General features: G+C 33.2%; 4 protein-coding genes across 4 annotated transcripts in view; 1 reads left to right on the top strand and 3 right to left on the bottom strand.

The window, feature by feature from the left end:
- Nucleotides 1-1,810: 1,810 nt before the first annotated feature.
- Nucleotides 1,811-5,923, top strand: LOC21403042 (photosynthetic NDH subunit of lumenal location 4, chloroplastic). Its single transcript, XM_010101644.2, has 5 exons — nucleotides 1,811-2,260; nucleotides 3,702-3,794; nucleotides 4,539-4,599; nucleotides 5,327-5,395; nucleotides 5,804-5,923. Exons 1-5 carry the CDS (start codon nucleotides 1,898-1,900, stop codon nucleotides 5,881-5,883), a joined length of 666 nt encoding a protein of 221 aa, XP_010099946.1. The 5' UTR covers nucleotides 1,811-1,897; the 3' UTR covers nucleotides 5,884-5,923.
- A 14,522-nt stretch (nucleotides 5,924-20,445) lies between these two features.
- LOC21403041 (aspartic proteinase-like protein 1) lies at nucleotides 20,446-26,270 on the bottom strand. The gene is made up of 10 exons (XM_010101643.2): nucleotides 25,602-26,270; nucleotides 25,067-25,205; nucleotides 23,589-23,830; nucleotides 23,203-23,436; nucleotides 22,949-23,087; nucleotides 22,776-22,846; nucleotides 22,582-22,681; nucleotides 22,336-22,396; nucleotides 22,114-22,185; nucleotides 20,446-20,937 (listed from the first exon to the last, which is right to left on the bottom strand). The coding sequence occupies exons 1-10, from the start codon at nucleotides 25,955-25,957 to the stop codon at nucleotides 20,675-20,677; spliced, it is 1,677 nt and encodes a 558-aa protein (XP_010099945.1). The 5' UTR covers nucleotides 25,958-26,270; the 3' UTR covers nucleotides 20,446-20,674.
- A 2,680-nt stretch (nucleotides 26,271-28,950) lies between these two features.
- LOC21403040 (protein CELLULOSE SYNTHASE INTERACTIVE 1) lies at nucleotides 28,951-41,040 on the bottom strand. Its single transcript, XM_010101642.2, has 8 exons — nucleotides 40,925-41,040; nucleotides 40,176-40,344; nucleotides 39,045-39,118; nucleotides 35,177-38,219; nucleotides 31,337-33,881; nucleotides 30,375-30,829; nucleotides 29,466-29,582; nucleotides 28,951-29,328 (listed from the first exon to the last, which is right to left on the bottom strand). Exons 3-8 carry the CDS (start codon nucleotides 39,101-39,103, stop codon nucleotides 29,188-29,190), a joined length of 6,360 nt encoding a protein of 2,119 aa, XP_010099944.2. The 5' UTR covers nucleotides 39,104-39,118; nucleotides 40,176-40,344; nucleotides 40,925-41,040; the 3' UTR covers nucleotides 28,951-29,187.
- A 16,508-nt stretch (nucleotides 41,041-57,548) lies between these two features.
- The window catches only part of LOC21403038 (DNA ligase 1), a 6,259-nt gene continuing 2,019 nt past the window's right edge, over nucleotides 57,549-61,788 (bottom strand). Inside the window, exons 4-12 of the mRNA XM_024167869.1 lie at nucleotides 61,186-61,320; nucleotides 60,932-61,084; nucleotides 60,744-60,821; nucleotides 60,127-60,219; nucleotides 59,899-60,018; nucleotides 59,421-59,498; nucleotides 59,114-59,293; nucleotides 58,269-58,370; nucleotides 57,549-58,180 (exon numbers count right to left, since the gene is read on the bottom strand). Coding sequence (XP_024023637.1) covers nucleotides 57,947-58,180; nucleotides 58,269-58,370; nucleotides 59,114-59,293; nucleotides 59,421-59,498; nucleotides 59,899-60,018; nucleotides 60,127-60,219; nucleotides 60,744-60,821; nucleotides 60,932-61,084; nucleotides 61,186-61,320 — 1,173 coding nt within the window. The 3' untranslated portion in view covers nucleotides 57,549-57,946. The remainder of the gene's footprint in view (nucleotides 58,181-58,268; nucleotides 58,371-59,113; nucleotides 59,294-59,420; nucleotides 59,499-59,898; nucleotides 60,019-60,126; nucleotides 60,220-60,743; nucleotides 60,822-60,931; nucleotides 61,085-61,185; nucleotides 61,321-61,788) is intronic.

Raw genomic sequence — 61,788 nt, 5'->3', positions numbered from 1 at the left:
ATAAATATATGTATATATATAGATATATATGTATTCTAAGAAGAAATATTCAAAATCTAGGAATCTAGGAAACGAGGAAAAGACAAGGAAATGAGAGGGTCCGAGGGAAAAGGTGATATATATATATATATTGGTGATTAATGCACGAGGAAATTAAGAATTTGATCACAACGGAACAATAGGAAATGAATTGATTTTGGTTTTTAATTTTTTTTTCTTTCAAAACAAATTCTAATCGCTGGAAAGGAATGAGTGGTTGGTGCATGCAGAAAGTAAATCGGATGAATATTGTCACCTTGAAGAGTGGAAGAGTTCGTTTTGGAAAATAGTGAACAGCCGAAATTTACTCCCTCTTTTTTCACCCTTAATAAAAATGAGGATAATAATGGCAGTGTTTGGAATTGTTCTAATTTTTATTTTTCATATTTTTCGAGAAAGAAAAATAAAAATATTTTCAAAACGGCGTTTGGCGTAATAAAAAAAAATGAAAGTGATTTTTTGGTTTAGTGTAAAATGAGAGAAAAATATTTCATTTTTTGTTTTCGTTTTCTCCTCTCTCAAGCAGAGAGAGAAAAAAAAGACATTAATGAGTTTTTTTTATACTGAAAACAATCTCTTAATAAAACTATCAAAACGCATTTTTAAAAATGATTTCTGTCTGAGATTGAAAACGTTTTCATTTTCATTTTCATACAAAAAATAAAATCATTTTAGAACGAGTTCTAAACGCCTCCAATAATTTACTCTTCGATTTTATTAGGTTGACTTTTGACCTCTACTTGCTTATCTGTATCTCGAAAGAGAAAATAATAACAGAAAAGATGAGAAATTATATATGTGTATATATATGTAAATGAATAATGGACCAACAGCAAATCAATATTTGGAATAGGAAGACCTATATTAAAGGCTTTTTGTTCCTTTGTTTTTGTTATTTTTAATTTCTTATAAAAAATATAATCTACTAGAGCTTTTATTTATTTATTTTTTTGCTCTGAATTTAGAGATTTTATTTAAAAGAGCATAATGAATATTTTAAGCACGAAAAAGGATACCGATTATTGTGAGAATAATTTTTCCCTTATGGTTTTCATTCGTTCATTCACTATTATTATTGCTATTATTATTATTTTGAACATAGGGTGTTTTAAATTCTATACTTTAACAAGAAATTATGAGTGAAAGACTACCTACAACCATGAAGTTTTATTTAGTTAATACTATTGTTTTTAAACCTACCATAAACACTCTTAATAATACACCATTCCTTTTCCATGTTCTATTTAAGGTTTCATTTTCTACAAAATTGCTATGTAAGAAGGAAGTGATTCATTATAGAGTAAGAACAAAAGCTCCAATCATAAAAGAATAAGAACAAGAATGGGAGTATATTTAGTTCGTAGATTTAAACAAACAAATTTAAACAGAAATTTAATTCGAATCTATAAAATAAACGCGTGATAAATTTAGGATCCGTTTAGTTCGTTGATTCGAGTTTTTAATTCAAATTGAAATGTGATTTTATGTGAGAACTTTTTATTGTAACAAAAAATTTAGATGTGACTATTTTTGAAAACTTTTTACTGTAACAGAAAATTTAAATGTGACTGTTTCTGAAAATTGTTTACTATAATAAAACTTAAATTTTAAACTCGTATCAGTGAAATGAACGGGTCTTATTCTCTACTCGTTCACAGCGGAACCTATCCACCCGCTGCCCTGTTACCTGCTAGAGGTTTTGCAAAGCATGATGAGGCCCTTATCCAAATTGAAAGACCAAAATCTTTCTCCCAAGTGTGGGACCCTTTTTCACTCTTGTTTGCCACTTTTGAACTAGAGCCAGAGTGAACAAAAACATCCCAAAAGCTCCAAATCAGATAAGCACATAAACAAAACCATGGCAATCTCTACTCTAACAGCCTCAACAGCAAATATAACCAGCACCCACCAGAGCTTTCAACCCAAACCCACCTCCAAAAACTTGGGTTTCTCCAAGGCCGAAAGCAACAATGGCAGAGCAAAGCTTTCTTGGGCCTCAAACTTCAGGACAAAGAAGTGGGTTTTGGACGTGGGAATTGGGCTTTTAGCAGCGGCTTCGGTTGTGGCGGTTTCGCCTTTGGAAGCTGAGGCCACCAGAATTGAGTACTACGCCACTGTGGCAGAGCCTCCTTGTGACCTCAACTTTGCTCGTTCTGGCCTCGGTTATTGTGATGTTCAACCGGGGTCCGGTCAGGAAGCTCCTTATGGTGAGCTCATCAATGTGAGTCCTTTTCAACTTTAAGATGAGATTTTTGTTGGTTCTGATATTGGGTTGTTCTTCTTTTAGTTTAGTTTGCTTCCCATTGTGCTTAATTAATAGGTGTATAACTGGGAATTTTTTGTACACCTTTATTAAGTGTAGCTTGGAAATTACACAGTTGTGAATGCAGTTATCCTAGTTTTGATATTGAGTTTTTTCTTTTCGTTTGGTTTGCTTCCTATTGTGCTTTATAATAGCTTAAATACAGCTCGAGTCAATGTATAACTGGAAATTTTTTTGTAATGTTTTTTTTGTTGCTGTTTGGGAGCTTTCTGAAAACCGAGTGTTAAGTTGTGGAGCTTAATCATTGCCATAATGATTATTGCCTTATGTAGGGGTATTTGTGGAAATTTCATTAAGGGTGGAATTCAAACTTGTAAATTTGGTTGTCTTAATTTTGAATTTGGTTGTTCTTCTTTTAGTTTTGTTTGTTCTTCTTTGTGCTTGATAGCTTGAATTTTGAGCCCAATTAATGCAGTTTGAGTGTTCTGAATAACTGGGAATTTTTTGTAACGTTTTTTGTTGCTCTTTCGGAGTTTGTGAGAACTTTGTCTGTGTGATGTGAAATCTCAATTTATGCACAAAGGGCTTTTAGCTTTAGATGACTGCTTTTGGTATGACTGACTGGCCAAAGTTTGGAGGTTCTTCAATTCAAATTAGTAAGATGCCAATTGTTAGACACTGCGTGTTTGATTTGTAGGTTCGTACCATGCAATCCAATTTTAATCAGGTCCACCATCCAAACCTGATTTTGGAACAAAAAATTCGGACTGCATTCAGAATTTTGGATAGAAAAATACAGTTTAAACCCCAAATCTGGGATTTGGCCTCCCCTCAATTTGACGATTTGAACCACCTCGCTACAGTTTAAACCAAAAACAACACATGACAGGGAACTAGAGACGCGAAGGTAACTATAAAGATGAAAAGAAATCGTTTCAGGGAAGATGTGAACATGAATATAAACCAATTGAGTAAATGTTGTAGGACATGCTTACAGAGATTTTTTTTTTTTTGGTTCTCTTTCTTCTCTTGCCAACCAGTTGAAGTTTTTGAGGTTCTCTCTCTCTTTTGTGTGTGTGTTCCGTTCTTGCACAAGAAATATGTTGTTTTGAGATCAATATCCTCAATCCTATATGGCTGCTCCGTAAAATCTTGTTAACAACAAAAAAGCCTTCAGTTGCAGCGTGAAGATGTTATTGCTCTCCTTGTACTAAATGGAACTTTATCCTCGCAATGCAGAACCTGTATGATGCATTTGGCAGATTTGAGATTCCCCACATTTCTAAGCTCTGGAATAAATCTTCCTTTAGGATATTAATCTGAATGCATATCAAAGTAGGGATTTCATTAGGTTGTGCAACTGCAGTTTCATAAACATGTTCTGTTTTTCTCACTGCAGGTTCACTACACTGCTAGATTTGCTGATGGGAGAGTCTTTGACAGCAGCTATAAGCGTGGTAGACCTCTCACAATGCGTATCGGTGTTGGCAAGGTATTGAATTATTCTTTGTTATGTTATTGTTATTCCAGTTAATCAATTATCTTAATTTCGGTTCTCTCATTGGCGATGTTATTCTCTTTACTTCCCAATATTCATTAACCATAGCCCATGACTGGTGCTATTATCAACGTTTTCTCATATTTTTGGCGAGCTTAGTAAATTTGATAATATAATCACTGATGATCTTATTTTAGACTGTTTTGTGCAACCTTAGTCTGTTATAGAAATCTGAAGCATGTTCCCTTTTGAAAATATTCACACTTCTTTAAGACTTGCCGATGAAAAAGCTCCACTTTGCCTGAAAAAAAAAAAAAAAAAGGTTTGTTCAATTCGGATGATCATAAAACGATTGCCTATCTTACTTGTTACCTTTATAATAGTCATGATGTAAAGAGACAAACTTATATCTAAAGCAGTTCACCTTGTGCTTCTTGCGATCATCATGTTTTAACGCAAAACCTTGTGAAGGATATATCACTAAATTTGTTGTGCATTTTTTAGTGGTTGTTCCACATGGAGGTATCCTTGAAGTAGTATTAACTATAAAACAAGAGCATAGTATGCTCAAACACCATCGTTTATTTAATGAAACCAGCAGTACTATGAAACCAACCGTAGCAATGAAGAATAAAGAAAAAACTCTTGTCAAATAACTACTGCTCAGTTTGCATTTAACAGGGCAGTTGTGCTAATGTTTTCTTTGGTCATGCTTATATCCATTTTCTTGATCTGCAGATCCTTAGAGGGCTGGATCAGGGGATTTTAGGGGGTGACGGAGTACCCCCAATGCTTGTAGGTATGACTTTTGATATAATGCAACTTTTCTTTCGTTGTAGTTGTCAAAAGCTGGCTTGTTCATTTGTATTTTTTGAGTTAGGGTGACTTGAGTTCAAATCTTGATTTGAGTTAAAGGTATATTTGAGTTGGAACTCTAATTTGGGTTTGTGTTTGGATGTGCACATTTTGAGTTATGGTTTGAATTGAGAATCTATTTGAGTTTGCATTTGGGTGGGTCAAAACTTGAATTTATATTTTAATAGTATTTTAATGAAAACTCAATGGTGATGGAAAATTTTAATAGGGTATATGGGTGGGGTTTTATTCGTCTCTTCGTTGTGAACCCATAGAAAAAAAATCATCTCAATCGGAATTAAAACAAAAAAGTTATGGCGTTTTTAAGAATAGAAAAAATATTGTTTATTAACTTGAGTTTGAGTTTAGGAACTTGAGTTGAAGGGGGAACTTGAACTCAGATTTTACAAACTCAAATTTTACAAAAGAACATGAACTTAAATAAAGTTGTAACTTGAGTTTAAACTTTTTTTGAGTTTTGGTGCAAATGAACAAGGTCAGAAGAACTGGTCCTATAAATAAAATGTAAAATTAAAGGGTATAACGTGACATTTATTCTATGTAATAATGACTGTATAAAGGCATAACAACAAGGACGAAGACAAACCCTATAGTTTATATGTTGCATCTCATTTGCCTAGAAAGTTCATCACCCTGCCAATGTTACACAGGAGGAAAAAGAAAGCTTCAGATTCCACCACAGTTAGCGTATGGACCAGAACCTGCAGGCTGCTTTTCAGGTGAGGTCCAATAACATTCTTTATTTCACATTCCATATTCCTTATTTATATTGATTCATGAGTGAGTAAATCCTTACTCTCAACAAAGTTTATAAATTGAATACGATTACAGAATATTGTAAAGGCCAGAAAAAAAACCATTACCAAAAGGGTTTTTTTGCGCCATTGGTCCCCCCCAACTTTTAACCTGTGCTGCACATTGGTCCCCGACCTTTTCTTTCTTGGCATTTCAATCCCCACCTTGTAAAAATATTACATATGCTAGTCACTGTGGCATTTCTGTTAGTTATTTTCCGTTAAGCGGTCACTTGCTTAGCACATGAACACCTTACTGGGAAAAACGAGCATGTACGTTCAATTTTTATGAATATATTCAGACAATAACATCTATGCTATTTGTTAATGTAGGTGACTGCAATATACCTGGCAATGCCACTCTTGTCTATGACATTAATTTTATTGGTATCTACTCCGGAAATAGAAAGTGAAGAGGTTGAATAACAAGTATATGAGAAACCTTACAGATGATAGAACTGGTTCCCTGTGAGAATAGTCTTGCCATGTTGATAGAAGTTGATAATGGGAATCTTGATATTATAGGCACCCTGTCTTTTTTGTATACTTAGCTTGCTTCTAAAAGAAAATCCAAATACTGCAGTGAATTTTTCTTGCCTTCAAAACTTTGTGAAAATGTTGGCAATGGCCAATGGGATCCTAGTTCCTATCTAAACTAGGGTATGAGTAAAACACATACCACGCATCAATGAGCACCCCTATGTATCCCGATGCATGGGGCCCACCTCTTTGTGTCTAATGGAGATAAATCCTCATTGGGACACAGGGTTTTCCGCGTAAGTCTACCCGTACATAAAGCTTGAGGTTTGTGGAACTTTTCCATTCTTCTAAATGACTTTTTTTTCTTTTTAATGGGTAAGCTAAACAGTTCTTTAAAATGGTTGACTCCTGATTCGAGTACTAACAAAACTGAAGTTTGTCCATCATATATCGACTCTTTAATGGGAGTTGGTGTATGGTGTCAAATTCTTTTTCTTTACCAAGTTTAGTTTTGTTTCCGTATTTATTTATGAGGGATTGGAATTGTTTTGAATTTATATACTTCATATACAGACAAAAGTCTCCAATCCTGCATGCATTGGTAACATTTTTTCATTCCATATGGTAATATCATGGTACATTTATGTAACACTGGTCTCGTTCACTTCGCAGATTCGAGTTTTTAATTCGAGCTGAGATGTGACATTTTGTGAGAACTTTTTACTGTAGCAGAAAAAGTTAAAAGTAAATTGAGTGCCATACGAATGTAGTAATGATGTTACCTTGTCAAACGAAAAATGTTACAGGTACTGGACAGGAAACATTTTCATAATAGGCTATGTATTGACTAATATTGACTCTTTAATATATGCGTATGTATAAAATAACATTGGTATTGATTTTTGAATGTGAGTTTCTCTAATATCGACCTTTCTCTTTTACACTTCCCATGGATCCGAGAAAAAGAAGAAAAAAGGAAAAGGTTAAAATTGAAAAAAGGTGAAATAGAAGAAAAAGCTGATTCTCTCCTCAAGTTTGGTTGGGTCTGGGGACAAAAAGAAGATTGCGCTTTTGTTTAGCATTCTGAATTTCTAGCCTCAGCTCCTTCTCGGAACCACCATGAGTTTTTGAATAAAAGCGCCAATACATTTTCAAACCCAAGGAAAAGCCCTGTCTGTGAGAGTTCACCCAAGAAATATAATGCATGCCCCTTTTAATGAGCTTTATGGAATATCTCAATAAGAAAGCTATTTTTATTTTGAGTTCAATGATTTGCCCGTTAGTATAGTGTTTAACGTGTAGTCGCAGACTAAGAGTGTGCTTGGTTGGTGAGAAAGACGGAGAAAGAGAGGGGCGAAACTTCCTCTTGATCCACTAAATTGAATCCTTCCACTGATAAAAAGATTTAAGATATCCATCACATTCAAATTTATAAAAGACTACAAACCATTCAAAAAATTACCAACAAAAAGTAAATGAATAATAATAATTTGACAAATAACTGTTATTTATCTTTTCAACTCTTCTTCTTTTACTAAATAACATAAATGATTAATCTGAGGTGTGTTTGTGAGAGCTACTTAAAAATTATTTTTGGTTTTCTAGGTCTAAAAACTGCTTGATGTGTTTGGATGATCTATTAGAAATGGTTTGCATTTTTAGAAGAACTTCCTATCAAAGCCACAAGAAGAGGCTTATAAAAAAAATTTCTTAATAGACTTTGAAACTTGTATTAAAATTTCAATGAGGTATTATAAACTTAATTTCAATACTTTTATTACTTATTAGTTATTAGAAACTTAAAAATTGTTTTGACCCAAAAAGCTATTTTAAAAATGTGGTTCCAAATACTCAGTAAAAAACCACATCTTTTACTTTTTTTTATTCTACTGACAAAAAAAAAAAAAAAAAAAGAGTGCCAAATATGCTCATAATTCTCTTCAATCTTGATATTCCTCTTTTCTCCACCTCTGTTCATCCTTCCTACTTTACATTCCCCTAACCAAAAGGTCTTAATTATGTCATGTTATGTAATTAGTGCAATTGTGCAAACTCATTTGTAGTCCATGAATTATAGCCAAATCATGTTGGTTTTTAACTTTAAAACGTGTTAGAACTCTACTAAATTGACACAAATTTGTCCTTTCGCAAATTGACTGTTAAAATCTCAACGAGAGAAGGCACGGCTCCCTTAATAGTCGCGGTTAAACATTAGAATTATAAAATTAACTCATACTAAGTCGTACATGATCCGTGTCTTTTTTCGTTAAGATTCTAACAATTTGATGTACAGAAGGACTGCTTTAAAAAAAAAATTATAGATTGAGGACTCCTTTTAGAACATTTTAAAAGTTAATAACCAAAATGAGATTTGGTTCATCATGAGATTTGATGAAAGACTTTTTGCATGAGGTAAGTGAAACAGGAAAAAAGGCAATTGTAACATGCGCTAAACGTAGCTTTCTTCACATGAAACTACAATAACCTATCCTATATGGAAATATTTGCCCGAGTCACCTAAATATTGCAGCCAGCTTGCATTCTTCTATAGTGAAGATACAGCTGTTAGCCAAAGCCAAAACAATACCATGCACCCAATGAGAAAAGATAACTCATAAAATAACATAAAATCATATAATAAGGACAAGAAAATTTTAAAAAATAAAAATAAAAAAAAAGGTGAAAACTACCATAATCCACAAGGCTCCTCACAACAATCCACGTCTATCACCACATTACAAAAACCAAACCAAACAAAACCAACTTCTTGTTACTCCTCTGAAGGCCTCCAAAAGACACTAATATACCACAACACCACGTGGATAAAAAGAGCGAGACCATAAATATGATTCAACTCACTAATCTTCTCATCTTCCTACATAGTTAAACACAAAATGACAGTACCCAAAATGGGCCTTAAAAAAAAAAAAAAACAACAAGATGGGATTTTTACAATGATGTTACAATATATATATATATATATATATATGTGTGTGTGTGTGTGTGTGTGTGTGTCTATCTGTTTTTGAATATAAATGGTGCCAAAGACAATCGAATACTAGTCTCTATCTCTATTAATATATAAGACTAAGTATTTTAAAAGGTGTCTCCCGTTTTGAAATGGAACACATAAACCTATAAAGAGATGATTATCACTGGCATTGGCAGCCCATTCCTGCAATGTCATATATAAGCTCTAGATCATGGGGACATGGAAAGACAAAAGTATCTCATTAAAGAGCCACTTCATATCGCAGTCCCTTTTGACTCTCTACCTATAAAGATTCCCTTAATTTTTTAACAGGGTTGGTTTTTAGTCTTTTAGATATCTTCTGCCTACTTAAATTTAAAAAAAAAAAAAAAAAAAAAACAGACATGTTTTAGCTCATTAGAGAACAGAGAAAAACAGAGGAAAACAGAGGATTTAAAATTAAAGAAAAAAAATTTACCACTTAAGGAAGAGAGAGCCTTCTTGACCTTAAGCTCACAGCCATCACAATCCATTCTGACTTTAAGGTCAACCGTTTGCAATGTCTTCCTCTTCTTGTGTTTATGGCCATTGCCCATTAAATCAGACAAATACTCCAAAGTTCCTCCAACTCCCTTTTTTTTTTTTTTTTTGGCTTCTAAGATCACTATAGGGAAATGGGTAAAAGAGTAAACTTCTGAAACGTAAAAGAAAGACAATATTTAAGGGAAAAAAAAAAGTAAAATTCTTCAAGTTTAGTGGTTTCTAGAGAGGGAAATTGAAAAGGAGCAATATGAGAGAAGGAAATGAAAAACAAAGATGGACAAATAATTATATAGAGAAGAACAATGGAAAGTGAACCCAAAGAGAGAAACTACAAGGAACTTCCTTTGCTTTAGAGATGGATTCTTTGCTTGCCTTGTAACATACAAAGAGAGAAAAACAGAGTTTGTGAAAGTTTCTCTGAAAACTTGTTTTACCTCTATCTGATATGTTATCTTAGACAGGCCTACTTCTTATATAGAGAGTCCTTTAATCAGATTTCAGAACAGAGAAAAGTTGGTGGCCCCTCCATGCAATAGTTAAAGAATGCTTTAACAAGTCTGGACTATTTTTTTTTTTTTTTAATGTTGATTTTGACGCTCTCTTGAATTATACAACTATTATAATGATCTATTATTGGTTCTTATTTTCTAAAGGGAGCAAGCTTCCTGCTTCCCGCGTAAGAAAGAAGACAAGAAAGTCTTTGCAGTTATGCCCCTATATCGTCTACTACATCTATTTTTTTTCCCCATAGGTGAACAATTTGTATAATTGTAAATTAGGCACAACATTTGAAACTATTCAATATATTGCCACCATCTCCCAAACTGATGAGTAAAATTTTACATTTATTGTATCAAGTATATATCTAACTATATTTAATTTTTAAATTGTGTCGCTTAGAACTTGAACCTAGGATTCAGTACATTAAAAACAACTCACATACTTACTAAACACCTATCGGATTTGATAATATGTTCGGTTAAATAGTCATATTGTTCTTAATCTGATTTTTAATTTGATAATATGTTCGGTTAAATAATCATATTGCTCTTAATCCGATTTTTAATTTGATATGATATGATTGCTTTCCTTATCACATAGCTTTCCGTTTGCAGATCAGGGAAGAGTCCTCAAAGTAGGCCTGAAAAGAAAAGAGGGAAAGAAGGAAGGAAAAAAAAAAGAAAAGAAAAGAAATATGTGTCACAAGGTGATTTGTAATGTAAAAATCAAACAAAAATAAAGGAAACGGAGACACAAATTATTTAAGATGTAGGGACTTGGATGCAAAACGGTCCAACAGAAAAGGCTTTGTGTTGGAGTAAGTAAACCTTTGAAAACAACATTTGTGAAAGGAACTCCGTTGTAAAAAAGAAGACACAATGTTCTAGTGCCCTAATTTATTTATTGAAGCTCTAATGCCCCATTTTAAACGTATAAGTAATTTATGTTAATCCGAGGATTTTACAAGTAAATAAAAAAAAGCAGCTTGAAAGGAGAGAATTAGCTATCATGTTCTAAGAGAACAACAGCAAGTCTCAAAAAAGATACATGACCGTGAGAGACTGCCATAGATGATCTAGATTTTAAGAGAATTTTGTGTCATGATTCGAATTATAGTTTGTGGTTCATTACAGTATTTTTTCTTACAAAAAACACACGTAAACCGAGAATGATTCTAAATCTGTAAACCAAACGTCCACTTAGCCCTCTAAACGTGAGCCTATCTTACGCTCGTTGCTTGTGAGCTGTTTTGGAAAATTGATTGGTTGGCCTCATCGTCTGTCGCCTCGCCACGCTCCTCGCAAGCGTAAAGAGACTAATGTTACTGTGCAAAATGAGATAATATCTAAAACACCTCTTATATTTTATCAAAATGCTACTTTTGCCTCTCTTATTATGAAAATACTCAAAACACTCTCATATATTTGTAAAATCAAACCCAAAACGCTTCTTAAAATAATTAAAATTTTTAAAATACTAAGATTACCCTTCAAAACATTAATAAGCCAAAATGTTAAATAAAATCTTAAAAAATGAAAAACTCTCAAGAAAATTAAAATATTTCTTTAGTTGAAATATTTATTTGAGCATTTTTAAAATTTTTTTTATGTAATTCTCAGCTGAATCGTATCTAAAATAACATTTAATACAGATTGAGAAAGATAATCATGGTATTTTTAAAAATCTAGCTACTTTACAGGGTGTTTTAGATATGTTTACATAAACACGGAGGGCATTTTATAGTAAGAGGGACTAAAATAATATATTACAAAGCACAATGGGTGTTTTATGTATTTTCTCTTGTGCAATTAAAAAAAACAATTTTAAAAAACAATTATACTAAGGGAGATTTTCTGATATATCGGCGTACCGATGGGTCAAGTTTTTTTAACCATTAGATCTTTATATTTATTAACTTTTACGTACTTTTATGTAAATTTAATAGATAAAAAACTTGATATACCGGTATATTGGCGTACCGTATATTAAAATTATAGCAATACCTCTTTTGATAGAACAGTTTTAATCATGGACATTTCTTTTATTTCGCATAAAAAATTTAACAGAGTCAGTAGTAGTAATAAGTTCAACCAATAGGATGCGACTGTAACATTGGTATAAATTAGAGGACGTTAATGTAATTTTACCAAAACAAAATAATGTTAATAACTCAAGTTTTTTCTTTAAAAAAAAAGCCTAAATGTTGTTATGCTTAAAAATTTCTGTAATTGAGTATGTAAAGAAATACCGACTTGTTCTTAAATTGTTTAGATTTTAACCAAACTTTAATCTAATACTGTTGGACTGGCATTTAAAGAAAAAAAAAATCTAATGTGGTGTTTGAAAACAATCAATAAATGTTCCTACTACAAAATGTAACATTTTCGAATTATAGTTAAGGGTACTTCAAAATAAATAGTTAAGGATTAACTTCTATTGTTGGTTCCTAATTTAGGGATTTTTTTTGGTGTTTTTTTTTTTTTGAATACCGGTGTTCTCTGTTTATTAACCATCGGATCTATATTACTTTTTTAATCTGATTTATTTTTGACCAGATTTAATACAGATCCTACGGCTGATAAATATGGAACATCAGTGTTTTTTTTTAAAAGAGAACACCAGAAAAAAAAAATCTCCTTAATTTATGAAAAAAAAGAAGTTGTAATTTTTCAAATTATAAAATGAACGGTAAATCAAGAGCAATGATATACAAATACTATTTGATTCTAAAAGAATCTCACATGTTCTATTACTTTTATGGGAGTTTCTCCGATAGTCTGTCTTACCGATAGTCTTAATTTTTAACCGTTAAATTTGGTCATGATTATATCAGATTGAAAAAGTATGCAGAATAGATATATTTTTATATAGATCCGACGGCTAATAGTAACGAACTATTGATAGTCTATTTTTACAAAGACTACTAGAGAAAGTCCTCTTATATTTTTTCACTAACAAAAAAAATGTTATTTCATAATAAGCAGAAAAATGTTAAAAATACTATAGGAACCCTTTGAAAAATGTTAAAAAGACTGGTGCTTCCTTTTTTTTCTTGAAAAATGTTAAACCTTTTTTTTTATCTGATGTTCCTTGCTTATTAACCATCAGATTTGTATAACTTTTTTAATCTAATTTTGACTTTTGATAGATTTATTATAGACCTGACGATTAATAAGTAAAGAATATCGGTCATAAAAAAAAGAGAGAATATTAGATAAAATCCCAAAATAAAAATAAAATATTGAAGAAAGATGAGGCTAGCTGTGAAGCCAAATTTCAATACACGCCCCAAAGAACCTGAGGTCTCATCTAATAGACTCAACTAACCTTGACGCGTTTGGCTGCTAGAACAACTGGAATAGAGCTGTTTCTTTTTCCTTTTTTTTTTCTTTTTTTTTTTCTAATACTTGTTTGTTTATTTAGCAACCTTTTTTTTTTATTTTTTTTGAAAAAAAAAAAGGAAACACTCCTTTAGTTCACACCAACTTTAAAAATCAAGCAATAAAAGGAGAAAAGAAAGTGTATCCCACTAATATGTATATATTTTCGGAAGCTTCCCAGCTTGATCTTCAAAATACTCTATAAGCCTCTATATATTCCCTTCAAAGGTAATGTTTAACCAGCAAAAAGTATCTAACAAAATGAAACATAGTGAGATAATATAATCCTTCCAAGGTATTCATTGTCTCCTAACAACCAGATTTTTATGCATTGTGTACTCGTAAGAATATAAGACTCGGTCCATATTTGAATTTTTTTAAGGCAATTGAATATGAATGATGGGTTTTTAATTAATCTAGAAAACATATTTGAGAGGTATTGTTAGTTTATCAATCCATCCCAAAAGTTTAAGTTGTTAGGAGGTGGGCCAACAATAGTTTTATACTCAAAAATAGTAGGAAATATGCCAATATGAAAAGCTTAAGAAAGTATATAGGCCAATTTTTAGTTATAGAAATTAATAGGCCATAACTTGTCAAGTTATGGTTCATAATCAGATAAATTATGGACAAACTTGTCAAGTTATGATTCATAACCAGATAAGTTATGGACAATAACTTGTCAAGTTATGGTTCATAACCAGACAAGTTATGGACGAAAACAGTAATTTGGCCTATTTATTAATTTTAATTCATATCAAGTCTTGGCTTATTTCTCTCTTTCTCCCTTTTATACTTTAACACTCTCTCTCACGTGTGGGCTTGACAATGGGCAATCGGGTGGATAAATTAATTGAAAAGCCCAACACGTGAATATTTAAGCTCGAGATATATTAAAGACCCAACACATGATGACAATTTTAAATGAGGATAAAGAGTGCAATTACAAGAGTTTGAACTCAGGACCTCTCGCTCTGATACCATGTTAATTTACCAATTCATCTCAAAAGCTTAAGCTGTTAGGAGGTGGGCCAACCATAGTTTTATACTTTAACATAATACTCATTTTGTTTATTTGTTTTTGTGTTGTTATCATGTTGGATTATGCAGATAATTACAGTAATTATCCGTCGTTATTATTGGTTTTGTACCCAGTTTAGTTCGGTCTCAAATTATTATTTTGTTCAGATTGGATTGTTTTTTCAGTTTGTAAAAAATCTAGATCGGACTAGACCGTTACACAAGAAAATCCAGAGCGACTCATATCATTATATGACGATTCGGCTCGATTTGACGGTGGATGTTTGGTGCTGGTGTGGAATGAACGGTCCAAAAAGTGCCAGACTTCTTCAACCAAGTGGTTTCAGGTCTACTTTGAACATTAACAGTGCATATTTTAACAATTTGTAGTATTTACAACAATAAACTTATTCATGTCATTTCTACTTCCATGATAGTCACAATAAAAAATAATGAAACAAATGTTATTTACCAAATACTTTTTATTGTGCTATAAGAATAACCCTATTTAATTCAGCAGCCTCGACGATCCTCTTTAGTGGAGCTTACGAGACTTTCTCAAAACGACATAATTGTTGCGTATTTGAAGTTGAAGAAGCTTCAAAACGACATAATTGTATAACAAAGCTGTTGAAGGTTGAATGATGAAGTTTTTCCCTTAAAATTTTTTTTTTTTTGAACTTTAGTTGGCTTTTTTATCTGGTGCCCTGACATTATTATCAGTGATCTTTTGACAATGCTGTTATTTTTCAGTCTTTTTTTTTTTGTGTAATTATGTAATTGAAAAGTAACACGAAAATTATATTTGTTAAAAGACCATCAAGAATAAAAACAATGCTATAGATCATTATTGAAAATGTTGAGTATCACCCATTTATAAAATATCGATTATGCCACGTAAGATCTATTGATGAGGTTTACTTTCTATTAGTGATGATACTTAATAATATTGATAGTGCTCTTAAGTACGTCAATAATATCCATTTTATTGGACTGGATGAAAAACCAACTAAAGTCTAACATTTCTCTTCGCGGAAATAATTTCAAGAGCTTCTTTATACCAAATAATTATTTATGTTTTCTGAATGTTAGGCAAAGAGCCCTTATTAGATTGATTCGTTTGATTGAGTTTGTCCTATATCGTTTAATTAGGTAAATTATTTTATTGGGAACAAATAGATGTCCTTGTCACGTACATAGATCATGGTTGATTGTTTTTTCCACGATTCTCTAGATATATATTTGCAATAGTTTAATATGATAACAACTGGAATTATTTTGTCCAAATTATATGAAACCAATCATTGAGACTAATTAAGGGGCTCAAGCTGTTTTGCATTCTTTTTTGGGAAATAGTAGAAAATAGGCCAATATGAAAAGCTTAAGAAAGTATATAGACTAATTTTTAGTTATAGAAATTAATAGGCCATAACTTGTCAAGTTATGGTTCATAACCAGATAAGTTATGGACAAACTTGTCAAGTTATAGTTCATAGTCAGACAAGTTATGGACAATTATGGACAATAACTTGTCAAGTTATGGTTTATAACCAGACAAGTTATGGACGAAAACAATAATTTGACCTATTTATTAACTTATGTAAACTATTGGCCTATTAATTTTAATTCATCTCAAGTCTTGGCCTATTTCTCTCTTTCTCCCTTCTTTTTTCTTCTAAGGAAAAACCTCGGAGATGGAAAATGTTATTTTAAGTAAAGCCAGGGGCTTAGAGAACTCTCAATTTTTAAGAAATGCTTAATAAACTTTAAATGCAAGTGCATTAGCGACTTCTAATTATGCGAAGAAAAGATAGTGAGTTCATTAATAATGTTGACAAGATTATCTCAAATTTTCTTTGGCTATAAAAGAGAATTCCAATATTCTCTTTAAAAAAAAACAGAAAATTCAATCTATCATCTTATAAATTAATGTCAAAATCAAAATAGTACTCGTGATCCATTCTCTTATATATATTTTTGAAAAATTTCAACCAAACAAATCTTTCTAACTTTCTTTTTCATTTTATTCTGTTATCATATCATTAAGTGTTATCATTCCTATTATCATTATCATTTCAACATTGCAACTAAGCGCATAATTTTCATTCGTTTTTGGGGTATCATCACTAATTCCCATGATGATTTATTTCTCTTCCCAAAACTAATGCAATATATAGTTTGTGCAACACTTGTATGTGACATTATTATATATAAAAATAGACACTAATAAGACCTATCAGTTATATAGTGCACCCATATATTGAAAAGAATTTAATAATGAAAAAAGCTTGAACACATTCACTTGTGTTCAATAATATCGTTCTTTAATAATCATCGGCCCTCAAACTTGAATGGTTACAAGAAAAAGGAGATGAACAAAAAAAAAAAAAACAAAGGAGAAAGTAACATTGAGAATGATCTACGCACTTGATACCCCAATTTAATTATTAGTTTAGCCCCACTAAGTTTAAATGATGTGCACCGTAAAGCATCATTAGAAACTTCTTTCATCTCAAAGACTGCTGGATTTCGGTAACTTTTGCATTCTTAGTGGAAGAGCTGCAAAGACTTTTAACTGTTCATGACTAACCCACTAGGCCAAACAAGCAATCTTAAAAGTGAGGGAAAAAAAATCCAAACAAAAACCTCGACATGTCTTTTAAGGCCCAGTTGGAAGGTCTACTCAAACCCATAATTCTTGATTATGATATTTAAAATTCAAATTTTATGTTGAACTTTACACTATAGCAGAATTAATAATTTGAGCTTGAATATATGAAACAAACGACCCCTTAATACCCTGCAAAATAGTATAATGTCATCATCATGCCACGGAGCCCCTCTACCTCCTCCGTCCCAATCCCTTATCTTCTTCCCTCCTCTTTCTCTCTCGTCTCTTCCTCAAATAAATGGGAAGCTGAGCCGAAATAAGATCTCAAAGCCAAGAACATGAAAACCAGTTTGTCCTCTAGCACTAAATATTTAGGCCTCGTTCGTTTCGCTAGTTCTAATCACAATCTCAAGTTTTTGCTATAGTATTTTCTCTTATAAAAATTTAAAATTAGTGTTTCCAAGTGTAATCAAACACAACACGCCACACACACTCCATTAGCTATGTTATGTTTCTACTCAAGAATTTACTGTGTAAAAGATTTCACACATCATTTGATATCTAAAAGTTAGCAAACCATGATGTCAGTTAGATATTATAGCATTATTGAACAAAAGAAAGGCTAAATTAAAAGATCACAATCCTAATCAGGGCATGCCTAACATATTCTTTCCATCTTGCACCTTTATTTTTTGTATATGAGCAAGTGAGTTATGTATCTATTTTGATCAGTTATTAAGTTTATATTAAATTTACTTGCGTCAAAAGTTACTCTCTTGTAGTTGTAGTAGGTTGAAATTTTTAGAGATATTTTCAATTGAGCCTAATTTTTTAATCAAAATTGCGCCAAGTTGGAGCTAGAGAAAATTATTTGTGAAGATCATGTAAATCATGTGTTTGCTCTTAAAGTTGGAGAGAGTAAAAGAACTATATATTTCAAAATTACATATGAAATATTATATTCAAAATATTACGTATGAAAATATATATTTCAAGATCTAATTACTTTGCAACTATGCTACCTAATGGCTATTATGAGCATAATTTTGTGGGGCAAGCTAAATAATTAGCTAAAAATTTATATTATATTTATGAAACACAAAAGTAATCCAAAATGCAACAAAACTGAATTGAAATTGTCAAATCTGGGGTCGATATTTCCCTAGGGGATAAAAGAAAAAAAAAAAAGACAAACACACACATGCATGCGTATATGTATATGTCTATGGAGAGAGAGAGAGAGAGAGAGAGAGAGAGAGAGAGGAACTTATACTATGGTGCCTTTTGCTTGAAATATATATTCTAAAGGTCAACAAGGTTAAAGCAAAGTAGGCCTTATGTTTTTACGTATTTTGTTTTCTTTTTGGGCTGCATGCGATGTGGTTCTCTTTTTGTTTATTAAAAGGAAAAAACTTTTCGAAATGGGGAGAAGCAAAGAAGAGGGTGCTATATTCAAAAGGCCAATAATTGTTTAGCTTCACGTTATGTATTGTCGTTTTGCTTGATAATAGTCCAAGACCTTCTAAAATATCAAATGCCCACTATAAAAAAGCAAAAGAATAATTGAGATATACATATATATATGTGTGTACTTTATTTACATGCGTGTGCATGTATATATGAAAGACACTAAAAAATAAAATAAAATTATTTGAGATAAAGTGTTACGCAAAGTGGTGCATGATTTATTATTATTATTATTTATAAGTGAAAGGAGTACATAGATTTAGGTCACGGCGGAAAGATCAAAAGTTGAAGGTACACATGACACGTGCATGATAGAACCTAGATTGTATTGTATCTGTTATAACAAGTACAAGTTTTTTTTTTTTTTTTCCAATTTGTTAAAAATAAACAAGTACATCTCCGAAACTAACAAGTACAAGTTCCGTAAATAATAACATAAATGTTGTCAGTTGTCTAATCTTGTTGCTCAATTAAGCACCCTTTTTTTCCTCGCTGGATAATCTTGAGACATAGTACGTAGATTTTCTTCATATTTGGTTTTTATTTCTTGGCTACATGTGTGTCGTTTTGGGAGAAGTTAATCGTTTGGAGTAAAAACTGAAGAAAGAACGTGTCGTTTTGAGGAAAGCTAACCTCTCATTGTAGCATTTGTTAAAAAAGCATCAAATGTTCAGTCTGTAGTATTTAGATTGGCTGAAAATAAATGTGTTTTTAATATTCAATGCAAAGCTCAAAATACGAATGAGTAAATAGTCTTGTATATTCATACGAGCAAAATAAAAAAAAATAAAATAAAATCTTTTGTATTTTCATAGCGAAAAAATAAAATAGTAGTCTTGTATATGCTTATTTATTTGAACTACTAGACAAACAGACGAGCAAAAACCAAAACGGCTCACCAAAATAACCACTTCTATGGGTCAAAATCATGTTTATTGTTCAACATTGGCTACTATTTTTTTCCCCTAAAAGGAAGACTAGAGTCAAAAGATTCCACCACAAGCCACCCCAATAATTCAAATAATTATATGCAGAGAAGTTTGGTCATTTGGTAGCTGGACAACATCTAGCAGTATTATTGTTTTCTTAAGGCGCAAAGTTGCATATAGATTATATAGACAGTAACATGACATGTCTATTGTTCAACATTGGCTACTATTTTTTTCCCCTAAAAGGAAGACTAGAGACAAAAGATTCCACCACGAGCCACCCCAATAATTCAAATAATTATATGCAGAGAAGTTTGGTCATTTGGTAGCTGGACAACATCTAGCAGAATTATTGTTTTCTTAAGGCGCAAAGTTGCATATAGATTATATAGACAGTAACATGACATGTTGGCATAAGCATGATTGCAACAGATTCCAGTAATATATATATATATATATATATATATAGAGGTATATTAGCTTTCCTGTTGGACCGATTTTGCCTCGGCTCTTTGGAAACGAGCCAAAAACACAAGTCAATTTGATATCCATGTTTATTGGACAGGAATGTCATGTGGACTTAATAATAATAATAATAATAATAATAAACTCAAATATAAGTAACAATCCTTTAAGAATTTTCGTCCAATTTGATTTTGGTAAGTGTAAATTTGAAATTTATTTTCTTTTAATAATGATTTTCTCATTGTTAAACATTCAGAAAGGCATTTGGGATACCCTAAAAGTTCATGTAAATTAAGTAGTGTGCATCACTTTTGAAATTGAGCTAAAGTCTAATTATTCACCCGATATAAATTAAACTTAAATCTTTCTATTAAAGTTTGTATATTCAAATATCAACTTTCTACAAATGACATTCCTCTAATTCACAAGTTCCTGTTCCCCCTAATTCTTTTAGCAAGACCATCTAAAAAATTTTCGTACTTTATGAGTAGCTTGTAATTAGAGCCCAATTCTTGCGCTTGAGGAGGCAAAATGTCCCCCATACGCCTATTGTTCAAACTTCAATGGATGAAACGAGAATTGTTTAACACAATACTGATATTTGATGGTAACCGCCGATGTAAATATAATCATTAAAAACTCGTTTACATATATATTGATAAGGGCAAACTAAATACAACCGATGTCCCTAGAGGAAGCCCCAATGAATTCAATGGCACATAAAGACTAAAAAAAAAAAAACACTAATGCCATAAAGATTGCATTGGACGTGAAGAAGAAAAGGCGAGTGGAAAACAAAAATTAATACTTCATTTACATATAGAACTACATAGACATCTAGCAAAAGCCAGTATCAACCTTAACGTCTAAAACGAGATGTAACAGTATAATCAGTAGTGACAACCTTAACAAACAGGATGGCGAAGCAGTGAGCCGAATTGAGGCAGCGGATGGCTTGGATGGAGCTCTTCCGGCAACAGCAGGAGCAACTGCATGCTCGCCGTGGGTGCTCTGCTGTTCATTCGTCGGCAATGGATTTGATGGTGTCCCCTTTGTTGGTGGTGTCAAGTTCATATTCTTGGCATCTGTAAGATCTTGACCTGCAAGTGAAAATTGGGAGAGGAGACTGAGACCATCTTCAATACCAATACTATATTTGACCCCAAATAATGTGGAAATGGCATGTTTTATAAGCTACTTTATTTTGTACTTGGATACATAATATTACTTCATATGCTATATCTACTTTTTTGTCATACTTATTAAATTTTTGAACTTGTAAAAGTATACTTTTAATTTAAAATAATTTGAAAAAGACAATATTAAAATGATTAAATAGAAAAAAAAAATTAATACAATAATGAAATTATTAAATAAAATAAAAAAAAGAATACATCAACCAATTATAATCCCATGCTAGAATTCGTATATGCTTTACTTGATGTCAAATTTGGCACTAGGTAAAACATACATCAAATTTAGCACCAAAAATAACATCACATTGGAAAGTGGTTTTCCTACTCAAATGCCAAAATTTGTCATTAGCATACTAATTTAGCAATGCATTATCAATGCTCTAAGGGATGCATATTATTTGGATCGACTAAAGTGAAAACAAGACCAAATAGTTGCATTTTCTTGTGTTCCATGGAATCAAGACACGATGATTTGGCAGACCTTGTCACAAATTAACATTAAAGAGAATGCGAACAAGTGATCTGTGGCATATTAGTATTGGATATGATTCAACCGGACCAATCACAGGCATTCACAAGTGCGACCTTTCCTCAGCGTCACCATCTATTCATATAGATTGGAGAATGATGGGCCTGCCAAGCCTCCCCTGAGATTCACTTATGTGAGAAATAGGCACAAGAAGGTTGAGTTGGCAAGCAACGTGGCGGTGGGAATTTCTGATGTCAGCAAAGAGGGGAGTGCTGAGTTGGCTAAGTGAGCTGGTCCTAGAAGTTTGGAAAGGGAATCGAGTGAGGGAGTTTATTAGGCGGTTATGGCAGCTGAATGAACAAAGGGATGATAACGGAGAGAGTATCGATCAGCTTATTTCATTTTCTTCTTTCTGTTAGAGGAGTGCAGTGGTTCTCTAGTAAAACCACCTATCAGCGTATCTTCCCCTATTTCAGTAGTAAATTCAATATAAGTTCAACGATCATTTGTTCCCATTTCTTCTTGCTTAATTCCTAATTAGTGAAAACAGTGCTTGGTTCTAAGTTCTAACAGAGAATTGGTTTATAACATTGAAAGGCCAGACAACTCACAGTTGGACCTTGACCAGCCTAACTTCAAGGCCTCTCTATCAAATACCATTCGGTATCCTGTCATGAAGTTCTCTGCAGAAGGAAATTATCAAGTAAGATACATAACTAACACGAGAAAATAAAAGTAAGGAATTTGTTATTTTTCTTAAACACAGCAGGAGAGAGGAGAGGCGGGGGTCGAACAATAAGCTATGTTAAAACAATTCTTTGTTGCGTGCTTACGTCCAATTGTTCCAATCTCTTCATCCCCCGGTTGTATGGCTAAACAAAATCCAATGGCTCCCTGCAGCACAGAGATCATATATCTTTAACGTCTAAATTCCAGTTTTAAAAGTTCCAACTCAGATAATATGATCAATTCACTTATAATTCGCAAAGACAAGAAAAGGAAACCATGAAATTATAAAACTCTCCACTATGACAATCCAATCAGACACAACTGCAGACCCTTAAAGCAAAATTACCTACCTCTTCGCCATTTATAGGAAAAATGGGATAAGAGACCACAAAGCTGTTGTTTGCAGGAAACACAAGCACTACAGAAGGAATTTTGGGCAAGGCTTGTGAACTGCTCAATGATAAACAACTAGAATGTCAACGAAAGATAATAAAAACACAAGAGTGCAGAGAGTGAGAAGGCGCTTAAGCTTTTCGGTTTATACCTGGTCTTGTAGCAATACTTCCAAGGATATCCTTCATAGCTAGTTCTTGTAGCATTCACTCGCCTGTCAAACTGTCAGGAAGACAGTCATAGAACCGAAGTCAACGATAAAATGTTATATGAAATTTAAAGACTTTAGGAGCGGAAAAATAAATTTCAAAAGCAGAAAAGTACCTCCTTGGACACTTTTTCATACACTTCTTGTGGAACATACGTAAATGATGTCCCACTATCAACCAGAGCTTTGAATCCTGTCTGCTTCATACAAGAATTGCCAATACAAAATGCTTGCACCCCAACAATGTACGTGTCACTGGACAAAGACATTATACATTACAAGTGTTGTTCAGCATCCTCCGAAAAAATGCAGATGTATATATAGACTGGTAAGATAATTACGAAAACATAAATGCATAAATAGTACATACTAGTTCCCATTTGGGGTTGAAGGAAGGAATGATGTAGACTGTTGATTGACTGGTCCCTGGTCCCCAAAAAATATTCTGCCAGAATTATCCTCGTCAAAGCACAATGAGAACGAGTTACGCACAAATCCTGCTTTGGAAAGGAAACTAGGGACTGAAATCTCTCCTAGTCCTAAACCCATGAGACCATCAGGAGCAACCCCATCCAAATAACCACCACTTTGCTTCATGCCACAACTGTATTCAAGAAAGGTGATCTCATAAATAATATGTTATTATGCTTTTCATAAATTCCTAAACCATTATAGATAGATTGAGGAATTATTATTCTTATTTGTTTTACACATTGAGCTCCAAAGTATGAAACAAAGAACGACAAATATGCATACCCTATTATGACCGGAGCCTGAACAGAACTGTTTGACGTATCATTTCCCCATGCTGCAAGATGCAATATGTCCTCAACAAGCAAACCAGAAGTTGAAGTATTCTCGGTGTAGTAACTGACAACATAAGGGCATGGTTGCTTGGGACTTTTACAGCTTGGACCCAATTGACATAACTGATGACTACAAGATAAATGATTGCTGCTGCTTGAGCCAGATGGACTGTACTCATTTAGGTCTCTATCCTGCATAATAGATGCCCCAAATATAAGGGAGCACCTGCCAATCAATCACTGGAAATAAGTGCTAAACCTGTTATCAAGTCGTGGCACGGACTTTGATGAAACATACGCACTCAGAGTTTGTCAGTGGAGCATGAGATTTGACTTTGCCCTGCCCCCACAATAAACCCACATGTAATTGTAGATCTTAAGATGTTTCCACCTTCAGTGGCACGAAACTGCCTTAAGACTTATAAACTTTAGACAAGAGTAACCATAGCCCAAATAAGAATAATCTCCACACTACTGCAGAATCGATACACTAGACTATACTCTCTCAAACCTTTTTGCATATGATTCTTAAAAGAACGACCTCAAACCTCCTATCTCGTAGATAATAGGAACTAGAAACCTCAATCTCAAGCCTCTTCGTATAAGGTTTTTTTTTCTTTTTTTTTTTTTTTGGGTTAAAAGAACCACCTCAACCACCCAGTCTCTTGATATTTAGGAACCAGAAATCACAGGTGTTAATCCTGACGATGTAACAGTTTTTCCTCCCTCTTAATTTAAGATATATAGTACAAAGTGGGAAAAAGTATATAAACTTTTTCTTTAAAGATATTACTCATGCATCCAACATCCTATTTATCACATCAAAGACAGGAACACAACAGTATTATACAAGTGCAATTTGCATAACATTGTACAAGTGCAATTTGCATAATTCTTTATCTTCAACTCCAATGTAAATCATAAATATGACAGAATTTTACTCACCAGCTTAATTAATTGATTTCACTTGTCAAAGCAGAAGAGCACTAATTTATAGAATAAGTTAACTCAGATATAGCAACGTCGTTTGTATCTCCTACTTCTATTTCCAGTACATAGTATATACTATGATCAAGTCATTCAATTCTGCTTACAGGTCGCTCTACATCTTAAATATAAATCCCTTCATGCCCACTGCACATGAACGAGATTTCATTGCAAAGGACATCAATTTTGAATAAGTTAAACAACATATCCAAAATCATACAAGGAGTTTCCCTAGGGCGTAGCTATATATGGTTTTTGATTAAGTTACTGCCTTGAAGAACTATCTTACCATCTCCCACAAATAAAATAAACAAAATTCATAGCTTCTATCTAATTAGCCAATTGAAAAAATTGCAAAATATTTGGAAACAGAATGTGGGTTGTTCATTACCATAAGCATTAGCAGAATAAAATATTTCCAATTAGGGGAAAATATCCTACCAAACTACTATAGTAACTGGCTGACAATGGAGCACACTGAACGCAATCACAAGGAACCCAAAGCAGATCGCTTCCAACGTCCAATGCCACCAGAAAGGAGACATTAGGCGTTCCTATGTTAATCCATGTGTAATGTAACCTAGAAAAACATCAGAAATCAGAACACCCCACAATGAGAAAACCACAAATTTTTTTCAATAAACTAACAAATTTATCAATTCATAGAGTTGGGATTATGAAACCAAAATCAAGGTGCCACTAAATTCCCAAAAATAATAAAAATAAAAAATAAGCTTCTTATAGAAACATTCAAACCCAATTAGAAAACCACGGTCATAGTAAATTCCCAGAAAAAAAAAAAAAAAACAAAAAGTTAGCTTCTTATAGCAATCTTTCAAAGCCATTTCAGACAATCATGGTTTTAACTTCTAGGTTTGTTAAAAATGTCGACTTCTTTCCTTATAGACAAAAGAAAATGAAGATAAGCAAAATGTAGTTTAAAATTGAAATTTGTCGAGAAAAAGCGAAGACTGACCAGCCGAAATCGTTGCCAAACGAAATCGTTTGGCTACCCTCGGAGGGGAACAGAAACTGGAACTGAGAGCCGAGCTTCATCTTCTGCCTCTGAACATCGCTAGCGAAAAGCATCTGATAATACTCAACACTGCTTCTCCGAGGCCAAGAAGCCGAAGACGAAGAAGAAGAAGTAGAGGCATATAGCTCTCCGCCATTCCCGCTCCCATTCCTCGGAGCCCTAAGAAGCCTGGCCTCGTCGGAGAAGCGGTGAATGACCCTCGCAGACAGCGTAATCGCCGCCGCATTGTCAGCTCCGGCGAGCAGACAGAACACCGCCGCCATAAGCAGAAGCAGAGGACGAGATCGAGCCGCCATGGCGACTCTCAGAAGAAGATCAGAGGCCAAGATCTACTGATTTGATCAAAGATCAAGTGTAGTATCTGCTCTTCAAGAGAACAAAATAGCTGAGTTGATAACTTGATCTTTAGATAATTGAAAAGGTTGGTTGTGACTTTTTTTTCTTTTTTAATTTTATAATTTTGTGGTGGCGGTGGAGTTTAACGGTATTAAGGCTAAAAAGAGCCGGGGGGACACGTAGCGCAGGAGCGGAGGTGGGATTGTTTTGTTTTGTTTGTTGAACTTTCTGCAGGTTTTTTTTTTTTTTTTTTTTTTGCAGTGTGTGTGTGGGGGAAAGGTGATGAAGGAATGTGTTATTATTATTAAGTGTGAAGGAAAGAAGACGTGGAAGGGAGAGATGGAGGGGTGCGTAGTGCGCACTGTTTCTCTCTCCAAACAAATATTTGTTTGTTTTTGTCGCGAAGTGAGTGAGTGAGGGAACATTTAGAAAGAAAATTTATATGGTGATTTAAAATTAAAATTCGTAATTTATTATAATATTTTTTTATAAAAAATATACTAAAATAAAAATAATTATGAATTATAATTTTAAATTTATAAACTAAATCACTCTTTATAAGTGAGTGAGGAGCGTATGGGAATGCTAACCTAAGCGGGTAGTAACTTTTGTAGCCTTGTAGCTTTCCTCATTAGAGTCTAGATTTGTGGAGTTTTTTTGACGTGTCTTGTTGGATTTTTGTCGCTTTCTTTCCAAATTATAAAAAAAAAAAAAAAAACACTCTGAGCCGTTTGGATGGATCACCGGCTTTAAATAAATTTTTGAATTTGAGTTTATTTTAAATAAATTTTATGTGAAAATTTTTAACTATAATATAAAAATTAAATATGAATTTGTATAAGAGTTTTTAATAAGAGGGTTCAAGAAATTTGTCAATTTAATTGATTCGTGAAATTCAATCTAATCTGAAGTTTTAGATTGGATTAAAAAAAGTTTTACATTAGACACGGATTGAGATTTTCTCAATCTGAAAGTTTTGAATCGGATTATAAATTGAGCATTTTTTAATCTGTGAATCTTAATTTAATGCATATATATATAATATTTTTCAGTTTAGTTTTTTAATTTTTAAAAAATTAAAAAACTTAGATTTGGTTAATTAGTCATCGTTAATTGGGTTGTAACAAGATTTGGTTGAACAACTTAATATCATATTTATGTTATGTTTATTTGAGTATGGATGTTGTAAATTTTGAGTTGTGATAAATGATTAAGATTTCATGTTGTGTTTTATTTTATATGAATGTCTATTAATTTTATAATTTTAAAGGTCGTAATTTGTGAATCTAATCAGTAAAATCTATAAATTTGTGAATCCAATCTATAAAATTTGAAAATGTTTTGGATTGGATAGATTGAGATTTTCTCAATTCGTGAACACTTATTTTTAATTATAATAAAACTGAAATTAAAAATTTAAATAGATGAAATAAATAATATTATTTTTTTAATAGGATTTGGATATATGTTAATGTAGAAAATGAGTTGAACTACTTGAATTCGTGGGGTTAAATTCTCATATAAAATTACATATCAATTCAAATTAAAAATTTAAATTAGTGAATTACACCAACTCTTTGTTTCCTGCTTTACTCTATTTGTGTTCTAACTACTCAAGACCATTCTCACATTCCTCTTTTTTTTTTTTTTTTTTTTTGTTCTAAGTTGGATAATTGACAATTTTTTTCTTATTTTTTATTATTATTTTTTTCACGTGGGGCATGAAAGTGAATATACATTATTGAACACGAATACGTGGAAGGAAATGTCAAGAGTCAAGTGACTAGTGACTAGTGAGCGAGGATGTATTATTAGTATGCATTGGCAATGATTATGTTTTTTGTCCGCTGGCTGTAAATTGTAATAGAAGGCAGTTCGTTGGGTTACAGCGGATGTGTCAAATTGCAAGTTAGAGAATTGGCATTTAAGACTCTTTAAAATCAATGTTGACGCCAAATATATATAAGAAAAGTAGATAAATTCTTAGAGTTAATTTTATGTAAAATTATTTTATTATAGTAAAAAAATTAAACGTGATTATTTTTAAGAACATTTTATTATAATAAAATTTAAATTAGTAAAATAAATATGAACTTATAGAGTGTATAAATCTTAGATTTTTACCCTTTTTTCTTTATTGATATTCTTTAATTAAAAAAATATATTAGTCAAGATGATATTTATCAAGAGTAAATAATAAAAATTTAAATCAATACACTTTTAAGAGTAAGATCAATTATTTTCTCATTATTACTTATTTATTTATTATATATTTAGAACAAAAAAAAATGTGATATTAGGCCTCATTCTTTTCACGGATTTGAGTGCAAAATTTGAGTTGAAATTCAAATTTTTATGAGTGAAAATATTATAACAAAATTGTTAAATTGTGAAAAGATTGGAACCATGGTACATTTGACATTTTTGCTTCAATAAATAATGTTATTTCAAATGCTAAATCTATTTTTTTATCATAATAATTAAGTTTTGAAAGTTGTAAAATAAAATTTTAATTTTAAATAATTTAAACATGTAAATATTTCAATGATTAAATGAAAAAAATAAACATATCAACTAATAACAATTAAATATTAAATTTGTTATATGTTATACTTTGTGACAAATATGTCATATGGTAAATTTGGTATAACAAGTGACATCGCATTGGAGAGCTTTCTACACACAAATATCAAATTTATCACTATCACATCAATTATAACATTACATTAGAGAGACTTTTCACATTCGCATTTCTATTAGAGATAATTCTTTGGACCTTGTATTGGTTGTGGAACAAATAGAGCAATTATGAACAAATAAGCGCATAAGAAAAAATCAAAAGGCATTTCAAAAAAAAAAAACAAAATCAAAAGACTAAAATCAGAATCCATCTTATTTATAATTCTGCTAAAAATTGAGAATCACACCAAAACAAAAGCTTACATTTTCTCAGGCCATGTGTTCATAAGAAAATAATTGCAATCAAGTTACGAAATAATACATTGACAAATAGCTACATTTAGACTCTGGGCAAAGAAAAAAAAAATCAAAATCTTTGGTACATTATGTACACAGATGTAATAAATAACCCAAAATGGGAAAAATGGAAAGAAAAGATTCCTCTCGTCGAACATGAATTCTATCAATACCTCAATTTGCAGTAGAATAACAATGTTTTGAGTATTGGTTGTCACTTGTTAGACCACTGGAACTCTATCTCTAAATTCCTTGATGGCCCACTTTTGCTTTCTGGCAACAGTGTGTACTCTCCAGCAACCGCTCCCAGCATCACCACCCTATCAATCTGGATAGTTACTTTCCCGAACGAACTCTGTAAGAAAGATTGGAAGCAGTTTAGTTAAGGTTTAGTAAACCCAGAAAAAACCGAACGGGAATGGTTATATTTTGGGACGAAAGCAAATATTATGCGAGAAAATATGCATTATGATAATTATCAATGGTCTATACCTTTCCCATTTTGCTCTTGTTCTTGCAAGATATATGAAGTTTCTGTCCTTTTGGAGGACTCTCAAAGGACCAGGAAAAGCTCTCGTCCCACTCTGGATTTGGGCCAGTTGAAACGATCTGACAGATTGACAGAATCCATTTCAAAATTTAGTCACAACTAATTTTAAGTTTTAACACAAAACAAACATAAACAGGGACGGTGAGGTAAGACAGCATAACTATAAAAAAAATTTGGCTTGGAATGGGTGTATAATCAGAAATCCAGAAGCCTTGTCAGACCATCTTGTGGTTTCTCGAAATATGTACCATGTGACTTGACATTTTTTTTTTTTTCCTACTTTTGCAAGTTGAAACAGGAATGAAAAATATCTACAACTTCATTTGGTGTTTACACACAGCGAAGATGCAGTAAATGGTCCACAAATACAACAGTGTCACATCAACCAACCAGGAAGTCAACTTGGATAACTCTCCTCAACAACTAGCAATTTCAAGATAACTATATAAAGGTGTTTTTGAGAATGTATCAAGATTCCCAATGAAAAAAATGAGCAGCACAAACAACACGCATGTTGCTACGGAGCTAGCCAGAGATCTTTTACCAAGTATAGTGAAGTTTTTTGAAGTCGCGAAGATTATTATCCCATGGAAAGAACAGAATTCACTAATCTTGAATCATAACAATGTTTGGTTGGAGGATTCAAACCATGATTTGAATCATGGTTCATGGTTCACTACAGTGTTTTCTCTCACAAAAAATACACGTAAATCGAAAATGGTTTTAATCACATGATTCTAATCTATGAACCAAACGTCTCGGAGTGAAGTAAAGAAACAATTAGAAAATCTATAAACAAATGCCGAAAGTAACAATGATTAAAAAATAATAAGTATATGAAAGCTCTCTACCTTGGTTTGCTTCGGTGGAGTATTGCCAAGCGTAAGCTTGCAATAAACACTAGGGTTTCCCACTGACTGCTTCATATTGTTCCCGCGCTTGATTATGACGACCAATGTTCCTGGTAAACATTGCAACAAAAATTCTGCCTTCTCCTGAAACCGAGGTGGGCCAGACTGGATCAAGTATTGCAGCAAGGGAATTGCATCTGCAGCAGCAATTGACTGAGCCCTAGAAACTTCAGCTGGGCATGCCGACCAAGCTTGCCTCAGAAGAAAAAGTGCATCCAAGGCGGCTTCTTGAGTTGCCTCTGACCCTGTCTTGAGAGAAGTAACAAGATGGGGAATACTGAGTGTTGCAGGCTCAGTCGCTCTCAGACGTGGGAAATTGCCAAAGAGAGCATTTAGCGCCTTCAGGTACTCCTCATTCACAGTTCCAGAAGCCCATAAATCTTTTTCGATAGCAGCTGTTACACCACAAAGTTTAATTACAATCTTCTTTTATATGGAAAAAGCCCTGTTTGGTGGGCTAGGCAATCAAAGAAAAAACTGGTTCTGATATGTAAACAGATCAAAGGAAACAAATTCTTTATCAGTTCAGTAAATTACTCAACCAGTGATGCTCAACCTTAAGAGGGACTTCTATGCACATCTAAAAAGGATCAGAACTCGGCGGAAAAATAAGTGAAAAAGCAAATCAATGATACTGGAGAACATCTCATCATTCAGAAGGAACCCACCAGATTGCTCAGGAAAATTGGACAAAAAGAACAAAAAAGAAAACCTCTCAAGTGACAAGACTGATTTGAAGTTTTGTCACACGCATATATCTTTATAAACAAGCATTTTCATTTAAATTTATTAAGTGGTTTTACTTCATTTTGTTTTGTGAAGAAAAATACTCACAATGCTAAACAAAATTTTGCATACGAAGAAAAGAAGGGAAGATGAAGGGGAAAGGAGAGAGAACTTACCAGTGATGGATCTGACTGTTTCACTAGAAGCATACTCTTGAATGGTGTGATTAGAAAATAGAAGTTTAACAAACATTGCAGCTTGAACAGCTGTTTCTGGTTCGCTGGTCCCAATCAAATCCAACACAACCTGAACCCCACCAGCCTCTGCAACGGCTCTTTTGTTAGATCGACTGTACATCACAAGGTTTTGCAAAGCACATATGGCTACAACTTTCATTTCTTCGGTCGGTTGTTCTTCAAGAACATTAACCAGGGCACGGCAAGCTGAAACAGCGTCAGCACTTCGAGCAAGTGCCTCGTTCTGAAAAAGATCACCAAGAGCCAAAGTAGCTAATAATCTTGCTTGCTGAGCTTGGGTTTGTGGATCCAAAAGATACTGAGACAGCGGTAAGATGGCAGACTTTGTAGCTTTAGTTTCTCTAATCTTCACATTGTTCAACAATACTTCCAACAGTCTGGCAGCAGTGTCCTCACACTGATGACATCTGAGAAGTTCCAAAAGAGCTTCTATAGCACCACTTTCAGCCATTGCCTCGGCACTGGCTGCATCGTCACTTTCCAGAACCAGCAGGGCGTTCAAAGCACCTGTTGCTGTACTTTCTGATCCGGAACGAAGCAATCTAACCAACACAGCAACTGGCACTTCCAAATAATATTCAGAACTAAATTGAAGAATACTTGATAAAACAGAAGCAGCAGACTCCCACAGTGCATGGGGAAGTGAAGGGTCAGATTGTAGTATCACTTTGGATATTTCTACGACACCACCCTCTTTTGCAATTTCATTGGGCCAAGTTAGTGCGATACTAACAAGAGCCTTCACAGCTCTTTGCTGCAATATGTGTATACCAGAGCCTAGAACCCGTATAAGGGGACCAATCACTTGCTGTGTCACGGGATCCTTTTGAAGATGTTCTTCTGAAAGTAGATGTGAGAGAAGCTCTGCTGCCAGCTGTTGTACTGCCGGAGAAGGAGAGTCAAGTAAAGGGATAAGTGGTTCAATAGCTTGGTGAGAGGTTAAAGTATAATCAGCACGGCACTGTGGATGCTCCAAGATATTAACAAGAACCTGGAGTGCACTATGCTGTCCATCGGGACCAAACTCTGGTCTTGTTAGCAAAAGGAAAAGGGGCTCTACTACTTTTGCAGCAGATTGTCCTTTAGCAATGCTAGCATTGTTAGTCAATATACGGAGCAATTCTGCGAAAGCTGCACAGAGAAAATCTGGTGCTTCATGGAGGATGTCAAGCATGCTTTCAATAACTCCAGCTTTCACCATTTCCATCTTACAAGCAGGCCTGTCTTTCCCTAGCTTCACAAGAGCTCTAGAAATAGCCTCATGTAGCAAGTAATTCTTACCATAGAGAAGGCCAACAAGAGGAATAACTGCACCATGCGCAGCAACCAGTTCTGCCAGTTGCTCGTCATCAACAAGCTTATCCAATGCACGGACAACTGAATGCTGTGCAGGACTAAACTCAGTTACAAGAAGAGAGACCAGAGGCTCAACACACCGTGCTGCAGCCATTGTTGACCTGATTCTCGTATTTCCAAAAAGAACACAACACAATTCAGCAGCGTCTCCTTTAAGCTCCATTGAACTGTTTGATGAAAGGATCCTGCAAAGAACATCTACGGCATTCATTTCAACATCTGCAACTGCTAGAGCTCTTGATGGATTTTCACTCAATAACCTAACAAGTGCAGCAATAGCTGCATGCTGTTCTCTTTCCAGGCCAGTATTGAGGATCTCCACTAAGGGTTGAACAGCTTGCCTAGCAGATTCTGCATTCCTAATATGATCAGCAGAAAATAAGCTTTCTAATGCTTTTGCAGCACTATACCTAGCACCCCTTCCTCCTAAACGTAGAACTGCCACGAGTTGACCAACAGCACCAAATGCAGATTCATGTTTCCTAATTTCAGCACTGCTGAAAAGAATACCCAACAGATCGGTAGCAGCTTCCTCAGTTGCATCTTGGGGACCAAGTGATAGGTACTTAGTCAGAGCTTCCAAAACTCCTGATTCTACCATAACAATTTTATTTGATGGACAGTCCTTGGCAAGCTGAGTCAGAAGCCCAAGTGCCAGAAATGGTGCTCCAGGGCGATCTGGGATCGGTTTAAGAAGATCAACAAGTAGAGGTATTGCTTTCCGTGAAGTAGCGCCAACCCTTATGTCATCGACTCTAAACAACCTCTCAAGAGCAACTTGCTCTGGATAACGCACCAACCCAAACTCCTCTGACAACTCCAGAAGATTGCTTATATCAGCATCAGCACAGCCAAGTAGGGAAATAAGCCCACCTGCTGCACCAGAATTTGCAACAGATAGAAGTGTTCCCCTGCTACCATTACAGACAAGACTAGCAACTGCCTGTGCAGCAAAATATCTGTTTGCTGACGCCTCTGACTTCAACATGTTTGCAATGACGGGAATACATTTCATGGTCGCATGTGCTCTTATGATATCTCTATCTTGAAACAAAATTGCTAACAATAACGCACAAATCCAGATGCTGTTATCTTCTTGAAAATCAATCTGCTTATATCAGCACAAAACAGGGGGGAAAAAAACGTTCAAAATAGGAGAAAAACGTTAATGAAAAAGTGCAAACTCCTATACATCTCAGTATTTGCGTAGTAAGTGGAAAATTACCAAAACCACTCGTAATGCCTAATCTGAAGACATAAGGCTTTTTTGTATGAATACCCCTGAACTTGACGTGTTTGGCGATTTAGTCGCTAAACTTTCAATCTTGACAATTGAACCCTTAAACTAGAGACTGTGTTGCACCGTAGGTCCTTTGACTGCTTCCGTTAAAATTTAAACAGTTTTTTGTCACATGATTTGCATGTGACCTTCTTTAAAGGGCATTGGTCGTCCTTAACTTCTTTTTTTTTTTTTAATAAAAAAGAAGATCCCAAAACAAATTCAAAAGAAAAAAAAAATCAAAAAATGAAATCGAAAAAAAAGGTAGTTGAAAAACTCATATCACAGTGACCACGCCAAGCGATGGAGGATGATGACGATTTCGAAACGGCGGTGGAGTCCGATGAGTTCCGGAGTTGCACCACCTCCCTCCATGAGTTCCGACAGCGCCTCCACCCCATAACCAAATTCTTAGCCACTCTCTCTAAGCCTCTCATTCTCCAAAAATATGTTCCCACCACTTTCTTCAAGACACATTTCAGACCAAAACCCACAATTTGAAAAAATAAAAATAAAAATATAGAAACAAATACAAAAACAAATTCGTACCCTCAGACCAAATAACAGTAACAATATGGTACCCAAACAGAGAAAAAAATGAACAAAGACAAAATGAATATAAGAAAATAATTCCCTTCAAATAAACAGAATTGCAGAAGCAATCAAACTTCATATTTGGAGCGATCTGGTAATCAGTGTTTTTGGTTTGTTTGGGTGTTTTATAGAATATGGAAAATTGCAAGTTGCAACTCATAAAGGGGAGAGAGAGAGAGAGATATATATATAGGAAGAAATTGCTTCAAAGTTCAGATCAGAGAAAAACAGAGAGAAGGAAAGGGGTAGCTTTTTTTTCCCTTTTTATTTATTTATTTAATGACCAATTTGGTCAAAAGGACCAGATTGCCCTTTTCAAATGTGAAAACCACACTGTTTAAGAGTGGACCTACTATGCAATTAATTTCAAAATTTAAGGGCTCAATTGCGAGGATTTTTAGTTGAAGGACTAATTCGCCAATCGCGAAGTTCAGGGGCACCCATGTAAAAGAGCCAAATCAAAACTGACTGAATGCATCCTGTTTTTCTCATGGGGATTGTAATATAAAGTCAAACAAGAAAGTTATTACCTGAGAATAACGTGAAGAACAATTTGCGATCCTGTCGGTGAGGACTTCAACTGCTCCGGCCTCCATAATCACTATTTTGCTCTTTTCATCATGACAGGCAAGAACAGAGAGCAGCCAAATGGATAAATCAACACCAGAAATAACTGCTGTGCTCGTATCAGACTCATCTGTCCTGGTTTCTTCTTTATTATGTCTAAAAATGCTGATGGACTCCTCGTTATCCACTGGGTTTGCCGAAGACGACTGAGAGGAACTTAGCATTGCAACAAGAGATTGAATGACAACGGTGCATGAGTTTGATTGACTAAGATCTTCCACCACCCTGTGATGACTGACTTTTGCGGCACAAATAAGGAGTGCAACTCCCCCAATTTTAACTTTTATGTTTGCAGAATTGATCACCCTTTTGGCAATTGATGATATACATCCAGAGGAACTGGCAACGGTGTCTCCTAGAACAATAGGCTGGTCTCTGCAGAGTCGTGACAAAATTTCAATAGCTTTATCCTGCAACGTAGGTGATGCATCAGCAATAGAAAAAACTATAGGGGCTATGCTTTTTGGGTATTCTGCCAAAACTGCCCATGCAGGTTTTGTTTGCCCACCACTCATTCCTCCCGACCTAGACAGAATAGCAAGTGCATCAAGTGCCTCAGCTGCAGCAGCGGATCCACTATCAGCAGATTCTAGAAAAGAAACTAATGCAAGAACAGTTCCCGAACGATTTACACAATCGTTCAAAGCATAATCAATTTGGCGAGAGTGGAGAAGGCGAGCAATTGCCGCTGCTGCATGGGTCTTCCCAGATACTGTGCCTTCACGCAGAACTCTTGTAGCGGGCAGAATAATTTCTTCAGCCACTGCTTTCTCCGAAACTTCATTATCAAGAATAAGATTTGCCAAGGCACATGTTGCTAGCTCTGCAACATCCAGAACGGCAGAGTTAGCAAGGACGTTCAGAGGAGATAATGCATCCCTAGCAACAGCAGCCACTTCTTTATTCTCTTTAATTGAAAGAAAAATCGAAGCAAGGCAACGTGAGGCCTCAACCGGGATTGTTTCAGATTCAGCATTAAGCAACTTCATCACTGACCAAAGAGTTTTAACAGCAATTCCAGTTTCACGCAAGTCTTTCCTAGTTTCGAAAATTCCAGCTAGAGCAGATGCAGACTTGGCTTGAGTCTCTTCTTTAGTTGAGCTCAATATTTTTATCATCGTCTCTATTGCATCATTAGCAGCACTTCCTTCACGCAATATATCATTGAGTGGAACCACAGAGAGCATACTTCTTAAAGCATCCAAAACATATGTTTTAGATTCAGGAAGATCACTGGTTAATAATGCAGTCAGCTGGCTAATAGTTGCAGTATCAGATTTATGGATTAAATGATTCAAAGTCTTTGCTGCAATTTCTTTCCCATTCGCACTTCCATTCTTCAGAAGCCATAAAAGTGCAGGAACAGCATCAGCACTTTCAACACAAGCACGAATATCTTCACTGTGATTGCACAGGTTCCGAAGGATTGTTGCTGAATCTTCCTTAGCTTTCACGGATCCGGTCTCCAGAATCTGAACAAGTGGAGGTATGCCACCAGCAGCAGTAATAGCCCATTTACTCTCATCATTTTCATTAGACAACAGACCAAGAAGCGCAACTGCACATTCTTGTTGCTGTTCAGATGAAAGTCCAAGAAGAGATATCAATAGCTGAACCCCTTCACGGCCCTGCAGTGCACGCCATAGACTGCCGTCATTATTGCAAAGTGTAAGCAAAGCTCTTACAAGCTCATCCTGAACTTCCTTTGCTGCCATTGTAATCAAACCAACAAGTAAATGTTTTGCATCGGAATTTGCAAGTTTAGTTGAGAGTATTGGATTCCCATATAAACTGGCAAGGGCTTCTATAGTCCGTTCCCGCACAAGAAATGGTAGGCGAGGTTTTAGCTGTGTAAGCAAAGTCTGCTCAACAGCCAGAGCATCTGATGCTCTGGTTAATTCTGCTTTGCTATCATATATCATAAGAGCCGAAGCTAAAGCCCCCAAGGTATCAGCAACTTGGGCAGGTGAAGTACATGATTCAAGGCTTTGACCAAGACTTGAGATGACATATGATAAACCACCAGAAATGTTTGCTAAAGCACACATCGCATTCTCCTGCAACGCTTGAGCATACTCACCCTGCATGAATTCTTTTGAAGGGGCTATTGTAGCATTTATGAGAGCAGGAATACCATTAAAATTAGCTATATCCCGCCTCGCTTCTTTGCACTGAGCAGAGAGAGATTTAAGAGCACCTGCAGCTTCTGCTCTGACGGAAGCTTCATTACCAGGCCCCAATAGCTTGAGAAGTTGTTTCGTAGCCTCTGCAGCTAGCACCTTAGAACAAACAGACGCATCCTCCTTCATCACACATGCAAGAAGAAAGCACACATTAGCTTGAGTGCTCGACTCTCCAGTTTTCAGCAACTTCACTAGTATATCAACTCCTCCGGCTTGTAATGTTGCTGTCCAGAATCCTTCCGTGCTGCTTGAAAGGTTTCTTAGTGACCCAGTCAACAAGCCATCAACCAAATTACCATTTTCCAGCTGCCCCCAAAGCACTGGCACAACTCCTTCAGTTGAAAAAATCTTTGACCCAACATGATCTCTAGCACCACCTTGAGAAACAGCATAGATGGTCTTTGCTGCAGCAACTTGACCTTCTGCTGAGCTAGACTTGAGCAAACCAAGCAGTGGCGGAATACATCCACCAAGCAAGACTTTTACCCTCAGTTCATTCTCCTTACACAGAGAGCCTAAAACAGTAGCAGCTTGTATCTTCACTCCAAGTGATCCTGATCGGAGAAGAGAAACAAGAACTGGAACAGCTTGAGAATGAGATCCGACAGCACTGAAAGCATTTTCACGCGTATCAACAAGTTCCAGCAACTGCTTCAATGAATACTCTTTCTCGTGTACAGATGAAGAACTCTGACGTAGCTGCTCAATGCATTGGGCAACACTTGCCAGGGTCCCATCTGGATCCTCCATGCTACTGCGGTCTCTGCAAACAATTTGAGAATGTCAGATATACATAGCGAGATCTTGCTGCTTTAGAACACAATATTGGCAGAACTTGGTAAGCGACTTATCAACATTGACTGAAGTATATATTAATCAATTCCTTAATTAAATGGTTGTCAACCCACACAACCCCCTAGGTTGACAGAGTGTAGCATAACTAAAACAACAAAATAACAAATAAGAAGCAAAGGTAATTGAAATAGAATACAGTAATCACAGGATTCACGTCAACAAAATGAGAACCACGGCCAGCAAGAATAAGGGTACCTTAAGTATATAGATGTAAAAATTGCTTAATAATTCGAGGACGTGTTTTATCCTAGTCTCACTTCTTAACAGCTTCTAGAAGAAATACCATGAAGGTAATATACCTGGAAAATTATAAGTATATTCTTTCAAACTACTTAGTGTCCCTTAGTTGGAATTTTAATGTATCCCTCCCTCAGATTATTCCTTTAAGTCGTTAAACTACTTTGCTAAAAGAAGAGATGGGACCTTTAAGTTAGTTAAAGTTTTGTCTAAGCAACCAAATGCAATGTATACACCATAGCATAATATAAAGGAACTCTTCATTATAAACAGGAAAATGATGCGGAGGAACTGGCTTAGAAAGACCCCTAAGATATTTAATCCTATTCAACGTTGAAGTTCGCTCAAATTATGGAATATGCTTGGTCCAAAAACCATGAGAATTACTAGAAATCAGCTTAACAACAGTCAAGTAAAAACAACTAGCAGGTTGTCGAACGATTTTTTCTGTAAATTAAGAAAAAAATCATTTGCATATGATAAGGTTTAAACAGACCTTGACCCCATCTTTGCTACAGAAAGTGGAGTTGGAGGCTCCGAATCTTGAACTTTCATATCACCATTTCTTTCCTGCAACCATAAGACCGTATGCATTAACATACACATGAATATCCATAAACTTTTCAAGTAAAGGAACTAGAGATGATATTTAAATGATGTAATGATAGAGAGCCACAAAGTAAAAACATGAAAATAAAGAAAACACCAGAGATATCCGGAATACATGTGGCCAACATATTCCTAACTTAACAAGAATTCCATGTTAGAACGCACAGTAACGAAGGTAAAAAGTAAATTCAGCATACAAAAGAGTATAAACATATATATATATATATATACATATATTATATGTATAAATTTCATTCCCTTACTATCCAACCTAGAAATAAAAAGAATAACAATTTGATATTCTTATAAGAACGCATCTCAATAACCTATTAGGGGGATCACGTGTGTGCAAGTCATATAATTGCAACCCAAGTAGTGGCACTATCGAGAAGTTCAGCTACTTTAGCTGCATTAAGTCAATATTAGCAGCTTTGGCACTGTTCATCCAGCAGTGTAGGCTTTTTATTCTTATTTCTTCCTTTTTTCAATGGATCTTGCACCGGCATTGTGCATCTGCTCAATGGAAAGGCTTAAACTTATTTGTTTTAGTGTACCTATTTTTTTTCCTGTATAACATGATTCACTGTTTATATATATAAATATATATTTTCATTTTAGTATATAAATCCAACATAAGTCCGTAAACAAATAGGAGAAAACTACATATAAAACCAGAATTTTCGAGATCTCTATAGCTTCCAAAGAGTCATTTCCGAAACCCAAAATTTCAACAGCCATGTAGATTTATGGTCCAAATAATCACAACCATGCCAAACTGAAGAAAAATCCATACATATTGATAGAAGCAGGGCCAGCGGGATCAGATTCATCCCACATCTACACCCACCAAGAGACTATTACAGCTTCATTCCATCCTCGCAAATTAGTTTATTTATGATCGCCCTACAAACAAACTTCCCCACCCCCACTCCTTTTCTCACTCGAGCCACAAATCAAAAAAAGTAAAAAAACACGAAAATCCATGTGAAAAGCGTAGACAAAAGTGTAAAACACGCACCAAATCATTAGTGGCAAGGCTGCTGCCATTGCTGGCAAGCCTCCAAGACAGCGTTGTCGTCGCCAGCTTCGCTTCGCTTCACAATCCTGATCAAATCAAGCGAGAGGCTTACTTGCCGTTCTCCAGATCTACCTCAGAGACACCGTCCAAAGCATCAGTCAAACCCCTCCTGCCAAAGAACAAACACAAATTCACAAACGAGAATTCCACTCCACCACAGTCAGATGCAGATCAGACTATCCTAGTAAAGCTTAAGTCACCATTACAGACAAAACAATCCAATCTGAAATAAATTGGAAGAAATAAAATTATTGAAGGAATTCGCAGAGCTAAATCCAATGAGTACAATCAATAAGATAACAAAGTTCAATTATTCTACCTAAGACGAACTCAAATATGCTCTGTTTGATTGAAGAAGAACGAAAATGAAAAAACGTAATTTTTTCAAGCTCGAAACTCAATTAAAGAGAAATTCAACCATTTCTCTCACGAAAACGAAACTCAATTCAATCACATTCATGGAAAACTACAAAGTTCCGACAGATTTGACGTCATTACGGCGAATCCGGAGAAGATCGAGCTCAATCAAATCAAAGCCTTCAGCTTTTCAGCGAAGAGTCGAACAGAAGAAGAAAAAAATCGCAAATGAAAGCACAAGAATCAAACGAAATGTATGAATCTGGTCTCAGATTTCGAAGAGATTCAACAAAGTTCATATGAATGCAATAGAGATAGAGAGAGAAACTGACCTTGAGAGAGGAGAGAGAGAGAAATGGAGGGAGTTTGGAGCATCAATTGGTTTCGTGAAACGGAAGCGAAGAAGAAGAAGAAAGAAGCTTACCAAAAAGCTTATGAGAGAGAGAGAGAGAGAAGGGGAAGATATAGATATAAATTTCCCGTATTTTCTCTTTCTCTCTCCCAGTCCTATATATTCTGTGTGTGTCTTAATAGAAGAGTGTTACGTTAGATACTGGAGGAGAGAGAAAGTCAGGACTGTGAAAGGGAAGCTTTGGTGAAATAATAGCCTCACCGTCAAGAGTCTAATTGGACGACCGACAATTTATGAGCCCATAGAGCTTCTCGGCTCGGCTCGGCTCGGCTCGGCTCGGCTTCAACTTGGCTTCAGCTTTGCTTTTGCTTTTTTTTTTTTTTTTGGTTATTATTGAGAGATTTATAAGCCGTCAAAATATGAATTACTGTTTTCAATCGTTATATATATATATATATATATAAACCATCTGTTTTGCATATTCCTTATTTTTAAATTTAATCTGACGTGATATTCATCAGACACAACGATTAAGAATCGGCCCTATCTAGAAGGAAGTGCTACAAGAAAAATACTTATTATTGTGTAAAATTATGATGGGACATGCATTTTTACTCCATATAGTAAGAATTATGCTTTAATTATTTGATTAATTTTTTAATAGTCTAATATGGAGTAAGACTAGTATATTGTATTATAAATTATTAATACGTATATGCACAGTTTTGATCCTTAAGACATATTTGGTACATCATATAAACACTATGTATTATATTGTTTAATAATAATATAATATTTTGTGATATTTATACATTGATAATTTAATACGATATTTAAAATTAATACAATACGAAGTGTGATATTTAATATGAAAAAAATCGTATTATGCAATTTAACTTAAAATATCATATATAAAACATATAAATTATTTCACAAATATCAAGGCTCAGGATTGGGTTTTAGGGCTGATGTTGGGGTCGAGTTTCGGGACCGAAATGATGTTGGGTTTATATTTTTAAAAATTATATTTTGACCCATAAGCTTTTCAAAAATTATATTTTGACCCCTAAACTTTTAAAAAGTATGTTGTGATCCCTCAATTTTTATAAAATTATATTTTTGACCCCTCAACTTTTTTAAAATTATCTTTTTGCCCTTTAATTTTTAAAAATTACAATTTGACCTTTTTCAATTTTTTTTACAAAAAGACCCCTATATAGCAACTCTACTTTCTCCCTTGCTTCCTCAAAATGTTGGGTTTGGGTCGAGATTAGAGTTGAATTAGATTACGATTAGGCCTAAATTTTACCTTATTACAAACTAATTAGTGAATAGATTACAATAGTTAAAATAGTATAATGTTTAACAATACCACAAACTAAACACCGTATTGTATAAAAATTATAAAATGCAATACAATACTATACGATACAATACAATACAATACAATACAATATAATGCACCAAACATGCCCTAAGAGCACTTTTTAGTCCATATCTTAGACCATTAGGAAATGCATATTGTACCATGTATTAGTATTGTAACATTTTATTCCACAAAATTTGTATTTTGGGAAATTATTGCTTATTTTGATTTTTGGAAATTTTAGTTTTTGACGCTAAATAAGGATTTTTAAAATGTAGTAGAGATTATCACGTTCTTTTTATTGTCGCTAAAAAATTCTTAAGAAAAATACAACATTTTGCATTTAATATAATATATTTTTATATAACTATTGGTAGTATGCAACAAAGAGGCGTTGTTATCTCTATTAAATTTTATATACTTCATCAATTTTAGTGGTAAGGATTAAACTGTCAGAAAACTAAAATTTGGAGTACAATCAATCAAAATTAAAAATTGAGTAATTTGCATTCGTAATCTCTTAATTTTTTAGTAAGTGACATTTTAATTCCTATTTTTTTTTTAATTTTAACAAAACAATCCATCAACTCTTAATTTATTTGCAATTTAAGGTTTTCCCTCCATCACTTTATTAACAGAATATATCATGTGCTCCAATATAAGAGGGTATATTAGTAAAGCAATAATAACTTATAATTAAAAAAAATAAAGTAAAAAACAAAAATAGAAATCTCAAATCTGCAGACTTAAACGATAATCAAAAAAATAAAAAAATAAAAAAATAAAAAAACTTGAAGTAGAAGGAGAGAAAGAGAGAACAAAGATCCAGCGGTGGCATGGGGAGAAAGAGAAGATTAGGCGGCAGGCGATGATAGTTGGTGTGAGTGCGGGCGGGAATAGAGGTTGTTTTTGTTTTAGAGGTTCGGTCCTTTTTTAAGGTTTGAGGCTATTTAGGTCTTTTCATTCAAAAAGGGGCAAATTTACTGGTCAGAATCATTAAGGCCTCGTTCATTTCACTCACCGATTCGAGTTTTTAATTTTAAGTTTCTACACTTAAAAACTCTTAAAAAATGTCACATTTAACTTTTTCTGCTACAGTTAACTCTCAGAAAATATCACATTTTTGCTCGAATTGAAAATTCAAATCTACGAAATGAACGAGTCAAAAGTTACGAAACCTTACAGAAAACCTTAAAATGCAAACAAATTAAGAATTGAGGGATTATTTTACTAAAATTAAAAAAAGAAAAACACTAAAGTATCATCTACTAAAAAATTGAAAAGACCATCAATATAATTTAGAGGGTAATTAGTATGAGAATTTGTGTCATAGTTTGTGGCTCGTAACAGTATTTTTTCTCAAAAAAATACGCGTAAATCGAAAATAATTCTGATTCTGAATAGTGCTAAAATCAAAATTCTCTAAACAATTTTGGGAACGAATTGTTACAATACTATCGTCCAAGGACTAATAGTGCTAGAAATACTTTTTTTTTCTTTTTTCTTTTCTCATTTCATTTCAAAAAAAATACTTTATTCACTTTTTTTTAAAAAACTTTCTATTACTTATTAGTTCCTTTTCCTCTTACCGTACCTCTTCCAACGTTCATAAAAATAATAAAAAAAAATGGTTAATTTTATAGGTGCACTTAAATTTTGAGGTCATTTCTAGTTTATTTTTTATTTTTATTTTTAAAACTCTCAATTTATCACCTGAATTTTTAATTTTATTTTTTCTCCTGAACTTTAAAGTCATTCCTAGTTTATACTCTAAACTTATGAAACTCTCACTTTACCACATGAATTTTCAATTACTTAACCCTTTTGTTAAAATTTATGTTTACAACATATTGAAAAAAAGGGGTTAAGTGTCTAGTAGAAATACCATGTGATCGTACTGCCTCCTTTTCTATTGTTTTTAACAAAAATTCTAACATATAAAGAGTTAAGTGGAATTAAATTAAAATTCAATGGGTAAAATGTTTTTAAGATTTTAGGACAAATAAAAAATGACCCTAAAATTCAGAGATACCAGTGAGAATAATAAAATGAAAAAAAGAAACATAAATCATTATTTTACGTTTTCTTTCAATCATAATACATATGTGGACGAATGATACTAAGGAAAAAAGCTTCGTTCTTTTCGCATATTCGAGTTTTGCTACAGTAAAAAGCTCTCAGAAACAGTCACATATAACTTTTTTGCTACAGTAAAAAGCTCTCACACAACATCACATCTCAACTCGAATTAAAAACTCAAATTAGTGAACCGAACGGGCCATTTTAATTTTTGTATCAACTTATGAGTTGTCATTCAGATTAGAGTTGCTATTCTTAGCATTACTCTTAATAGAAATATTTCCTCCAAAATTTCCTCTATATTATAATTATAAGAATAGAGTGATACGGTTATAATAAAAATAAAAAATAAAGTTATTTTGGTACCTTCTGTTATAGTGAAACATCTTGTGAGTACCCTGTATTTTTAATAATATAAAAATAATACTTCCACCCGTAAAGAAACATTCTTACTTATTATCGACAAACTAATAATTAAAAAAAATTTGAAGATGCTTTAAAACAATTTAAAGTTAAAAAAATAAAATAAGTTAAAATATTTTCAGAAAATATTTTAAAATTGTTAATTTCTATTTAATTAATGTAGATGCTAGTTTAGACTTTCAGTTACTAAAAGAACATTTTTTTTAAATGTAAATATATTATTTTAATATTATTACAAACACAGAGTATCAATAAGATATTTTACTATAACAAAGAGTACTAAAATGATTTTATTCTTAAAAATAAAATGGTTCATAATTATATTGTATATTTTTATAGGAAAACTGGTTGGCATGTAATAAGAGAACTAAGGGGGAAAAAAGAGAATAAGAAAATGATAAAATGGCGATTTCTCTTTACTACTTACAAGTCATATGGACATTTGTTTTGTAGTGGAAAAAAGTCACATGGACAATTTTGGTTATTTATTGTGAAAATAAGTTTTATCAGTCAACTTATTAATTGTGGATATATTTGATGAGTGAGTATTTTATTCGTAAATCAAGTGTTTTTCAGCTTGTGTATTTATAAGTTTTTAAGTATTTTTGTTAGTTTAATCTGTTTTTATTTTGTTTTTGTAGGTTGAAGTTAAAATTGAATAAAAGGAGCGAAAATTTGACTTTGGAACATATTTTAGTATTTGGAGCATAACTCTCTTATCTGAAGTCCAAAGGAGGTGATCTTAGTGGTGTTGGAAAGATAAGAGATAGAGCTACAACTTTCATGAGACACTAAAAACTAATTCGGCTATATAGAAGGTGAAAGTCCTCCTCAAAGTTAGACTCCTGCTGCAGCGGGTTTCCTGCCCTAAGCGGCGCTGCAGTGGAAAAATGATCCGCTGCAACGCCTCCATACGTACTGTAATCATTTTAAGGCCTCTTTTGTACTGATTTTGAAGAGGTATAAAAAGGAAATGTGTTGAGATAAGGGGCTCTTTGGAGACCCAAAAACCGATAACCTTAAAGAGAAGAATACAAGGATTCAAGGGCTTACTTGAAGATCCAAAGGAAGATTGAAGCTTGCAGAGCTTGATTGACGTCTAGTTCTTCATTCTCTCTCTCTCTCTCTCTCTCTCTCTCTCTCTCTCTCTCTCTCTCTCCTTAAGATTCTTAATGTCTTGTTCTAGCTAAACCCTAGAGCTAGGGGCTTAATGTAGTTTTAACGTTGTTATGCTTTGAATATTCTAAGTGCCTGTTAATGTGATTTTCACTTCAATTCATTTGTGTTTCTCTATATTAATTGTTCTAATTTGTGTTTTCATAAATTAGAGATATAAATGTGTGGATTTAGGCTCGAGAGAGTTACTTTCACATGTTGGGATTTGAAAAATACAACTAGAGTTAATTGAGTTTGGGAGGCCAATTAATTCAGGTAGTCAAGATTAGGTTTGCTTAATAGATGCTTGATTCAATTAGGCTAATAGGGATATTACTTAATTAGTTTTGCATACTGTTTTATTCAGCACTCGGAAGAGGGAGTAAAATTATTTTCGAAAACCTAGACTAATGAGTGAAATAAATTGACGAGCCTAGGAATTGGATATCAGCATAGCTTAGTAGAGAAAGATCAAAGCCTCTAGCCACTTTATTATCATCAAAGTTCCCTTCGATCCTCATCTCTAAATTACATTTTTATTACTTAGTTATTTCTTTTAGTTATTATTTTTATTACTTTCCTTTGTTCGTTACTTGTTCCAGCCGTTTAAATAATCTTAGAGCCGATCAATTTCAGTAATTAACGAAAATTAAACACATTCCTCGTGGGATCGACACTCTTATTTACACTTTATTACTTGAGGTGACTTGTGCAATTGCGAGCATAAATTCACGCATCAATATTATTTTGAAGTGAAGAAAACAAAAACAACAGTAAAAGTAGGCCTATACTGTTATTACTGGTTAAGTCTCTATGCCAAGTTTTTTGTTAAATTTATTGCAACAAATATAAGAAACACGTGAAATAGTAAATAGACATAAGAAAGTTAGTATCACGGTTCGGTAACTACCTACTTCGCAGGGCCACGCTCAGATGATGAACAATCCACTAAGTAAATAATGTTACAACTCAAATGAACTTACTCATCCCGAGACTCTCTCTCTAAGTATGACGCCTATAAACTTGCAACTACCTAATGGGCTTGCTCAACGAGCTTGCAATAATGCTGTGAAGACGGAACCGAAAGCCAACAATTTTGATTCTTGAAATCTTCCCATATTAGAGCACATGAAACTGGACGTATGTCTCTGAAATATGATAGATTCGAATAGCCCAACACAATCACTTCTCCATATCAATTACTCCATCAAATTTCAACTTACCAAAAATGACTAAAAGTTAACATTCACCAAGTCATATCATAATGAATGACTATAAACAGTTTCCAAAATGACAATGAATCAATCTTCAATCAAACCAATCATCAGATCATTCTCAAAATAATCCCAACACCTAAAATTTATCAAATTCGAAAATGGCAATTATCAAACCGAAATCCCAACATATACTAAAAGATTATTTTTGTATATAAACAATTGTCGTCATATTTTGGTTGTGGAGAAACAAGCCATGAAACTCAAATCAATATTGGAAAAAGAAAAACTTGTAGTTTCTCAAATTTCATCAATTTGCAAAATAAGCAAGATTTTTTAAAAAAGTTCGAAAGTGAGAGAGCAATATACCCAGATAACTTTAGAGAGGACACTGTGCGTGACATACATATCTCAAAATTGGGTTGTCCACATATATACTGCTTACATCGACTCAAACTCAAAATCATAACATAAAAGAAGGGACCTTAGCATCCACCAAATAACCATTTATAATGCACTCAAAATTGAAAAAAAATAATAATAATAAAAATTACGTGTAGCATTTTTCAGCATCTATCTATTATTATGAAATAAAAAAGAGTAATCTTTACTCTTTTTTTTTTTCCTTTATGGTTGGGAAAAACCTCAACTTGCAGCCTCTAGACATGCAGAATAAGGGGAATATGCTTCGGTTAGAATAATTGTGCATAAAATTGGCTTAAAAATGAAATGAATTACCCCAAAAAAAAAGTTGGCTTAAAAATGCTCTAAGTTGAGCCGAGCTTAAGTCTCTCTCTCTCTCTCTCTCTCTCTCTCTCTTCTCTCTCTCTCTCTCTCTTCTCTCTCTCAGTTGTTGGCTTAGATTCAACTTTGTTTAATCATAAAAAGCCAGTTAGTGCCAATGTGCAATAGACAGTAAGATACACCTAATAAGGGTGGATATCTAATTTATTATTTGCTTAACAAACGTATTTCTCAACTGAAAAATATTCATCATCTGGGCATAGCAAGAATAAATCAAGGATAAGTCTAATAAAATCTAAACTCCTCCCCTATTGAACAGATCTGAAAATATAGGATTTGTGCTTTCTTAGTTCTCTGTACATTTCGGGAGAAATATAAAAATGTCACTCAAAAGATATCTTTACATATATGTTTCAATGGCATAAATTTAAATTATGTCACATAATTCACCAAAAAATATTATGGTAAGATATTTTTAATATTCTACTAAATTATCTTTATCTCTATAAAGATGACTAGAGATCACTGACTCTGATATTCGGAGAGTATTCTAGTAAAATATCAAATCAACAAAGATAGAGAGAGACTAGATGATATAAATGTAAAGTTGTTAGATTTTGATGACATACAACATATTTTTTTTAAGAGTATTTACGGTGGAGCAAACTATTTTGCTCAATCAGTAGAAGCTGTATTTTTACTGTTAAGATTAATTTTTCAACAGCTAGATCTATAATATGAACAATTCTATATGGCGCGCTATAAATTTTTAATACGAACCTGCACATATTTAACTGTTAAAAAATTATACTATTCTCACCGGTGGAGCAAAATAGCATGCTCCATCATAAAGAAATTTTTTTTTTCCTATAATTCTTTTAGCATATCATGTTGCTAGAGGGATGATAACATTAAGTAGACACTAGACAATAGCAATAAAATTTTTTGAGAGAGAGACATAACTTTGATGTAAAATTGTTAGATTTTAATGACATACAACATAATCTATTTTTAGAAGTATATACGGTGGAGTAAGCTATTTTGTTATATTGGTGGAAATTGTGTTTTTACGGTTAGATTAATTTTTCAACTGTTAAATCTGTAGTAGGAGCAATTTCTTGTGGCGCGCTATAAATTTTTAATACGAACATGTATAAATCTAACTATTAAAAAATAAATTATTCTCACTGATAAAGTAAAATAACATACTCTACTGTAAAGAATCTTTCTATAATTCTTTTAGCATATCATGTTGCTAAATGAATGATAACATTAAGTAGACACTAGACAATAACAAGCAAAATTTTTGTGTTTATATCCACTAACTAAGGCTGTCATTTAGGCTTATTTTGCAAATGCATGATTATTGAAAATTCTGATTGTTAGTCATAGTATTCTTCTTTGTCTGTACGCATTTGATGTGGGGCCTCAGTGAATGATTGAGACTAAATACCAGCTAGTAAAATAAAAATTGTGAGAACATGAAAATCAAAAAAGAGTTGCATTACTTTAATACTTTCCAAAAAAAAAAAAAAAAAAAAAAAAAACAAAGCAAAGAGTTGCATTTAGCTGAGTTGTAACTCCTCTCTCTCTCTAACTTGGCAATGGGACCCATTTTCCAATTATTATTTTTAATTGAACGGGATTTTCCAGGGAAGTTGATTAATCAGTTATCACCAAATGTTGATTGAGACCTTGAACTAATATGAGCAATTAATAATCTGTATAAAATGTTGTAGCCAAATCATTTTTTCTCTGTCAAATGATGATACAGATTTGCGGTTACATATATAGTGATTTTTAATTTCTTAGATGGGAATTTCATTTTTTTTTCCTGCGTATTATTGTTGTAATATATATAAGCTTGTTGAGAAATAAATTATTGATAATTTTTTATTTTTAATTGCCAGATTAATATTAAAAATTATTTATTTTATTTATTTTTTTGATCTGATTTAATTTTAAATAGATCTAACAATTATAAATTAACATTGAGGGTATGGCTGTCTTATTAGAAACACTCATTTTGTCTTTTTTTTTTTTTGACATTTGAAGTAACTCATTTCAAAAAAAAAAAAAAAATGTATTGTTCAGACCATAAAAATATTAAGGGGACGTTTGGTTGGAAGATTTATACAAGATTTGAATCATAATTCATAGTTCGCTACAGTGTTTTCTCTCACAAAAAATACACGTAAATAAAAAATGATTCTAATCTCATGATTTTAATCAATGAATTAAACGTCTCCTAAATATCATGAATCTTTTGTTTACAAGTAGATGGTTGTAGGATGCAGTTATTTCATTTTTTTTTTCCAAAAAAAAGGGGTGTAAATTTTTCTTGATGGAAGAAGGATGTAATTATTGTATTAATTTCAAGATGCAAATTGTATTTTTATGTCATAGGTCGACGGATCTCGTAAGTCCTAATCTACCTTATTGTTAGAAATTTACACACTATAGTGATGTACTTGAAACATATATAATTAGGCAAAGTCGTAAAGGTAACCAGCTGGACAATCTGGCAAATTTAATTCTCTTATATTCTCGTGTAACATTAATTCTATATATGTGTAACATGTAATTTATTTAAGTGTAATACTCAATGTTATACGTGTTTAATTATATATTTTTTTAAATATTACGCTTAAATAAACTGAGTATTATATACATAAACGCATGGTGTTATACAAAAATATGAAAAAAAAAAAAGTTATCTTTATCAAACTGACTTAATTGGATTTGAGACAATTCTTGTAATTATTAGATCTTTGTTGAAGAATCGACTCCAGGAAAGAAAAAATAAAAGGACTTGACGAACACCTCGCGTCACGTAACTTTTTTCTTTGAAATAAACACAGATATATATATGTATATATATATATGTATATTTTTTATAAAAAAAATGAAGAAGAAATAAAAATAGATATAAAACTATTACAGTTTATCTTAGTGAAGAACATAATGGATACATTAACAACGGTGATACATCATTAGACATATGTAATTTTTTCTAACAATAAAATGTCGATCAATGACTGATTCTCGATATATAAACTATAAAGCGTGTAATGGAACAATGTTTTTAATACTAGTTGTCATTAATTAGTAGGGTAATAAGGTTATTCGTTTTCATTATCGATAAGATCTTAAGTTTGAGTCAGTTTTATTTGTGTATACGTTGTCTATGGACAATTCATTTTGTGAGGGATTCATTTAAAACATAAAAATATATTACCTCTCTAGAATTATTTGGGTACGTCACAACTCAACTTTATTATTATTATTTTGTTAAATTTTATGTTGGAAATGTCACCCTCTATATCATTTTAATCGTTTTGCTCAAGAAAAACAGCCAAACACTCACTGGATAATTTATTGGGACCACATGTGGAATGAAAAAGAACGTAGCTCATACTTTCGTTAACTAACATTCAAAGAGTGTAAAGTCACATAGTCCAAGTCATATTTAACAAGTTCATGAGAAACATAACTACAATCTCCCCCCTTAGCCTTTTTTTCTTTGTTTTTAATATAATAGTTTTAATTTTAATATAATAAATATATGTATAAATTAGACTTGGCCCATATAAATTAATCATTCTCTATATTTAATTGGGCCAACTATTTAGATTTTAAAAAATAAAATATTTAATTTTATTAAATCTATAAATATTAATATAATATTGATTAAAAAAATTGGCTCCGATAAATCCTGACTTGGTCTACTCTGTTTTAATCTTATTCATTAACTGCGTAAAATGACACCTTTAAATATCATTTGTACTTTATAGAATGATTAGCCCACAATTAGTTAGTGTCCAAGTTACCGAAAGTAGCAACCCATTGCTGTACATGATATATCTGTTCTTATGTTCTTATGGAGTTGTTTCTTCTTTGAATCCATAAACAAAAGCTATGATAGTGAGTATGCTTGATTTTGAGAACTGTTAAACAAATACATGCAAATTACAATTTTGAGAAATAAGTTTTTTTTTTTTTTTTTTTTTTTGCTAGTTATGGGAAATTAGTTTAAACAGAACTCAATACTTACTAAATATCATTTTTTATTATTATTATTGTTGTTGTTGTTGTTGTTGTTTTTGTAAATGTTAGAGAATTACTAAGGTTCCGTTCATTTTGTTGATTCGAGTTGAGATATGATTTTATGTGAGAGCTTTTTACTGTAGCAAAAAAGTTAGATGTGATTGTTTGTGAGAGTTTCTTACTGTAGCAAAACTCGAATTCTAAACTCGAATTAGCGAAATGAACGGGGCCTAAACTTGCTCTTAAGAGTGCATGAGTATTGATTTTTATCTCTTACTATTAATTAATACTATTTTGACTAATATAGTTGTTTGACTAAAAGGATATTAATAAGAGTAAAATGTGAAAATCTAGACGCGTGTAATTAAGAGGTATTTATCTCCTTTGCCCAATACTAAATGTCACTCTTAAACTTTAGTCTTTAGCATATTGTGGTGGGGCAACGTTTTGTAGAGCAAATAATGAACAGGAAAATAAGGATTTCTTTTGATAACTAAAATGCAAATTAAGAGGTGATGAGCTTACATCAATAAAATATGATAAATATGGGTAATGTCCCTTTCAGTCACATTCTAGACTAATATGGCCATATTGTGATCTTTGAATCTTAAATGGAAAGTCTCTTCCAAAACCCATATATTGGTTTGGTTGGATGCCATCAATTGGAATATTGGTTGGCGTAAAAATGAAGTGACGGCCCACAAAATGGCCAAAAAAACAATTTTGGTTTGAAGGGTTTGTCCAATTTCTGATAGCTATGCTATGGCAACAAAATTTTCCATTTCCTACAAGTCTCAATATATATATACACATATATATATATATATATATACACTGTTAAAGTATTAAATTATTATTGGCCCACCTCTTAATAGCTTAAGCTTTTAGAATTAATTGGTAAATTAACATAGTATCAGAGTGGGAGGTCCTGAGTTCAAATTCACGTAATTGCACTCTTTATTCCCATTTAAATTGTCATCATGTGTTGGGTCTTTAATATATCTCAGACTTAAATATTCACATGTTGGGCTTTTCAATTAATTTACGGGAGAAAGAGGGAAATAGGCTAAAATTTGAGATGAATTAAAATTAATAGGCCAATAGTTTACATAAATTAATAAATAGACCAAATTACTGTTTTCGTCCATAACTTATCTGGTTATGAACCATAACTTGACAAGTTATTGTCCATAACTTATCTGGTTATGAACCATAACATGACAAGTTCATCCATAACTTAGCTGGTTATGAACCATAGCTTGACAAGTTATGACCTATTAATTTCTATAACTAAAAATTGGCCTATATATTTTCTTAAGCTTTTTATATTGGCCTATTTCCTACTATTTTCGTTAATTTACTCACACGATTGTCTATTGTCCAGCCCACACGTGAGGAGGAGTGTTAAAGTATTAAACTATTATTGACACACCTCCTAACAACTTAAATTTTTAAGATGGATTGATAAACTAACATATACATATATATATATGTATTATTTTCCATCTCATGGTAATTAGATCATACAAAAGAAAACATTATTTCTACACTAATCATTTCACGTTTCACTTGCCTTTTTCCTTAGTTATTTTTAGTGCAAATATTTTCTCTATGATCTAGGTGTTCATTATTGGTTATGTATCATGCTATTGCCTACTAATTTTTTTTTTTTTGCATTATTATTATTCCATTAACCGTCCCCAACCCATATGGTCTATTTATATATAATTGAACACAACACATGGTTTTTTTTTTTTAATTCTTGTTTTGTTGGGAATACATAACACAGAAAATTCTTTAGTCCTCTGAGCTTCCAGAATTATTGGGAAGTATAGGAAATAATATAATATTACTAGAACTCTAAAAAGTAGTGAAGAAACGGATCTTGTTTCTTTGCATTTGTTTTTTCTTTTATTTTGTGGTTTTAAGATTTTTTTTCTTTGTAATTTTAAACAGTCTAACAAAAAAGCATACATCCATATGACGACAAATTTCCTAACAAAAACTTGTTATATTGTCTTTATCAGCTTGTGCATTGTGGTCTGCACCTCAGAAGGGAGCATTTAACAATCAATTTTAATTTTATAATGTATTTATTATAGAGTATTACGTTTGGTTCATGGATTAGAACCATGTGATTTGAATTATTTTCAATTTACGTGTATTTTTTGTGAGAGAAAATACTGTAACGAACCACGAACCATGATTCAAATTAGAAAACGAATCCCCCAACCAAACAACATCTAGGATTGACTATCAACGAACTCAAATCACAAACCGAAACAAACCACATAAATTTTTTTTTTTTAAAAAAAAAAAAAAACTGCCTAAGACCATTCCGTAGTTTTGATTGGTGTTTAGAGGGAGATTACAGATTCAATATCGTTTTGTATTAGAAAAAAATTTAACATCAGTAATCAGGTTTACTATTGAACGTCTTTTGATTAATAACATAGTGTCGTGTAATGATGTTTAAATATCAGGCAATTATGTTGTACAATGTGATTAAGTTAAACATTAATAATTTTGGAAAGAGCAACAAAATAAGTATTTTATTTTATTTTATTTTTTTGTTTTTGGTGCAAAAAATTAGGTAGAATAGAGATCTTGCAGATTTAATTCAGTAAAATTTTCAACCAAAAACAATAATTAGTTAATGTTATTGGTGGGGGATATCATATTGTTTTCCTGAATTTACTCTTGGCAAACCTAATTTTAGTTCCTTGAAGGACGCGACCGTAATTTGTTTGTCTGTGATAATAATCCAAGCTCATACCTGAGATGAGATCCACCGAAGCCACATTTTCAATGTATGCGCAATTCAAATCGCAATTTTTAAACAAATAATTAATAAAACTACCTTTTCATGTTTCACTCGCTTTTTTTTTTTTGTGGTTTTTTTATGGTTTTTTTTTTGGGTTTTTTTTGAGTTTTTTTTGGGTTTTTTTTGGGTTTTTTTTTGGGGTTTTTTTTTTTTTTTTTTTTTTTTTGCATTGCAAATAGTTTCTCTACGATCCCAGGGTTCATTATTGGTTATGTATCATTCTATTCCCTGCCAATTATTTATTTTTTATTATTCAATTAACAATCCTCAATCCACATGGCCTATTATATGTAAAGTGAACACAACACATGGATTTTTCTGTTACTTTTTTTTTTTTTCGGGCGGGTCGGATCGAGGGTTGAGTTCAAAATCAATTTTTTCAGGCGGTCGCAGACGACCCGTCTAAAATTCCATCACTATACATAACACAAAAACTTCTTAGTCCTCTTTGCTTCCAGAATTATTGAAAAGTATAGGAAATAATATATTACTAGAGCTCTAAAAAGTAGAGAAGAAAAGGATCTTGCTTCTTTGCAATTGTTTTCTTCTTAGAAAAAGGGGTATGCTTTTCTTTGCAATTTAAAATAGTCTAAACAAAAAAACATACATCCTTATGACATCAATATCCTTACAAAAACCTGTCATATGTCTTTATCAGCAGCTTGAGTATTATATTTATGGTCTGAAAACCATTAATTTCAACTGTATAATTTATTTATTTGAGAGTCATTAACTCCTAGGATTGACTCTCAAAACAAACTCAAGGAAAACCAAAATGAATCACATACCAAAAAAAAAAAAAAGAAACAAAAAAAAAACCTAAACATTACTAATCGCGTTTACCATTGAACTTTTGATTAATCACAAATAATGATTTTTAAATATCAGACTATTATGTTGTAGAAAGTCTTTTAACTTTTATTTTTGTATAAATAATTAGGTAAAATAGATAACTTTCTGATTTAATTTAGTTAATTTTTCAACAAATTAATCAGTTAATTTAAGTAGTAACAATAACTGAGAACAAATTCTTTTTCTGAATTTACTCGTGACAAACGAAAAAATGAGATTAGCCTCAGTGAGACTTATCTTTTATGAGTAGTGGGGTTTTATTTTTATGTAGATGGTAGTGTTTTAATAAAACTAATCTTAAATTCTTTGGAGCTCACGACCATGATTAGTTTGTAATTGACAATAATCCTAGCTTGTGACGCTTTTTGAATTTTCAAAAATTGAGAGACATATGTAATATTTTGATGAAATTTAGTGATATTTTTTAGATTTTTTTTTTAGTGCGGATCCAAAAAACTATGGGATGCATTATGTATAGTTCTATTGAAGCAATAACACATAATACAGTCGTACCGTTGTGAAAAGAGTTGCCATGCAGACAAAATTTAAAGCCCTTTCATTTTACCGATTGAGTTTAGAATTTAAGTTTTGTTACAGTAAAAAGCTATCAGAAACAGTCACATCTAATTTTTTTGTTACAGTAAAAAACTCTCACATAAAATTACATCTCAACACGAATTAAAAACTCAAATCAGCAAACTAAACGGGTCCTAAGAATATTTAATATGTAATGTTTTTTTTTTTTTTTTTGGCTACAAACTCAACATTGTAATAATGATTGATAACTGCTAAATCCATCTATGAGGTAACTAGGATACTAAAAAAATATTTCACTTTCAATTTGTTCTGACGTCAATTTTTTAATGACATTTTTTTTAATTCAAAAAAAAAATTCAAAAGAAGTATCATTAAAAAATGGACGTTAGAACAAAATGAAAGCAACACATGCCAATATTGGTACTACATGCAAACAAAGAGATAATGTATGCGAAGTTTATAACAATAAAATGAATTATAAGATGCTAAAATAACAAATAAAAGAAATAGGAAAAAGGCTCAGGCATGTGTCTTGACAGCTCAAAAGAAGCAGCCATTTTGCTACGTAATCAGATTTAGGTGGTCTCTCTTCATCAGCTTTTCAACGTCCGTTACGAAACTTCTTTTCTAGTCGCGAACTTATTTAATTAAATAAAAAAGAAAACTAAAAAGATAAATATTACCCAATTAAATGAGAAGAGGTAATTCTTTTATTATAAGGTGTGTTGTACATTTGTCCCCTTAACCTGTAAGGGTTTGACAACTTACCCTCTAAACTTTTAATTTTGATAATTTACTCCATCTACTTATAAAAGAGTTGCAATTTGCTCCATTTATTGATTTTGCTATGATTGTTTGTTAGATTTCAAGAATTGAGAGATTTGTGATGTGGTTTGAATTGGAATGTTGAAATATTTCATCACACATGCTTTTTCGTCACTAATATAACATAATCATCATTAAAATAGGACACATGTCAACTATTTTGTATGTTAGGGGTCAAATTGTCAAAATTAAAAGTTAAAGAGGCAAGTTACCAAACCACAAAAAGTTCAAGGGGTAAATGTGTAAATAGCGATATATAAAGAGAGAGAGAGAGAGAGAGTAATTGAATGAAATAGTATAGAGGTATTCACTGGGGCCATGAGGAGAGGGCAAGTTACCAAACCACAAAAAGTTCAAGGGGTAAATGTGTAAATAGTGATATATACATATAAATATACATATACATATATATATATATATATATATATAGAGAGAGAGAGAGAGAGAAAGAGAGAGAGAGAGAGAGAGAGAGAGAGAGTAATTGAATGAAATAGTATAGAGGTATTCACTGGGGCCATGAGGAGAGGGTAATTCTACTGGGGCCATGGGACAGTGCTCTTCATATCCATTTACTTTTTTCATAAGACTTGAAGATGAAAATATTGCCCTAAATGAACGATCGACTCAGAATTTACTTAACAAGAAACAAGAGACAAAATTTTATTCAATAAGGCCATTTTGAATTGGACCAGAAGAAAAAGATTACATTTTCTTACAAAGCTCGCCAAGAATTGAATTCAGATCGCAGGGAAAAAAAAAGGGTCATCTCCATGTTCCTGTCAATTATTTGTTGAACTAGGTGATTTCTATTTCTTTGTATTGATGATCAGTCTTGCTAAAAAAACTGTGTTTGGTTGACTTCCAAGTCAATCGGAATATCAAAAGGGTAAGACCAAAACATGTAGGGCCCATAACGATTGATCAAAACTTGAAGATTTATGCAAGGCTGATGGAAGTTGCATAGGACTGAAGCAGTGCTAGAGCTTGCTCTGTAATGGCTCTATTCCTGGCATGCCTCACCCAGTCGCGAACTATTTCCGAGGCTTGGGTGCCTTGGACACCTTCTTCAAGAACATTTGCTGCTTCAGCTATTTTCCCTTCAGCCAAATAGGACTCAACTTTGTTGATCAGAGATTCAATTCCATCGCCGGATTGGTCAGCTTCCTTAACCTGCACAAGAGTTGCAAGGCACTTAAAAAAAGATGTTTCGGTCACAGAAATATGCGGTGATAAAAGAAAGATTTCGCTAGCTCTTTACCTTCAACCAGGATGCTAAATGTGCGACAGAATGTGCTAAAATGCCGCCGCCACCTGGAGGGATTAAACTGAAGTGCCGCAGAGTCCCTTTTAAGGCATCGAACTGATAAAGAAACGGAAGTTAGCACATCGCATTTACTGCACATAATTTTGGAAAAGGAAAGGAAGAGTGTTTCCCCTTCCTACTAAATCATGTGTCGACTTAAAAAAGTTAAGTATACTAGTTTAGCAGCCCCACACAATTTAAAAAGAATACCAATCCTTGGACCGAAGGCGGGCCTTGACACCGTGGTGGGAGCGCTTGCATTTGCACCCGGGGTCCAAGGTTCGAATCCCGGAAACGGCCTCTCCTTCGGGGGGTAAGGCCGCGTACATATGGGATTGAACTTTCTCCCGAGCCTGTCATAGTACGGGAGCCTCTTTGGCACTGGGGTCCGCCTACCAATCCTTGGACCCTTTGGTATTGGTTTCCGTTTAAAAGGAATGAATGCCAAATTTATTTGTATATCCTTGATAAGTTCACATGTTATGAGCCAATGATTATTTAATTTATGCAAAGGACATTTCAGTAATTACATTGATAAAATTTCTATTTCTATGTTTAGTAAAAACTCGAAAGGGAATTGGATTGTTTCCCATTCAACCTTCTAATGAGTAAGTAAACACTAAAAAGGGAATCAATTATCCCTATTCTCATTCCTTTCTTTTCCTTTACAAACCCCTTACCTTTTCATTACATTCCAGCATCCATACCATGGAACTTTAATTCGTGTTTACAATGTGTTCAACTAAGATCTTATCTTCATTCAAGAGACGAATAAAAAATTTAATCATAAAGTAACTTGCCTTCTGGTTAAGTTGCAACAAAGTGTCTGTGCCCCTGTTTCTTGTTTCATCAGGAAGGGAAGATAACACCAAGTCTAATATTGAATCCTTATCAATGCCTTCAAGATAATTGTGCAAAGCCTCCATCTCCGTTTGAATTGGCAACCCTTTTGAAAGTGCATCTTCTAGTGCAAGTGCTCCCTACAAGATCCATAAATATAACCATAGGTTTATGGCGTCGCAGTTCAGAAAAATTACAGCGAATAGACAGAGTGTTCTATTATAACCAAAGGTTCACAATAACTACATGACAAAGAAAAGCTTTTACCAAAGCAAGCTTGTGAGCAGAGTGACTTCGACGAGCCTCTTCAGACCGTGCATAGAAGGCCATACACAAGGCATTTATCTACAAAAGAGATGCTAGACTATGTCAGCTTTTATAGGAAATAAACTCTCGGAAATGGCATCACATTGATAGATGTATGCATTGTGAAAACTACATCTTGATAATGGCGACAACTTTATTCTGAAACTAGTCATTTCCACAGGAGTTCCCCAAATAGAATTCTGAATTTTCTGTTCAATCTTTATATAGCAATCAATTTATCTGTCAATGCAAAGCATATGCTGAAAACTCTTTTTAACTGAACTTTTAAAAAATCACTCTTATGATCTTTTTCTGCCACAGAATCTCATCAACCTTTTTCGAATATATCAAATATGAACGAGTATCAAACTAAGGACATTAAACTAAGCATATCTTACATTAATATCAAACTAAGGACATTAAACTAAGCATATCTTACATTAAGATTTGCTTCTGCTATTCTTTCAAGTTGGGCTGCCTTCTCACTAACAATTTTTGCGGCCAGTTCCGCTTTCCCTAATTCTTCCACCTTTTCCAACTTGGATTCAGCCTCACGTTGCTGAAATGCTAATAGATTATCAACTTGAATTTTAAAAATAACAACTATCACTGCTCAGATGCTGATGCACCTTATAAAACTTTTTGAAGTATGAACCAAAGCTTCTACCTTCTGCTCCAGCTCTGTCTTATATTTCTCTTCAAGTTTTTCTTGAAGTGACTTGAGTGCAGCAGCTGCTTTTGCTCTTTCTCTCTTTAATTCCTGAAACAAGATAAAAAGCTGTAATTTTCAGTAATCCGAAGTTGTTATTGTTTATGGAGACTGAGAGTGAGCAAGTACCGGGTTGGTTTTGTATCTTCACTTTTCAGTAATCAGAAGGCAATGAATTTGCCAAATAGATGCAGCCATGGTTAGGTTATTCGAGTGTAAGTCTACAAGTTTGTAGTACTTCCATGTTCAAGAATATTTGCAAATTGAATTTTTAATTCTTATTAAAGTTTAAATTTGTTCAGGGTTATGACATACAAGGTGCTAACTGCAGTCCATAATTCATCTCAAGCCATCAGACTGCTCTTGGCTCTAAAACCGTGTCACATAAATGCAGAGTATTTTTTTTTTTCATAAAATTGCTCATCAGAAACCAATTTTTATGTTTTTTTTAATCAGACCAGAAAAAAAAAAAAACAAAAGAAAAAACCAAAAAATCATGAGCAGGCAAAAATCTGAAATAAAAAAGAATAGAAGAGGGAGAAATTGAAAGAGAAACAGATGGAAAGAAGTGCAACCTTGTCTAGCATTGCTGCCTCTTCTGCAAGCATCAGTTCTCTCACTGCAGCATCCTTCAACTCTTTTTCATGCTTATCCTACAACAATTTGTAAAAAGTTAAACAATATAATAGTGAGAACCTTGTTATAGTGAATATATAAATCTCAGGAACAATTTATGCTATGATAAAGATACAATAGTTCACACCTTCAATGCTCTCTTTTCTTCCGCATACAAACGGGCATCTATTTCAGCTTGCCTTTGTTCAGCTGTATGAATGGCTTGTAAAAAGTCGAGAACTAATTTTCCATCTTTGGTTATGTAACTATCACCCAACTCTTCAAGAGCATTACTTAAGGCCTGTCCGTCCAGATGACCAGTTTAGGCAAATATTGGACATTCCTTTACTTCATTTAGACCATGATAAGAAAAAAATAACAAAAAAAGAAAGCAGATCTTACCTCTTTTTCCGTAGCAAAGTGGTCATCGTCACTATGTCTATACAAAGATGTTTCACTGCTTCCATAAGCCTTATCCCTTAAATGATACGCTTCAAGGAGAGAACTAGGTTGTTCTACATCTTTACTTAACGAATCCTGCAAATGCGAATCACCAGAACCAAATTCAAAATATAAAAAATAAGATTCAAAAGAGCAGCCAAATAATTTTTTGCTACCAATAGAATATACAAAAGTATGCAAATAAATGGAGTTAGGTTACAGAATACAGAAAATTATTTATAGTTTTGTTCCCAAAGTTAATAGAAGAAATCTTGAAACAATAAAATTCCTCAAGATCGCCCAATGGTATCAAAACTATACAGTCTAGAAGCTGTTTTTATGAAGCCTTTCCATCCCAAGATGAGAAAGAGATGAATTAGGGTACTAAGACCATAAGGCAGTATCATGTTATCCCTCCTTTTATCATTATTTGCTTTAAGTTTGTTAGTGGAAGAAAGGGGTTGAGGAGCATAAAGAAATTTTACAATAGCTTACAGCCATTGATGCATAAACAACAATGCATGAATGAACAGAATCTAGCTTCAAAACCCCTGGTCGAGCTCA

This window comes from Morus notabilis, unplaced genomic scaffold (assembly GCF_000414095.1).
Source record: "Morus notabilis unplaced genomic scaffold, ASM41409v2 Scaffold604, whole genome shotgun sequence".
NCBI classification, from domain to species: Eukaryota; Viridiplantae; Streptophyta; class Magnoliopsida; order Rosales; family Moraceae; genus Morus; species Morus notabilis.
This window is presented reverse-complemented; position numbering and strand designations above follow the sequence as displayed.

Coding starts and splice junctions, on each gene's coding strand:
- LOC21403042 (XM_010101644.2), top strand. CDS start 1,898: ATGGCAATCTCTACTCTAACAGCCTCAACAGCAAATATAACCAGCACC. Junction 4,600..5,326: donor AGTACCCCCAATGCTTGTAG/GTATGACTTTTG, acceptor AATGTTACACAG/GAGGAAAAAGAAAGCTTCAG. Junction 5,396..5,803: donor ACCTGCAGGCTGCTTTTCAG/GTGAGGTCCAAT, acceptor TTGTTAATGTAG/GTGACTGCAATATACCTGGC.
- LOC21403041 (XM_010101643.2), bottom strand. CDS start 25,957: ATGGCGGCTCGATCTCGTCCTCTGCTTCTGCTTATGGCGGCGGTGTTC. Junction 23,831..25,066: donor CCAGTTACTATAGTAGTTTG/GTAGGATATTTT, acceptor TCTATTATGCAG/GATAGAGACCTAAATGAGTA. Junction 20,938..22,113: donor AGGCTGGTCAAGGTCCAACT/GTGAGTTGTCTG, acceptor TTTCACTTGCAG/GTCAAGATCTTACAGATGCC.
- LOC21403040 (XM_010101642.2), bottom strand. CDS start 39,103: ATGAAAGTTCAAGATTCGGAGCCTCCAACTCCACTTTCTGTAGCAAAG. Junction 30,830..31,336: donor AACAGTCAGATCCATCACTG/GTAAGTTCTCTC, acceptor GTGGTGTAACAG/CTGCTATCGAAAAAGATTTA. Junction 29,583..30,374: donor CTCCACCGAAGCAAACCAAG/GTAGAGAGCTTT, acceptor TCAATCTGTCAG/ATCGTTTCAACTGGCCCAAA.